General features: G+C 32.2%; 8 protein-coding genes and 1 non-coding gene across 12 annotated transcripts; 2 read left to right on the top strand and 7 right to left on the bottom strand.

Moving 5' to 3' along the window:
* Positions 1–2450: 2450 nt before the first annotated feature.
* On the bottom strand, positions 2451–4822 carry LOC118057219 (uncharacterized). Of its 2 annotated transcripts, XR_012168036.1 has the most exons (2): positions 3241–4822; positions 2451–2579 (listed from the first exon to the last, which is right to left on the bottom strand). XR_012168036.1 is itself a non-coding variant. In XM_035069726.2 (1 exon), exon 1 carries the CDS (start codon positions 4319–4321, stop codon positions 3344–3346), a length of 978 nt encoding a protein of 325 aa, XP_034925617.1. In that variant the 5' UTR covers positions 4322–4822; the 3' UTR covers positions 3130–3343. The 2 variants fall into 2 exon arrangements, 1 of the variants encoding a protein (XP_034925617.1); XM_035069726.2 differs by lacking the exon at positions 2451–2579 and having other exon boundaries at positions 3130–4822.
* Positions 4823–18883: 14061 nt separating this feature from the next.
* Positions 18884–21889, bottom strand: LOC118057180 (receptor-like protein EIX2). The gene has a single exon (XM_073404995.1). The coding sequence runs from the start codon at positions 21887–21889 to the stop codon at positions 18884–18886; it is 3006 nt and encodes a 1001-aa protein (XP_073261096.1).
* Positions 21890–26101: 4212 nt separating this feature from the next.
* Positions 26102–27917, top strand: LOC118057229 (F-box protein At5g49610). The gene has a single exon (XM_035069744.2). The coding sequence runs from the start codon at positions 26501–26503 to the stop codon at positions 27653–27655; it is 1155 nt and encodes a 384-aa protein (XP_034925635.1). The 5' UTR covers positions 26102–26500; the 3' UTR covers positions 27656–27917.
* A 587-nt stretch (positions 27918–28504) lies between these two features.
* On the top strand, positions 28505–29877 carry LOC118057197 (E3 ubiquitin-protein ligase RING1). The gene has a single exon (XM_035069700.2). The coding sequence runs from the start codon at positions 28626–28628 to the stop codon at positions 29658–29660; it is 1035 nt and encodes a 344-aa protein (XP_034925591.1). The 5' UTR covers positions 28505–28625; the 3' UTR covers positions 29661–29877.
* Positions 29878–39341: 9464 nt separating this feature from the next.
* On the bottom strand, positions 39342–44973 carry LOC118057255 (dolichyl-diphosphooligosaccharide--protein glycosyltransferase subunit STT3B). Its single transcript, XM_035069771.2, has 6 exons — positions 43861–44973; positions 42813–43349; positions 41600–42054; positions 41039–41161; positions 40002–40061; positions 39342–39807 (listed from the first exon to the last, which is right to left on the bottom strand). The coding sequence occupies exons 1-6, from the start codon at positions 44770–44772 to the stop codon at positions 39678–39680; spliced, it is 2217 nt and encodes a 738-aa protein (XP_034925662.1). The 5' UTR covers positions 44773–44973; the 3' UTR covers positions 39342–39677.
* A 4181-nt stretch (positions 44974–49154) lies between these two features.
* Positions 49155–53585, bottom strand: LOC118057254 (succinate--CoA ligase [ADP-forming] subunit alpha-2, mitochondrial). Its single transcript, XM_035069770.2, has 7 exons — positions 53278–53585; positions 52961–53170; positions 52502–52672; positions 52072–52195; positions 51435–51496; positions 50385–50466; positions 49155–49441 (listed from the first exon to the last, which is right to left on the bottom strand). The coding sequence occupies exons 1-7, from the start codon at positions 53515–53517 to the stop codon at positions 49302–49304; spliced, it is 1029 nt and encodes a 342-aa protein (XP_034925661.1). The 5' UTR covers positions 53518–53585; the 3' UTR covers positions 49155–49301.
* Positions 50864–50995, bottom strand: LOC118057306 (small nucleolar RNA snoR111). The gene has a single exon (XR_004688936.1). It is a non-coding gene; the product is annotated as a small nucleolar RNA snoR111 (small nucleolar RNA).
* Positions 53586–58154: 4569 nt separating the features above from the next.
* Positions 58155–65167, bottom strand: LOC118057251 (plastid division protein CDP1, chloroplastic-like). 3 transcript variants are annotated; one of them, XM_035069768.2, is made up of 12 exons: positions 64611–65167; positions 63658–63771; positions 63412–63549; positions 63000–63104; positions 62786–62893; positions 62086–62454; positions 61904–61999; positions 61605–61724; positions 60342–60407; positions 59471–60256; positions 58682–58872; positions 58155–58456 (listed from the first exon to the last, which is right to left on the bottom strand). In XM_035069768.2, the coding sequence occupies exons 1-12, from the start codon at positions 64890–64892 to the stop codon at positions 58372–58374; spliced, it is 2460 nt and encodes an 819-aa protein (XP_034925659.1). In that variant the 5' UTR covers positions 64893–65167; the 3' UTR covers positions 58155–58371. The 3 variants fall into 3 exon arrangements, with proteins under 3 accessions (XP_034925659.1, XP_034925658.1, XP_073261007.1); XM_035069767.2 differs by having other exon boundaries at positions 62786–62908; positions 64611–65165; XM_073404906.1 differs by lacking the exon at positions 64611–65167 and having other exon boundaries at positions 62786–62908; positions 63635–63743.
* A 3597-nt stretch (positions 65168–68764) lies between these two features.
* Positions 68765–71184, bottom strand: LOC118057253 (cytochrome P450 726A27-like). The gene is made up of 2 exons (XM_035069769.2): positions 70255–71184; positions 68765–69388 (listed from the first exon to the last, which is right to left on the bottom strand). Exons 1-2 carry the CDS (start codon positions 71182–71184, stop codon positions 68765–68767), a joined length of 1554 nt encoding a protein of 517 aa, XP_034925660.1.
* Positions 71185–71412: the final 228 nt, after the last annotated feature.

Genomic DNA, 71412 nt, shown 5'->3' with positions numbered 1-71412 from the left:
CAAAACATTGAAAGTATTAAGATATGAACATCACTTAAGGTGACAATTTTTGCCACTCCCTGTCCAATGCTAGCTAGGAGTTACCAGCTAATTAACATATACCGCAATTTTCCCCTAATTTTCTTTTAACCTTGATTAAGAAAAAACTACAATTTATAATCTATCTTAAACTAACCGCTAAAACCATCACGGTGCCAATCATAAAATAAGACATCAATTTGACTAAGCAAGATTTTATCATTATGTTTACATTAAGGCAATATCCTATGATTATGCTCGTAGAACATAATAGTGATTAGAATATATGTTTTTATCTTTCAAGCCCTTCAATCTAATGTCAATTTCCACATTCCAGTTTCATCTTATACTCTCCTTGGTCCTCATCATCTTATATTCTCCATTCTCCATGGCACCCCAAACAACGAAAAGTTCACCTTTTGGTCCTAAGATTTTTGAATATTTTTTTAATTATATCCTTAATTATAAGGAATATTTAATACAACATTCATTTTTTTTTTACTCCAAGCTCTCCCTTTAGTATTTTAGCTTCTAGATTTATCAATTTCCCCCCATGGAACCTCAATTCTAAAATCTTAATTTCGCCATGTCTTAGACAATAATATAAGAGAATAATATAAATTATATCCTGAAATCTCACCTAACAATTTAAGTTATTGGGTTGAGATAATTTTTTTAACATAGTATCAGAGCTTTAATAACCAAGCGATTACGAGTTTAAATCCTATCATTTTCATTTATTTGATAAAAATTAAGCACAAGATAACTTGAATTTATACAAGTTTTAAGCCCAAAAGGGTTTTCACTTAAAGAAATATATTATAGAATAATATAAATCATATCATGAAACCTCACTTAATAATTTAATTTTTTGAATTGAAATAGTTCTTTATAGATATACCTCTCTCATGTTTCTTTCTTTTTTTCTTTCTTTCCCTGAAAATAGCATTGATTTTTTCTATGTATTATTTGACTAGTGGACCAGTATTTTCCCCCGCAGCAATTTCAGCAACAGACAGAGACATGAGCAGGGCAGGAAGTGGTTTTCCAATGATAAAGGTTGAATATCGAAGAAGCTCCATGATGCATAATGAGGTCCACAGGACATGATCACCCTTCATGGGGTTACATTATTGGGGCTTATAATCATAATTTGCAGGACAACCAACCACAAAACCAAAGGTCTGGTTGAGCAATCCACTTTCTAATTTTTAATTAATTTCCATCGAAGCCCAAGTCACTCCACTCTGCAAGTTATTATGATGCAAGAAAAAAGTGGAAGCATAATTATTTCAATATTATATTTCAAATCTTATTTTTATTTTTTGCAACGAAAAATCGGTTGAAAAGGCATAAATTTAAACGTGAACAGTCGTCATTGAGAAAGGACTAATGTACGCGGGAGATCTCTTACAAAAAAAGCATAATAATTAAACACTTGGTCTGTTCAAGTTAATTTGATTTATCTGATTCTGATATCCAGTTCATGTTCGTCAAATAATTTGTGTTGTTGACTTTTCCCAATGAATCTATAATTACAAAAACCTGCGCTGTCATTTTTTCATTTTTTTCACTGTGGCGTGGTTGTCGTTGCCCTCTAATTATTTTTTAGACCAACTCAATTTTTTTTTTTTTTTTCGTTAAAGCCTTAAACTATTCAGTCATGAGAAAAATCTAGTTTATTTTCTTTAATTTTAAAATAATATAATTTTAATTAATCTAGATTAACTTGTATGAAAATATATAAAAAATTAACTTTACCATTAAAAATGGAAAAGAATAAGAAGTTTTTTGTTGCGAAGAAAAAACATCGTTACTTTTGGATGTCGTTAATTGACATTTGTTCCAATTAGGCACAAACTCTGTTATCATTGACATATAAACAAAACTTGCATGTTAAACAATACACTAACAAATGCAATAAAAAGTAACTTTTATTATTTCACAAAACATTGAATTTCTAGCTTCTATTGCATAGCGTATAAGCATTTCCAACTTCTAGCTAAAAAAATTTGTAGAATATTTGAAATTTTCTAAATTAAAATATAAATGATTTTAAGTGTAAATAAGCAAATTTAAAATGAAATTTAATCTATAAAAATGATATAGAAATAAATAAGAGGCCAACTACTATATTAATTTTAGAACTCGTGAAATTAATCGAGGTATGTTCAAGCTGGCATGAACACTTATATTAATAAAAGAAAAATAAAATATTAATGTTAAAATAATTTTTTCTGAAATATCAATTTTTTGTGAGATATTTAAATGAATAGGAAGAAAGTAAGGTAACAAGGATAGTATATAAAATAAATTAAATTAAATTGCATCTCTTGTAAACAAACACGCAATTCAATTTGTTTATTAACTAAATTCAAATCTTAAACTATAATTGAATTCAATTAAAAATAAGAATCAATTCCAAATATCTTATTAAAAAAAACCTTAACTACAAGAAACACCCCTACCATACTATGGGGAGAAATTCCAGCCATTTGAAAAGAAACACAAAAAAATGGACTCTGTCTAGTCGAAAAAACCCACAAAGAAGCCTCCATTATCTGCAATAAAAATAGAAAAAAAGGGTATTGTTAATACATGACAATTGACAAAACTCATATAAGATGATGTTGTGTGTGTGACAGGAGCACTGAAACAACCCATGCTTCTGGGATAGATGTAATGAAAATTGATAAGCAAAAGCTTCTGTTGGACCCAAGCAGAAGCAACTTGGAGTGTCATAAAATATAATATCCCAAGGGCTGAATGATGCATTGTCTGTTCCAACACAGGAAATTAAAAAAGAGGTCCTTTGTAAACGACAAATTACAAGAAATCCAAGTATTCCTATAGGCATAGACCACCTTTCAAATATTTTGCCAGCATCCATTGACAAGGACTCTTGAACACCATGACTTACCTCCATTGAGACTCTGCATGTAGCTTGTAGAACCGACAAATGACAATTATTCCCAGTTTGCTTGAATTAATTTTTGTTTTTATGTTTTTTTGTATGATTTTGATGTGTTGGTGTTAAAAATACATTTTAAAAAACAAATTTGGGCACAAATACCATAAGCATAATGATCTTCGGAGGCTGAGGAGATCATGGATGGCAAGTAAATGTAATATTTACAATGGCGAAAACAGCACGAGTACAAAACTAGTAGCTGTGGAGTATGGTAAATACACCACACTAATCACACACGAGATGGTGATTACCTTGACCTCCGAAAGAGAAACTTGAAAGCAGAGGCTTAACATTTCTTAATCCGACTCATCAGGATTTAGCATACTAATTAATCACCAATTAATGAAAAGCAAACTACCAAACCCCACCGTGGACGTCCATTTCCCTGACTCTCTGTTCAGATTCCTGCCTTTGGAGCCTCATTTCATGATTAACCTTTCTGATAAACTCTTCTGCTCGCCGGTTCAACTCATCCTGACTCATCGACTTCTCCCTCCTTAAAGAAACAGAATCATTAAACGTGTCTGATTTCTTCAGTTCTCTCCTAGCCCAAGACACCGGATCATCATCATCGCCGCAACCACCACCACCATCAGCAGTAACAATTCCATTGACTTTTTGCAACACCTTTGGAGGCGTGTCCCATGTGCCAATCTTCCTTAACTGCCTTGTTGGTGCCTTCCCTTGCTTCTCCATAATTGATGTCCATGCGTCCTCCAGGGTGTCCTGCTGATCTGCCTCTTGTGTCAGTGGCTCCATGTCCATCTTTTTTTGCTGTTTTTTAGCAGAACCTGTCAGGCAAGAGTCAGGAGGGCAAGGATCCTTGGATAGGTCTATATTCGTCTTTTCTTGCAGTTCTTTACCAGAACTTGACAAGAAAGTGTCAGGAGAGTAATAATCCTGAGAAGAGTCGATGGGTTTCTCAAAGGACAAAGTGGTATCCAGTTGTTTTTCCACTTCTTGAATGTCATGTTGCCAGAGATCACTCGCATGATTGGTGCTACTTTGGTTTTGGCTTTTGATTTTCTTAGAACTAGAATAGGGTAATTTGGTATCGGGGTTTGGCTGTTGAAATGTGGAGGAAGCAACAATGGTGATGATGATAAAGTTGACGATGATGTAGATGTAAGGTGGAGATAACCAGCCACGGAGGGAGATCCACACGCTAGGAAGAGTGGAGAGAATTAGATTAAATGTGCAGGGAATTATAGCCACTTTGAACAAAATAAAAGTGGAAATGATCCCCACAGAGAGAAGCACCAACTTCACAGCCCAAATTGCTGTCTCAAATCTGCTTGTATTGAAAGAAGAAATTTCAAAGAAGCTGGCCATTTGGATGCAGAAATATGAGAACTCCTAAAACAAAAGGAACTGAAAATAAATGATCAAGAAATAAATAACTAAGCTTTCTCAAAAACTTTTAAGACTCTGACGACCACCAAAACGAGGAAAACTAAGAGACCTAAAACAGCAGTAAAGACCACACTCGATGCTATCTCAGTATAACAGATAGAGGTAAGAGTCGAGACCTTTTCTAAATTCTAAATAACTAAACCCCTGCAGTTCATCAAAAATCTCTTGCAGGAGTGACAACAAAACAGCACTAATCACTGCTAAAAAGAAAACAAAAGAACCCTTCAAAAATCAGTCTTGTGAGAAGACATTGGACTGTCTCCAAGATCCCTTCTTTCAGGGAAACTGAAAGCATGAGGCGTTGCTTTCAAAACTTCGAAAGTGCAAATTCTGCATAGAGATTTTGCGTTGTTATTGCGCAGAGGCATAGAGAGAGAGGAGAGGAGAGAGAGAGAGAGCTTTGCTTTTCTGGTTGCGTTAATGTAGAAGAATTATGACCAGCCAGGGACTTATAAAAAGGCTAGCTGCAAATTGATACAGTACAGGCCAAGGACCACAGTACAAAGAGCTTTCTTTAATTCAAGAGAAACGCTTAAATTCCATGCAACTTTCCCTCCTTTGATTCAATCCTGGCCATCCACTCATATTCAAAAACACTGGACCTTTCTTTTCTTTAAAACAACTTTAGCTCTATTCTTTTAATTTAATTTAGCTGATTAAAAATGTAATCAGATTAGCCTTAAGGCCGCTTTCATAATCGGCGCCGCACTGCTAATTACCGGTTAATAATGGTGTAGTGAAAATATTTGTAGTTGTTATGGTTTAAAATATTTTTTATTTAAAAATATATAAAAATAATATATATTTTATTTTTAATATTAGTATATTAAATTTATTAAAAAAATAACTTTAAAAAAAATTAAAATTTTTAAAAACAAGATTTTAACTGCTTCTTAAAACACATCCTAATAATCACTTTGTAAATGATCACCTGATCATAAAATATGAATTTGTATGCGAAGTGGTATTTTTTTACTACTATTTCTTTTTGAAAAATCAAGATTTCTTTTCTAGGAAGATCATTAATATAGGACGAGCTATAACTTATAGGGTTGGGTGGGACAATGTTAATAATGTTTTAAATTCTTAAATTAAAATATCATTCCGTGGCCTATTATCTATTTAAATAATAAATTATTCATATTAAATAATTTATAGACAAAAGATTTCACTAATATCTTTGTCACGGTTTGGCATGTGCACTATCTGGAAACTTCATAATGATATGGTTAACAAACTTATCATATGATCTCATATTTAGACTTAGATGTAAAATTAATGCATAATTAATAGAGTTTAACGTGGAAAATGATTCGAGAATATTATATTATATTGTAATTATATAACAAAAAATAACAATGATAGGCTGGAAAACTTGATGGAATAAAAGGGAATGGAAGTGGAATGTGATTAACCATCAGAGTCTGGGGTGGGCTTCCTGACGTGAAAGATGGAAGACAGAACAACATCACTTTTGGTCTTGGACAGCCAAAAAAAGGTTGGAAAAGTTATTTTTCATGTCACTTCACGTTTTCTCTAAATTGTGTTTTTTTAATATATAAAAAAAACCCATAATTGCCTCTTTTTCCTTTTTCCTTTTTCTCTGACTTTTTCTTGTAAATATCAAGTCGTTCAAAAGGGTTTTTATTATAACGGAGTATTTTCAATTTGATATGATTTTGAATTAAAATAAATAATCAAACTGATTTTTTTTAATTTTTAAACCGAACTGAAAACCGGTTTCAAACTAAAATTATTAATTATATTTTTCAACGCTTTTATTTTTGAAGCTGAACAAACACAACGCAAGGAATTTGAGAGATGACACCCTTAAACAAGGAATTGAATCCCCATCGAAAGATCTTGAAACTCTTAAGCATATCATCTGAGCTCTCCAACTTAAAAGCCTTTTGCATTCCAAGAAGCTAATAAATCAAACTAACTAAAAAAACTTTGTTTATGAAGAAACTCTGGTAGTCCTAACGAAACCAGCTTCAATGAACCGGCCATATGAAAGAATCATAAGCATTTCACCTTTGACATAGCAAGTTTGAGAGATGAGAGATGAGAGACAAAGAGCATGAAAGATTGAAAGAGAAGAAGACAGATTTGAGATATAAGAAATAGAGAGGGGGTGGCTGACAGACTGACAATGCATTTAGGTTTAAGGTTAGAAACTATTTATACTTGTTTTTTTTTTTTTCTTAAGTGTTGGCCTAGTTGAACTAATTCGGTTCGGTTTGGTTTCAGACTTTAGAAACCTCTAGTTTTTATAGTTATTTTTTTTTGTTCAGTTTTTTCAACTATTTTTTTCTAGTTTTTCTCAATTTAATTGGTTATTTGATTTTTTTGCTCACCTCTGGTTTTTATATGTTATTTTGAAAGTATTCTTTTAATTAAAAAAATGTTAAATTAATTTTTGACATTAACATATATTAATGATTCAAAATCATAAAAAAAAACATAATTTAAAAAAAAAAAAAAAAAAAAGTTGGAAAGGTTCCTTTTCATGTCAATTCACGTTTCTCTAAATTGTGTATATATATATATAAAACCCTATAGTTGCTTCTTCTTCTTCTTCTTTTTTTCCTTTTTCTTTGACTTTTTGCTCATAAAAATCAAGTTATTTAAAGGATTTTTAAGGGCTGTTTTTTTTTTTTTAAAAAATTCAATTAAAAATGTGTTGATTAATTTTTTTTTTAATATTAGCACATTAAATGATTTAAAATCATAAAAAATAATTTAAATTAAAAAATTTATAAACTAATCTAGTTGAGTTATCCCTTTATAATTATTACTAATTTCATATCTTAATTTCATCTGTAGTAACATTGGCAGGAAATATTAACATATAATTGTTCGCACATCCGTCATACTTGATGCGAATATTGGATGAATTTGCCTCCGATTCATCCTGTTGTGTTCAAATTTAAAAGGAGATTACAAATAAAGAATTTTTTTTTTTTTTTAATTCATCAATTAATTTTTTTATGTCCTACCTAATTTCCAATCAAAAGTCAATATAATATTAGGATAGAAAACTAATCCAAAAATAAATTCATTAAAACAAAACTAGATTTTTTGTAATCATCAAACGCCATTGAGTCAAATCTAATTTAGAATTTGTATGAATTTTTTAAAAAAACTTATTAATGATATGAGAATTCGCTTTCTTGTCTCTTAATTAATTATTTTAATGAAACTTTGATTACTAGAATAAAAATAATATTATATAAAATATATATTTTTATAAATCTTGTCAAGTTAATTTCAAGAGTCAAAGATGTGAGAGGAGAAAAAAAAAACTATTTTATTTCAAGGTATAACTTATATCTTATTAAATTTTCAATTTAACTCGTGGATCATAAAATTAATACAAGTTTATTAATTTATTCAAAATGATGACATTTTTTTAAAATAATTATCTAGAGTTGATCACCTATATCTATCAATGAAGACGTTAAATTTGATAAGATTAATGTTCAAAATTCAAAATGGTATGAAGGGAAGCCCAGTCTAGAAATCAAATCAGGTTTTTAACCTAAGTTATGGTACAATTAGTATCTTAATGAATGAAAAGAATATTCAGGGCATAACCGATAGCCTGATGGCAAATTGTCAATGGGGACTCCATGTCTGGCACTGGGAAACAGCCACCCTCCCCGAGCCCCCGTCCTCTTAATTGATGGGATCCCCTGTCGTCCTTCCTATCTTTCAAATCTACAACTGCCTCTCCATAGCCAATAAATCCGCACCACTTCATTCCTTTCTTTCATTTTCAGTGAAGTTGATAGTTGCTCTAACGTCTCTATCTATCCATTGAACTTAGCCCTGCCAATTGAAAGGGGAAGACCCCTCAATTTGTGCAGGACAGATGGGCAGTCCTACACATTAATAACAGTAACAATTTTATTTATTATTTTTTTATTTTAAAAATATTTTTTAAAAAATTAATTTTTTTAGTGTTTTTAAATATTTTGATATACTGATGTTAAAAATAATTTTAAAAAAATTAAAAAATATATTATTTTAATGGATATTCAAATAAAAAAACACTTTTGAAAAATAATTGTTGCTATATTTTCAAACAACCAGGAAATAAAATAATAAATTCAATTTATCTTTAATTTAATAATAAATATCTCAAACAATTTAAAAGTTGATCAAAACCAAATTATTTTTTAAACAATTCAACAAAGAGAGAGAAAAGGAAGGTAAAATAATAAGAACTTTGATTTGGGATGGTTTACTGCTATTCTATTTGAATTTGAATGAGTGCTTCCCGTTTCCTTTTAATTAATTCTGGAGCGGAGGGGCGAGGGGACACTTCTTGTTTTTTAGTTCTTTTTTAATTAATTCGATGGGAAGTCTTGTTAGTGGTAGATTTTGAAATCATACTTGTGTCTCGGTTTGGACTCTGGAGTCTAACCAGATCTAAAATTTAGGTTGTGAATTTATTAGATAAACTTAAAAAAATTAAACCAGTTCAAAATTAATTTAAAATGAACTTTGGCTTGAATTAGGCTTTATATCAGCTATATACAGGGAATAAATTTAAAAAACTTTAATTTTGTAATAAGATTGTATTTTTTAATGCTTAAGATATTTTTAATTGGCTCTTACAATCCATATTAATCATTTACCGGAGGATAAAAAAACATATCTATTTATAAAATGTTTGGAGACGCAATTGTATCCGTATTTTTTTTAAAATAGTTTTTTTAAAAAAAAATTTAATTTTTTTATATATTTTGTGTCGTTTTAATACATTGATCTCAAAAATAATTTTTTTTTTAAATATATATTTTGATTGACATGTAAAGCATTTTGAAAAGCAACTACAACTATATTCCCAAATAAACTAAAACAATTCAATAAATTTATCACAAGATTAGTGCATTAAAAATTATACAATACTAATTGCCAAGTAGTAAAGGAGAAAAGAGTGTTTGATACATAATAGCAAGACAAAAAAAAAAAGTCCTTATCGAATCCTTAATGCTCCGATTTTGTCAAGTATTTTTCTCACAAAAATCTTTAGAGTTGACTTAACATTTTATCCACCAAGTCTACATGAATCAATTAAGTTGATTTATTTTTGATAAGATCAACCTCAAAACTAATTTAAAATAAAAATTAATCAAAATTAAACTTTAAATTAATTATTTATTGGGATGATGATTAAGTCAGGTCAGATTTAATAGCTATAAATTGAAATATATTGTATGTTTTAATGATTAAGATATTTTATGATCCAATCATTTTTCAGTGAAATTTTTAATAATTAAACCATTTATATCCTCAGCATTGATAAGAAATTCTCTCCTAGCCTCCTTTAACCTCCAGAGGATAAGAAAACATTTTCATTTACTATCATTCTAGTAATTTTATCACAATATATAGTAGAACAGTAGTTAATGTTTTTGTTCATGGTACTTTTCTTGTATAGTCAAAATATATCCTTTTATTAGAAGAAAAAACAAAAACTCCATTATTATCAACGTCCGTATTGAATTAAAATATCTTTCGTTGTCACAGGGTCTGTAAGCAAACAAGTAAGGTCAGTTGTTGGGGTTAGCTAGTTAGCTAGCTATAATATTTACTGTGGGTTAATGATTGCGATTTCAAGTGTGCTAAAGATTATTTTTTTAAAAAAAATTTATTTAAAAATATATTATATATTTTTTATTTTTATAAAATTTATTTTTAATATTATTACATTAAAATAATTTAAAAACATTGTTAAATTACAATAATAAACATCACCTAAGCTTAATTGCGATAATAAATATGTATTGCCATCACTTGACAATTTAAATGATAACTTGAATCATTAAATTCTGGAAAATGTAATTTAATTAGTTATGTTTTAGATTTATTTTTTAAAAATCAATAGTTCTAGTCCTACAAATATTAGAACTATTAAAAACTAATATGGATGTTAACTTTAGGGTCTGTAAAATTAGTTATAATATATATAAACCAACTCGAATACAATGTTAATAAAAAAAAAATGATAACTTGGATCATTAGCTATTAGCAAATATCTCTCTATTTATCTTTAAAGATTATTTGTTTTGAAACTGTTTTTAACATGATTTTTTTTTTCATGTTTATAAGAATTATTTATATTCAGATTGATGTATTTAAGATTTCTTTTTCAATCTTTCGTAAAATACAAATTGAAGTGATAACATAAGAAATGAGTACCATCCCTTCTCACCTTCCAGGGACGTACGTTCTCTCTCTTTTGCCGGCGAGGGAGATGAGCGCAAGTTGTTTCAATTGATCAAGAATGTCCTGGCTCGTTCTTTGAGTCCGTATATATAGAAAGGGACACGGGGGGTCTCACTCACTCACAATGGTAGGAGCTACGTGAGAGACTATAGAGTTGTTGCCACTAAACACCAAAGTGGTGGTGGTGTTAGTAGAGGTAGTGGTGGGTCTCCACCAGGCGGCGCCCTCTCCTTGCAGTGGTTATCTTTTCTTACGGGACTCTTTTCTTTATACAGGAAAGTGTTATTTGAGTTTTGATCAAGTATGTTGTCGTAGCTACTACTGAAAGAAGGATCTTTTTGGGTCCCAGAAGCTATATCAATGGGGCAACCCCCACCATGGAGCAATAGCATGCTTGAATTTGCTTAGATCTGAAGGTTTGGTCACCAATTTGCCGGGCGGTTCATGCTTTGTTGCCAAGCTAATTCAAGCACTTTAGTTTCCACCATAGCTCGTGGCCCGGCCCTCCTGTCCTTTTTACCATACCTCCGAGCTCTGCCAGCCCTTCTGGTTTTTCTAGTGCCATTCCTTTATTGCCAGTCTCTCTCGAGCTCTATGTCTTAATTAGATATTGCATGATTTGTGCGCTTTAGGTCGCCATTAGCTAGGTTTCATTTATCATCTACAGGGTTTGAGAATTGGTGGAGAGGAGCAATTTGTTGAGGCAAAATACCAATTTCTGTTGCATAATACATTATCTGGCACAACAAAGAAGCAGCGACTCTTATATATATTATCCACGTGAAATTAAAAAGAAAAAAAAGAAAAAACCCTTCATTTACTTCATCCTAAAACCACTGAACTACCTTCTAGTAAAGAAAGCAAACAAATAATATTAGCCATCATCCATGTAACAAAATAATTGAGCTCGCTAATTAAATCCAGCTCGGTTGATGAGCTGATTATTTCAAATAACATGTTTTGATTTTTGAAAGTTATAATAATGTTCGTTCATCCATGAAAAATAAGGTTGATCCAAATATTTAAAGGAATTACTATAAGAAATAATCGCTTTCTCTACTTTATATATATATGAACATAACCCATATAAAGTGATAAGTTTTCATTGTTGAAAAAATATTTTTTTTATTTGATTTTTGTATTAACTTGACAAGATTTACAAAAACATTCATTTTATAAAATATTATTTTGATTATAATAATTCTTTAGCATAGGAGTAATTCATTCGGGAATAAAAAAATAAAATCCCACGTCACAGGTAAAAAATAATAAGGGAACTAGCTATTTTGGTTCAGTTGAGTTCTTCGAGAGCAGTGATAAGAGAATCAAAGGTTCGATTGTCAGAGCCTAAATAACTACAGGAAGCTGTACTAAAAGTGCAAAAAGGAAGGTGAGGAACATAATTAATACATATAATTAGTTTAATGAAAAGAAAATGCATCAAAAGGTTTCTAGGGCTCCTCAATCATATGTAGGCTTGCTTAGCAATGAGCTACAATATTTTTCTGTTTTTTCTCAAGATCGTACGTAGGAGTTGAACTCAAGTTTTATTTTCTTCCCTTAATCCACAAGAGGGAATCATTAAACTAAACAATAATTGAGGGAGGAATGGTTATCGGTTAGGTCAAACAAATGTGGGTGGTCGTTTTTTTATAGTTTGCAAAATCAATGGGAAGGGAGCAGAGTGGGTGCCATGGGACGAATTAATGGAAAGGGAATGCTATTGTTAAAGAGACACTAAAGAACAGGTTTGTAACACCTAGCAGGTGGCCATTTGAATGTTTTAGAAAATAAAGTAATTGATGATCTTCGGCAATGCAATACGGGATTTAATAATGTTCATTTGATGGTAATTAAGAGTGTTTACGAGTGTTGCAGCAGTTATTTTTTATAGTATTTTTTGCTTAAAAATACATTTAAATAATATTTTTTTAAAAAAAATTAATTATTTTAATATCAGTACATTAAATTGATTAAAAAACATTAAAAAAAATTAATTTTAAGTAAATGTAATTAATTTTAACCGATTTTTGTTTAGGGTGTAATCCCAAACGAGGACTTAGCATGTTTTTGTATTGTGTTAATTTTTACTATTGAGATCTAAAGAAATAAGTTTTAAAAAAGCTATAAATTGTAGCGGAAGAAATGTAAAACTTTTGTTATGATTAATCAAACATTTTCAAAACTATAATTAAAACAAAATACCAAACATTTCTTTACTGGTAATCATCCTAAAAAATTATTGAATATATAATAAGTTGTATTTTCTCATTTTAAATCAAATTATTTTATTAATGAATTTCACTTTTGCACATTTTAAAGGAGAAAATATAAATCCAAATATATTGAATATATAATACCTCTTTACATAAGTGTTTCATCGCTTTTCATAATATAACATGCATGTTGTGTAATATTAAATCTTTTCGTTTTAACACACACACCCCCACCCCCATATATATATATATATATATATATATATATATATGCTACTGAAAAACCAAAGCAAACTGCGGAGATTATGATAAAATTGGAATGATTCCGAGGATTAATCATGAATTATTTATAAAAAAAATAAAAAAAAAAGAGGGGGAAAGGAAGGAGGAGAACAGTTGAGATGTCATCTCCTTGAATGATAATGAGGCATAATCAATCAATGTGCCGGAATCCCAGCTTTCATTCTTAAATAGAGAAAAGGGCCGGCGGCCAAACCATCTGAACGGAGCAAATTCCTCCTGTAGATCATAAACAAATGATCTAAACTTTAGATAACACGAGTGCCCTCTTAGCTGGCTTGTCTTTTTTCAAGAAATCCTTGTTTATCCCCAGAGCCAAAATGCAAGAAGCAGTAGGAGACACAATCCATGGACATGGCTCTTGAGCTGTAGTGCCCTAAGCACATTTTCAAAGTAGACAGCTTTAAGCAAAAGAAGAGATTCCATTCTTGAAGCTGTCCTTGCATGGCCAATTGCTTCTTTGGCAACTTTTCAACACTAAGCGAAGAGAATCTGAGGTTCTGTGCTTGAAGGCTTGAAGCCGCACGCAAACAAAAGACAGAGTGAGCAAAATAAGAATGGCATCTAGGGTTTTTTTTTTTTTTTATGAGCAGGGAAGCACTGGCATCACAAGTATAAAAATGTAGTCTCTCACCTCGTTTTGCTTATATATATATATATATATATATATATATATTAATTAATGTGGATATCCAAGCCAACTTGTATTTACCTTAACTAATTCCATGGACCCTGAAGTTAATAACTATATAAGTCTCTAGTGGTCATTATATTAGCAACCACAAGACTCAAACATGAGACCACAGGAGAAACAAACCTCTTAGTCCCAAATTTTTTATTATTGGACCACCTGCTAGATATATGGTTCGTTTTACAACAACAACAAACGTTTTGTTTATATCTTATTTGTTGTAGTTGTTGTAGCTGTTATTTTTTTTAATTTGTTTTTTATATTAATATATTAAAATGATTTAAAAATAAAAAAAGTTATTTTTTTAAGTATTTTTAAAACGTAAAATAAAAGACTCCTAGATAATTAATACGCTGAAGAGACAAAGCAATTAATCATTGTGTTCTTGGTTAGCATATATTGCTTAAATTACTCTATATGGAAAGACAAGATTTGCTAAATTCGAACCAAAGGTACGGCAGATGCAAGAATTTCTGCTAGGTTATGCCTTAGCAAATGGAATGAGCAGGTTATTGAATTGCTGCCATAATTAATTGAACCGATATTTTTTTTAAAAAATCTCTTTTATATGGCACAATAATAAAAAATTATGGTTCTTATGAAAATTGAAGTAAAAAAAAAAACTTCTTAAAATCAATGTTTATGTATTATTTTTATCGGTTACAATTTGTAGCCCATATTTGAGATAACCCGAAGTTGTAAGCTATATTGGATTGTTAGAAGAAGAACTGTAAGGATATTGCTTTGTATCTATTTCTTTTCTTCTTCTTCTTCTTTATTTTTAAGAATTTTTTCCTGATTTATTTATAATATTTTTTGAACAGAAAAATTTTATTTTTGAAAATAAAAAATATTTATTTTTAGATAATATTTCTAATATGTGCAATTTTGTATAATATTTATATTTTTATTATCATTTGTTTAAATAAAAAAAATTTAGCAAAAAAAAAAAAAACCCTGAATATCTATCTTGTGAGATTAAATATATTGATCTATATGTTTTTTTTTTATTTTTTTTTGTTTATTAACACACATGATTTTCTATTTATTTTATTATATGTATGCATAAACTTTATTTATTTTCACTTAGATTTTTTTTAATTGCAAAAACACATCACAAAAGCTTGTGTATATAATTTGTTTTGTAGGAGAAAAAAATATTGAATCTTTTTATATTATTTTTTAATTGTTTTATTTTTTAATTTTATCTTTCAATAATAAGTTGATTAAGAACTAAACTTTATAACTTATTTCAATTTATTTTATATTGGGTTGTTTCAATCTCATGATCCAGGGCACAGGTTTTACAAGTTAACTCAAATTTTTTTTTGTTTATTTTTAATTAATTTTTTTAATTTTATCCTTCAATATTAAATTTATTAAAAATTAAGTTTTATAATTTGTTTTGATTTATTTTTTACAGGATTATTATGGTATTATGACCTAACATGTGGATTGTGAGTTAACCTTAATTGATCCGAATCGATTTAATATATTTTCATTTTAATATTTATAAAAAAATCTTATATTGAATATTTATTTTGAGTTAAAATATATTTTTACTAATTATTTAATTTATTTTTGAATTTATCAAGTTAAACAGATCATATTAAATCAATACTTGTATATTTTTAAAATTTTTATTAAAAAAGCATTAATAATATCTAAATAATTTTTTTTATATTAAAAATTTAATCCGAGACGCCGTCTATCACTAGCTATATTTTATTACGGGCTTGTTTACGAAACTGCATCCATATTTTAGGGAGAAATTTAAATTAATTCTTTTGTCTCATACGAAGGAGTTGAAAAAGGTAACACTAACCTCATCATTCTCTCTCTGGTGGTTTGAAAATAAACTATTACGGGCTTGTTTTTTAAAACTAAAGCATCATTGACTAAGAACATTCCTCAATAACTCTGAGGATGAGGATGTTTGTTTTTATATTTTAAAAATATTTATTAAAGATTTACTTTTTTAATATATTTTTTACATTTTAAATTAATATTATTTTGATATTTTAAAATTATTTTGATGTGTTCATATAAAAAATAAAATTTTAAAAATAAAAAAAATATAATTTTAATGTATTTCTAATAAAAAAACAATTTTAAAAAGCAATTTTTATTATATTCTCAAACATCCCTTTAACAATTCAAAATGAATTGCAATATAATTTGAATTTGTATCCTTTCTTGCAGCAGTAAAATTAGACTTTCATGAAATTTTGATTTTTTTTAAATTCTTATTATTTTAATATATTTATGTCAAAAATAAATTTTAAAAAATAAAAAAAATATTTTAATGTTTTTTAAAATAAAAAAACATTTTAAAAAGTTATCATTAGCACTGGTATAAACCGTTTCCATTTCAAATTTAACAATTAATTTTGAATTTAATTATTTTGATCCGACAAAAGAAAAGGAAAACAACAAAAAAATATTTTTTTTATTATATACTAAATTATATATGAACATTTTAATGATTTAGATTAGAGGGTCCCAATCCAGTAAGCTCTCCCTTACATAATAACTTTATTTTCTTCATAGTTACTGAAAGAATTTGGTAACTAGTTACACAAAAACAATGATTTGAGATAAACTTCAGATTAAAAATCTGAATTTACTTGGGATAAAGATGAAAATCTTGTTTTCAGATACAGCAGTGGCAGATTTGTCATAATTTGGAGGAAGTTCTGCTCCCCAGTAACTCTTGGATTCTCTGTTACCCATGGCTATTACACATGCAGATGAAAATTAGAATGATTAACAAAACAATTATGATCATTAAATAAACTCAAAATCAATCAGAGACCAGAAACCATTTCAAGCACTACACTTCAAAACTATCAACTTGACGTTCTTAACCAGAGAAAGCAGTAGTAGTTATGAAATTGTCTATCTTCTTGTCCTTGCTGCAAACAATATCACAGATTGAATTCTGGTTTGCCATACTTCTGTCTTCTGTAACCTGTTTATGACACTAGACTTTTCTTGGCAGGCATATATCTCAAATGTTAATGATTTTGAATGATTTTCAGAACGTGAATTTTAGTGATTTGGCCTTGATAGTCTCGAAAGAATAAAGTTTGAAGCTACTTTTGGATTTTAAATGCGCTTCATGGCATGTCCCATATGTTCATGCTAGGACCTTGCAACAGGATCAGTTGAAGAGAAAAGCAATTCATTAAGAGGAACTCTCCAAGTTCGGAGACTCATTGAAAGTTTCAGCTTGTCTCTAGAGATGAGCACGTTCATCATTATTTTTTTTATTAGATTCGAGAAAACTCCACCCTCGAAAAGCGTACTTTGTAGGCTCAAGTGAGCGAGTAAAATCCCGGTTGTTCTAGGCTCTTATAAGAAATGCATGCCCTAACTCGAACTCAAAACCTGCTGTGTAGATCTCAAACCCTTTGCTATCACGCCATGTCCTTTGAGGACACGTTCATCATCATATTCATGGGAAATAACTTGAAGCCTATCAGGAAATTTTCACTTGGTTTCTAGTCTGATATTCGATTCACCTATATCACAAGAAGATGATGGCGAGGAGAGAGACCACAGCGGCGGTTCCTCCCCTGCTCTTCAAGTAGTTTATTGCAGTAACAGTTCGGTAAAAGTAATGCGAAATGAAGGGCCAATCGACCAAAAAATTCTATCTAATGATAAACATTCTATGCTCCGGCCACAGAAGGTCCTCCCCTGAATTTCTTTTCAGTAGACAAAAACAGCAGCCCAAATTAAAATATAAAAATAATCATTATTCGACACATTACTGATGAGGCATGCTTGCTGATATGGATAATTATAAAGCCATGTTTCTCCACTCTGAACAAGCTAGCTTCAACTTCTATCTCCGAAGCATTACTTCTCTTCTCATATACATAGCTCGCAGAAAATTCAGAAAATTTCTAGCTGAATTCCTGGAACTTCAGGATGCTGCAGCCACATATTGCATGGGAAAAAAGCTCATCCAAATTATTCAGATTAAGTGTACACTATATCATTTGGTACTGCCAAAAACAAAACCAGCCAGCCTAACCCTGAATTTTATAGTTTTCTAAAGTTACACCTATGAATTTTTTGACAGATTTCCAGATGATGAACCTCCAAATAAATGCTTAAACCATCCATCATTGCAAACAACTCTACAAAGAAACGATGTAACAAAACATCAATAATAAGAATATCCATGACCAAATACCTCCGAGGATAATAAAAGGACATAACTACCAGCTCAATATCCAGAATAGAAAATTAAAAATCCGAAGTACAAGACTTATGGGTAGCTAAGAAGAGGTTCTACTGGTTATAAGTTGGTAGTCTGACCTTTATCTGATTCTATGGTGGAAGCCGGCGCAGGGAAAATCACAAATTGGGATTTCAGAATCATCAGCTAACCTATGTCCTCGGAAACTACCCGCAGGCAACGCAAAATGAAAGAATCAGCCAACAAGGTATTCTTATGACTATGTAGCTATCAAGTATCAACTTAAAAGAAGTGATCATGTATATCTAACAGGTTTGAAAGCAGAAGTTCTATATTGGCAATCTCATGGATTCCAAGCAACGCAGAAGAGCAAACAGCATAAAGAATTCTTTGGAAGAGAATTTCAAGGCTTTACCATTATCAAAATTATTCTATAAGGAATAAAATTTTTGTCTTTTGGAAACCAACCAAGAATGCCAGTTACTGAGGAAAACTACCCTACACCTTAACTTGTAGCAACAAGTCTCCTAAAGCAACAAATTCAAATCCAATGTTCTACAAATTTTTAATCTTGAGATTCTACGATGGAATCCATAATTATTCTCACATTTCAACATAAAAAAACCAGCAGTTTTACAAATAGGTAGCCAAGAGAGTCCCTGTAACCTTATTTTAATCTTGAAGTAGCAGACAACAATGAAGTTTGTGCAATACAGAAACACTAACAACACAAACTCCCAAGAAACAAGACACAATGGCACACGGTTCGTTCATATTTCAATGGCACACCAAACACCATATCTTAAGTAGAGCATGTTGCCATCCTTCTAAGACAGGAGCCTCTGATATATCTGCTGCAGTCTTGCCTTCTGCACAGCTATTTTCACGTAGATCCAGTCCCATGCTTCGTCCAAGAACCGGAAATAGGCATGTCTCCAAGAACGCTTTAGCAGTAAAGCACCTGAAACTCCCCAAAAGAACACACCGAAACCGATTCCCAAAGCAGTATAAAAACATCTCCTGAATTCATCAACAACTGTTTCATTACCTTGGTTGTCATCATTAACCAGTGGTCTTGGAGTCGCCTCATCTCCAGGACACTTACGTGTGACCGGCAGTCCGCACAAGGCAAGATTACCGGCAAATGCTGAAGCATTAAAGCTTTGCAGCTGAGTGCCTGATGGAATTTTCCCAGACAAGTTATTGTAGGAGAGATTCAAGCAACTCAAAAAACTTAGAGAAGCTGTGCTGGATGGAATCACTCCTGACAACTGATTTCCTGACAAATCAAGAGATTCTAACTGTTGCAGCTGCCCAATCTTGAGAGGGATACCTCCGGTCAAATTGTTTCCTGACAAGTTCAGTGCAACCAATTGTAAGAGACTTGTTATCTCTTCTGGAATTTCTCCGGTTAGTTTGTTTCCTGCAAAATCAATAATCCTGAAAAGTCCCAGACTCCGTACGTATTCATACTGTCTTCCTTTCCACTCAACCCATGCTTTGTCAACATGTTGGCCTGGTTGTCCCAAACTAAGTTTACCAGAATTAATATCAGCTAACTCCCCTTTCTTCTGAATCATAGCAGTATAATTGTTGAGGCATTTTGGAATGATTCCAGAGATGTTGTTCAGAGAGAGGTTCAATATCCTAATCTGTCTTAGCCGACAAAAATGAGATGGTATGCTTCCATAGAACTCATTAGATTGTAGGAAGAGGAATGTCAGAGACAAAAGGCTTTCTCCCAACCAAGCTGGTATTTTGCCATGCACTTTATTTATACTTAGGTCTAAAAACATCAAATCAGTGCATTTTTTTAAAGACAAAGGTAGTCGTCCAGAGAAGCTATTATTACGTAAATTCAATGTTCGAAGCATCAGTAGTGATCCCAAGGACGTAGGAATTCTACCAGAAAAATTGTTGTCGGCCAAGTCCATAAATTTTAATCCATCGAAAGGGATTAAGCAATTAGGAAGATTTCCTGACAATAGGTTCTTTGAGAGGTCAAGAGAGATCAATTGAGGACCTGCAATCTTGCATATAGCAGAATCTGGCCCTGAAAACATATTGTTAGAGAGATCTAAGGCAATTGTTTGTAAAGGAAAAGTTGGTAACGGGCCCTCAAACTGGTTGGAACTCAAATCTACCCCAATAATTTCAGGATATTTTGATGACAAATCAGGCAACATACCTCGCATGTTGTTGTAGGATAAGTTTAAGAGAGTCAAGCTGGAATTAGACAGATCCCAAAACCAATTGGGGATTGTATCAGAAATTCCAGTACCAGAGATATCTAGCACCCATAAATTATTTTGATTTCGAAGCCATCGAGGGAAATGAGGTCCCAAATTGCAAGATGAAAGATAAAGGTAATTCAATAGAAAATGGGGAGCCCAGTCGTCCGTAAATTTCAAAACCAGAGAGTTATGAGATAAATCCAAATCCTGTAATTTGGATAGATTTGAGAAATGAGCTTCAGACATCACACCTTGCAGAGAATTCCTCCCAGCATTCAATTTCTCGAGCTGAGATAAGCTTCCAATACTTTCAGAAACATTCCCATCTAATCGATTGTTATATATATGGAACTCTCTCAATGATGAAAGCATCGTAACATCTGGCAGTGATCCAGTGAGGTGGTTGTCACTCAAGTTCAAGAAAACAAGTTCAGAACGTTGTCTAAATCTTTTTGGTAAAGATCCATTCAATTTGTTATCAGAGAGGTCCAATTCAGTAACAGAAGAGAATCTTGTAAAATCAGGCAAAGAACCATGAAGTTGGTTATCACGTAATTGCAAACTCTTCAACGAGTTCTCTACGCATCCATGCATGTTTCGAATAGACCCGGGAAGGGGTCCACTGAGGTTGTTGGAGGACAAATCTAGCTCACGTAAGCTACACATTCCTCCAAAGGATCTTGGAATTCCTCCTTCAAGTTGATTATCGGCAAGATAAAGATTCGTGAGAGAAGTCATTTTCCCGAAAGCATCTAGAATAGAACCTTGTAACTGGTTGGCAGATAGGTCAAGATCAACAAGGCTATCACTGGAGTTGGACAACCAGGGGACTATTGCTGAAGAAAGATGGTTGAATGAAAGATCAAGGATAGCAAGAGATCTTGAAGAATTGACGAAAGAAAGAGCTGGAGGAACGATGCTTAAAAGGCTACAATCACTTAACTGCAAGTCTTTTAGGCGAGGGAGCTTGTTAACCACTTGCATCCAATCACTGGCTTGGGTAAGGTGATTTCCAGTCAGGTGAAGATGCTCCAAAAAAGAGAGACGAGAAAGCCAATCAAGGCTTTCAAAACTAACATCAAAATTATAGCTGAGATCAAGAGATTGCAGGCTAGAGAGGTTCCCAAGCTGATATGACAGCCTTCCGATTAAACCATTGTTGGAGAGACTCAGGTATCTTAATCTCCCGAGGGAGCCAACGAAACTTGGGAAAGGATTCCCATAGAAACTATTATCACTAAGGTCTAAATAATTCAAATGCTGCAACTCAAGTAATGAATCGGTAATGTTACCTCCCACAGCCAAACCATGAAGATCAAGCATGGTGATGCGACCAGTTCTGTTGTTGCAACCAACTCCTACCCATTTACAGCAATCACTCTTCTCTTCGTCATCACTTCTCCAAGAAGAAAGAAGACCAGAGGGATACTCAAGTTCTTGTTTAAAACTGAGGAGTGCTTGTCTTTCCCTTTCCATGCACCTGAATTCTGCCCTGTCCGCTGCTGAAATGAATCTAGGACCTGGTTTCACGTACAAGAGTAGCACAATAATAAGGATATAAAGAAGCTGAACACTGGACAATCTATGAATTATCAGCATGGTTACAACTTCAACGAAGATGGAATGGTTATGGCAGAAACAAGAGCAATGAGAATTTTCAGTTCACTTTTAATTCAGAGAACTCTTCTTTAAGTCAAGGCGAGTCGAGGTCCACTTTAATGGAAATTCATGAGGTTCTCATAAATTATGAATCCGCGTTAGGGTTTCTAATCCGAAAGAACTAACAAATTTCATTCAATTCTTTTGAAAACAACCCTTCTTGTTTCATCCGTGTAGCATGAATTCTTGACCTCGCCCCCTTCTATTACGGAGCTGGTGCAATTTCTCCTTCGTATACGCAACAAGTCCACTACTTGTAGACCCCATGATCTAGAGGTTTAAGTTTGAAGATTAGCATACCTATCCTTTTCATTTTCCTTATTAAAAAAAAAAAAAAGTGTTTTAGGTTTGGCCTTAAAAACACTCTGGTCTATCAGTTGAGGATGATGAATGAACAGAAGACTCTTTGCTTCTTCTTCTTCTTTTTTTTTTTTTTTTTTTTTTTATGGGTTCGTTGTCACAAGGTATTCCAAATTTGACTGTTAAAATTCCCAGAACAAAAAATGCCATTTTTGCTTCAAACATATTAATGTTAATTTATATATATAAAAAAATTGTTTAAACAGTGAAAGCCCAGCTTTTATTTTTCAAAATTATTTTTTTTCTTATTCTGGATCGTTCATTTATGCTTATTAAATTGATTAATTTGTGAAAATTTTCTTTCACGTATATTTTTTTCAGATTCAAATCCGAGATTAAAAAAGAATTATTTATCATGTAAACCAACACTAATTCTTTATATAAAAATAAAACTCCAAAAATAATGTTAACAATAATTTACAGTGTCAATTTGTATGCGTGTGTGTATGTGGATGCACGAAGAAATCATACCTGTTCAATTTTCAATTTGGAAAAAACACCCAACATGATCAAAACGGTATATCATCATATAGCAGAAAAGTCCAAGAATTAAAAAAAAAAAAAAATTATATAATTTAGAGTATGTGCAAGGTAGAACTTTACCGATTGAGCTTAAAAAAAATAGAGAAAGTAAACTTAGATAAACTTTTTAAATCATGATTAATCTCTAAAATATATAACCCGTGAAATTTTAGACTTGTATTCAATCAAAAAACTTAACTATTAATCAATTTAATGATGAAGGATGAAATAGAAAAAAAAATATAAGAAATTTTCTAAAGTTAAAAAAAAAATAGTTATTAAATAAATGAGAATCAATTTGTAACCAGTGAAATCCTAGACTTAAGTCCATTCAAGAAACTCAATTTTTAACTAATTTAATATTTAATGATGAAATTAAAAAAAAAATCAATTATAATTTTTTTTCAAAATAGAAAAAAAACAATTGAGAAAATAAGAATAAAATCTAATAGAAAAAAAAAACTAAAGGAGGATAAAATCATAATAATATATATATATATATATATTATTTTAAAATCCATCTCAAATAAAATAAATTGACATAAGACAATAACAGATAAATTGAATAAAACAAACTTGACCAAGTCAACTTAGATTAAGTCGCAAAAACTTATAACCCGACATATAAAATCATGGTAATTCTATGAAAAAATAAAATTATAAAAAAAATCAATTATATAAAAAACATAAAAAAACTTAAATCAACATAGGACTAACCTTTTAAACCTTTGACTTACGCCTTGTAATTAAAGCTATTTTATTAAAAGTAAACATGGAAAAATAAAATTCTCAATGAATGAAATCTTAATAAATAAAATGTTAAGAGATGAAATAAAAAATGAAATTTTTAGTAAAAAATATTTAAAATAAATACAAATTAAAAAAATAAATATCAAATATAAAATAAATAAAATAAAATGTTAAAGTATACAATTGAAAAAACAAATTTAATTAAAAAAATAGTAATTAAAAGGATAAAAATCAAATAGAAAAATTCAATTCAATAAATGATTTAAAATAAAATAAATTATAATAAAAAAGTAATAAAATGTGAAAAATAAATAAATTAAAGAATTATTTAAATTTTATAGGGACATATATAAAAATTTAAAATTAAAAAAATTAAAAATATAATCAACATCAAACTAGAAAATACGCTGATCTGACGCACCATCCAATGATAAAAACGATGCTTTGAAGATTCAAATGCCAACGTGAAAACTGACATCTAGCCACCAAAAAATGATGCTCACTTATGGCGTCCAAAAACCATGGACGCAACTACGCTCATCCACGTGAATAAAATGCACAATCGATTTTTTAATATTAAATAACGTTTTATTTCTATTAAAATATCAAATTATTCATCATGATTAAAAAAACTGAGAAATTTAAGATAATTTGAATTTAAAAGCAATATAGTACTGATGTAAAAAGGAAAAAGGAAAAAGAAACTACCTCATTACATTTACTGCTAAGGGGTTTTTTTTTTCCCTGGGAAGAGTAAAATAGTATTCTACTGTTTCCATCCACCGTGCAAAATAAGTCCAGAGCTATAATTTCTAGGTGTCAATCACAGGAAATTTGTCTGAAAATATAGCTATTTGCTAGCTGCCATCAGTGCTCTACAGAAAGCATAAAGACAAAAATAAAAATAAAAATAAAAATGACACTCATTTCGTTTTTGGAGGAAGGAAATAGAGGTGTAGAGAGAAAGAAAGGGTTTCTTGTGGTGGGTTTTCTGGGAGTCTCTTAGCTTTCTCGAGGGTTTTGAGTTTAAGAAAAAAAAAAAAGGAGACATTTTTATTGTTGGTAACTAAAAAAATTCAAAACTTTTTACTTTTATGTTATTTGTTTTATAATCTTTCTGTCATTGCTCATATATGTTTGACTGGTACTTGTAGCTTTCTGTGTGCTAGTCTTTGTTTGGTTGCCAAGAAACCGCGAGAAAACATTTTTGTTGAGCGTTTCAAAAATGGGGTTAAAAGGTTTTTGTTTTCGTTGATTTTTTTTCCGGGTTTTCTCTCAAAAACCATTAATCTTTTGAGTTTTGATGTTGTTTTATTGTAGAAAACAGAGGAGGTTACTTTGGTTGTTGTCCTCTAATTTGTTGTGACGAAGCCTTTAAGGGTCTGTGTGTTTGCGTGGAAAGAAACTAAAAAGTGAAAACTTTAACATAAACCTTTCAAGACTATTTGTTGGGACACCGAACGACCGTTTTTGGAAAATGGGTTTTGATGTTTACGAAATCTGATTACCCCTGGCTTTATTTTTATCAGTATATTTTGTTGTTTCTTTTGTTACTCTCTTAATTTTTCCTGCTTTTTTTTCACAAAAAAAATCTCTCTTTTTGTATGTTTTTTGGGACGAATGGTAAAAAAGTAAAGTCAGATTCTGTTTGGATGATGAGAAAATAAGAGAAAGGCCATTCAATTCTTGTGAATCCTACAAAGTGTTGGGGATTGGAGTGATTTTTTCAAAAAAATAAAATAAAAAACAACAATTATTAGTATAAACATGTAAAACAAGGAATACAGTGAGTTTTTTTTTTTTTTTTTTTTTTAGAAAAAAGGTTTCTTGGCTACCAAACAGAGGATATTGACATTTTATTGTAAGCTGTAAACACTTATGCTTTGATGCTTATTTGCTTCTTATTAAGAAAAAATGCATTTAATTAGGAATTATGATATGCATGTCGTGCTAGCTAGAGGCCTTTATGTTTGTTTGTTTGTTTCCCAAGAACACCCTAAAATTAATCCCAGGGCTGTAGTCATGAATTAAGAAAGGATGTGATTTTTTCTGACAAATTTGCTTATACTCAGGGTTCATTGTTCTTGATTGACCAAGTGGCATTGAGATACCTGTTCTTACGTTTAATGTGTCGCTAGCTAAACACTTGTAGTGTTTTACATTAACTCCTACTGATTTTCATCCACTTTTTAGCTTGATAGATGAGATCTAAGGTAAGCAAAGAGGATTTGTGATTAACTTGGGCTCTTTTTTCTTGGGATGCTATTTTTGATGGATTAGCTAATATCATGTCATTTCGCTTTCCTGTTTCTATCTCACCTTATTTTTGCCTCTAACGTGTATATACTCTTATCTTACTTGTTTCCATCTTCACTGTATTTTATTTTGGGAGAAATATCTTAACTTTAATTTTATAATAAGGGTTTATACAAAACAAGAAACATAAGTTTTTAAGCAGTGACAATCATTGAGATACTAGCTAGATATATGTATGTAAGAAGCTTCACGCTTTAATCTTTCACGTTTTCTTGAACATGTAATGAATTGTTTGGCATGATGCGCCAGGAAACGTAAACTACTGTGCCTTACTGTTTGTTTGTTTCATTAAGAGCTCGCGAAATGTTTCATGCCATCCTGCTAATTAGCAACATTTGTATTTTTAGTTATTAATTTTCTATCGTTCTTTTTTTGTTGGTATTTAGATGTTTGTGTTGCTTTGTATGAGTTAAAATGGTGGTGGTAGCTGGGTAGCGTGGATTCTCATTTCCCATTAACTATTGTGTTGATAGATCATTATTTGTGCAATGACTCTTTATTTACGTGAAAAAAGAGAGAAACGTGTTCGATCATATTACTCCTGTATGTCTTGTTGACATTCAAGATTCAATGACTGCATTCATTTTTTCTGTGATTTAGGATATGGCAGATTTTGGGTGTTTGGACACAGACATTCCCTTTGATGTGCTCTCCCGCTTGCAAACGAAAGATTTGCTGGGATTGAAGTGTGTCTCTAAAGGATGGAAGGACCTTATATCTGATCGCTCTTTCATCCAGGCTCAGTCACAAAAGAAAGAGCCACTGTCAGGATTCTTCTTCCAGCAGAGGCATCGGTACTGTCCTGATGACATAAAAACTATTACCTATTTTCCTGTTGAAAGGAATATATTGCAGCAGGATGTCTTCGCTTTCCTCCCTCAGGATGTCGTGGTGTTGGCATCGTGCAATGGGCTTGTTTGTTGTCGAAGTTGCTACCCTTTTGAAGATCCAGCTATCTATGTCTGCAACCCCTTGAACAGTGAATGGTGGAAACTGGACTGGAAGGAACCTGGCAAAGAAAGCTTCATTGCTCTGGCTTTCAATCCCTTCCAGGATATCTCTGTCAATTTGACAAATTTCAAGGTTGTTAGACCGAGGCAATTTGAGACTGAGCAGGAGGAAGCATACTTCTCATTTGAAATATATGCCTCAGGGACAAGGAATTGGAAGCTATCAAAAGAGGTTTGCTGGTGTGACAACAGTCTATCCAAGAATGAAGGCATTTTTAGTGGAGGGATCTTACACTGGCTCACTGATGGTGACCAAATCCTGACTTTTAATGTAGAGAATGAACTAGCTTTGCTGATTTCAACGCCACTCCCAGCTGGAGAGTTTAACAGCAGGCCTCACGCTTGCATTGGAGAATCTGAAGGTCAACTCTATTATGTACTGATCTCTGAAGAAGGACTTCATGTATGGGTTCTTGAGGACTACTTTGATTCTACTTGGTCTCTCAAGTACTCGAAAACTCTTGCGCAGATAGAAAAGGAACACTCGGACATCATGATCAATTTATACAACAGAGTGATGCTCTGGCAGAGAATTGATGATCGCCCATGGATGGATCCCTTGGCCTTCAAAGATGGGGTCTTGGTAGTAAGGATATCTAATACCATCTACCTATATCATGTTGACACCAGCAAGATGGAGGAAGTTGGCGAGACTTCTAAGTTCGGTGCAATGTCCTGGGTTTCCCCCATAGTGCTTCCCTATACCATGAGCCTGGTTCCTTTAGGTCGTCAATTGGGATCTCCTTAATTTTCATCCTCTGCTGACTGTGAGCTTATATAGCTTAGGAAAGTAGTGCTTGACAGGATTCTCAAATTAGCAGAGACCAGTTTTGAATCTGAGCTCTTATGGATCTTCACACTGTTAAAAGGAATCCTCTTTTGTCCATGATGACTTAACTTTTGAATTACTATATAGTTTCAGCTTTACCAGTTGTCATTTGTTGATATTTTTAATAATCTTTTGTAATTCTTGTTTGTTAATTCTAATCGGTATTCCTCTGTTGATTTTCATTCTCCCCTGCCATGGAAATTCGGAGCCATTCCACAGAACTCTGTTCAGTTCTCAACGCTGAACTCTGGGGTGGTGTTGGTGGTTTAAACATGGCTCGGGGGACGAGGGATGCAGAAGCGCATCCGAGCTTGCTGTTGATCTCATTCCCTGCACTGCAATAACCACTGGTCTTGTTCGCGGTGGGTCCGAACCATTCATCTCCTCTTGAGCCGTCCTGGGCAGGCGGCGCAGCCGAGGCAAGCAAATTAACGTGGTGATTGGTTAGCTAACCGAGCTCATCCCTTTAAGTTGATTTCAAATAAAGCTTAGCTTGAAATAAAATAGAATTCATTAATTATAGAAAAAAGAAATTGATGTAAATTACATTTTTATCATTAATTATAATTTATGTATGTTCGGGTAACAATATCCTAATTAATACTCAAAGTCTAACCAGCTCGGGTTAGGATATCCGAAGTATGTAGCTACAAGATAGTGAAAGGAATTGATCATAATTTTGGATGGGAAGGATAATATTAAAAACCAATCCATGAATATTAATGGTCATCCATTACTTGATCATAGAATTCTACGTCGATACGTCATCGTTTTCATTTCTCCGTAAACACCAATAAATTCACCCAAAAAATCTCTCTCTAAAAAATACACCAAAAAAAATCAAAAATCAGAAAAATCCCATTTTAATTCTTCAATAAAAGAAGGCGTCATGTCTTCCACCACCGCCGGCGTCCCGCAACTCTTCTTCTGCTACCAGTGCAACCGAACGGTAACAATAAATCCACCAACCACCGCTCTCTCATGCCCTAACTGTCACGAAGGTTTCCTCGAAGAACTCGATTCTCCAGACCCTAGCCCTAACCCTTTCGATGCTGGTCTCGGCCCTGCCCTCTTACTCGACGACTTCGCCTCTATTTTCGGCGGCATGAACCCCACTCCTCGATCATCGACCACCTCAACAACAACAAACTCCTCCTCTGCGTCGCCACTATTTCAAGATCCCGACGGTTTCAATCCTTTCGTGTTCCTGCAAAATTACCTGCAAACCATGAGGGCCGGCGGAGCGAATATTCAGTTTGTGATTGAAAATAATCCTGGTATGGGCGGAATAGACCACGCCGGATTTCGTGTTCCGGCGAATCTCGGAGATTACTTTATCGGACCAGGGTTAGAACAACTGATTCAACAGCTTGCGGAGAATGATCCTAATAGGTATGGAACTCCGCCGGCCGCCAAATCTGCGGTTGACAATCTTCCTGATGTCAAGGTAACAGAGGAATTAATGCAATCGGATTCTTCACAGTGTGCAGTTTGTAAGGATAGTTTTGAGCTAGGGGAGGTAGCTAAACAAATTCCTTGTAAGCATATCTATCATAAGGATTGTATCATGCCCTGGCTTGAATTGCATAATTCGTGTCCGGTTTGTAGATACGAGTTGCCTACCGATGATCAGGATTATGAGCAGAGAAAAGGGAATGGGAGTAATGGGGTTAATCAAAATGTGGGTGGTGGAATTAATAGTGGTGGGTCGATTAGTGATGGTGATAATAGCGATGGTAATGCTCAGACACCGAGAGAGAGGAGGTTTAGGATTCCATTTCCATGGCCGTTTAGTAGTGGTAGTGGTAGGTCAGCTGGGTCGTCGGCAGAGGCCAGCAATAGCCGGAGTGGGAACAACAATGATGGGGATTCAAGAGGGAATACCAACTTTGGATCTGATACTAGAGAAGAGGATCTTGATTGATTATTGCTGCTGGGTACTGTTTCTTGTAAACATACAACTTTTTTTACTTAATTTAGTTTCTTATTGTTTTTGTTTCTCCTTTTGTTTTCATTTAGTAATAAGTGGCTGTTTTTGTTAATGCTTGTCAATAATAGTTTGCTCTTCATCGATGGTACAATTAAATATCTGTGATTTGGATGGGTGTGCAATGAATTGACGACACAACTGTGAGTTATGAGTTTTCTGTGTTCTACTGATTGTGAAGCAATTCTGATTGACAGAGTATCTGTAGAGCCACGTTATTTTGTTTGGTGAAGATAGAATTCTTTGGCCTGTATGGTTATAGGGTTCTTACATAGAAAATAGGATTTTGTAGTTTTGATGTTTGCATACAGTGTACTTAAAATTGCCTTGGTGTTCTGGCATGGTTGCTGCAGTTGTTATTTTGGTTTTATGTTCATCCTTTGCATTTGCTCACAAAATGTCAAGATGAAAGTAGGATTGATGAGATTTACAGATGCTTGGCGTTAAAATGTGGCATGAGCACAACAATCAATTGCATGCCTCTGACTCTGGTTTCTCGGGAGCTCTCAATTGCAAGCAGGATTATTGTGTTTGCCTATAAACAGAACACATGAAAGGTACTGGGGTGCACATTCAGAGCACACGTCTTTGTTGCTTAGCCCTCCAAACTATAATAGGAATATGATGCTTATGCTACAGATTTTGGATTAGTTGAAGAGTTTGGTGTCATCGCGGTGGGTTTGACTTGGAGATTTAAGAGCTTGATTTTGTACTTTCAGTTATGTCTTTTTTTATATATATAAAGATTAGGTATTCATTTGAATGTCTAGAATGTCTAGAATATCTATATTCCTTTGTACTCTCTCATGTTGAGAAGACCACGGTAGACCAACAACCTGATGAGGAAGTGTGAGAAATTCACAAGTGATTTTTACATTTATGAAGCAGTACTCAAGCACAAACTCCTTGAAACAATTAGGATTTGATTACTTGTATCTGGGATGGTTAATAATATAGGATATCTCAATTAGCTAGTGCTGTAGGTCTGTAGGTCATATTCTGGGGCATCGTAGCAGTAACAAGTTAGATTGGATAAAAAAAAGTCCTGCTTTTGTAGCAGTAATCTGGCGGATTCCTTCAAACTTCTGCGCGTGCACACGCGCATGTGATTAATGAATGTGGATTAGTTTTGATGTCGTTGTATCTGAATTGTGGTTTTTTTCTACGAGGATAATATTTTATTCTTAATTGCATCCTATAAGACATTCGTCTAGATTGGCCCCTTTCAACCTTTTTCACATTGTCTATTACTTCCTGCCACATCTAGTTTTTGTGTCCTTTTGAATCAATGATCGAAGCATCACATGATAACAATATCTTCAAAGTAGGCTGTATTATTTTGGTGTTTTTGTGCATCAAGTTAAATGGATAATAGATTCATTGGTTTAGATACATCAGCTATAGTTCTCTTGCCAAAATCATTGCTTATATTCCCTTGTTTTCTTTTAATGAAGCCAAGCCACTCTATCATGTCCTAGCTAAATGAGGCATTTCCTTAGGTTCATTGATTTGAAGGTTTCAGTAGCAAAATAAGAAAAGGGATGGTGGTGTCTTTCTGGATATCTTGTTTGGTGATTTTTTTTGTGCTGGGAGCTGCATACAAACTTATCCATGAAATTTTATTTATGCACACGCAGTCACTCATGTTGTCATACCTGTTTCATAACTAAGCATGTGATGCAGTGAATCTCAGCACGCATATTTATATATTCTCGTCTTTTTCTGCTGGATGATATCTGGAAGGGTTGTTGAACGTAGAAAGAACTTATGCACATTCTCTTCTTCTTTTCTTGCTCCATGCATGTTCTGTAAATGCTTGTTTTTAAATTATTGTCACAATTGTTGCTAGCTTCACCTTCTTAGGACAAATTCATGCACAAATTCGCTTGGTTCTGTAAGTTCTTTGTTTGAGCATCATTTTAGACCCCCCAAAATACCTCTTTCTGTAGCCTTTTGTGTGGGTTTTTTTTTTTTTTTGGTTCGTGTTAAGCTCCCAAAAGCTATTGTAATGTGTTTTAAAGCATTAGAACTGCATGTTAATCCTTTTTGGCAGTCGAGTGAACATATCAGACAGGTTCAGCAGTGGATGAACTCAATTCGAATGTCAATAATAGGCTTAATAGCCGGTGGAGTGATTGCTAGCAAGTATGATTTGTTTTAGGCAGTATGCTCTTGTAGTGTACCAGCTCCAGGCCTGAGTTAGATATAGTTCTATTGAGTTGAAAGTGTTGCATCAATTTGTCTATTTTTGGCAAGTTCTATGGATGTTTTAGGAATTAGGATCATACTTTGGGCGCCAGGGTTTGGTTTTTGGCTCTTACCCCCCTTTAATGGAGGTATAGAAATTGAAAGAGCCCCGCTTCTTCTCGTTCTTTTCTGCTTTTCGTCACCTTTTCTCTTTCCTTCTTTGAAAGGGATATTACAGTTACTTACATGGCATCACCATACCTTCCTTCGCATGCCAGAAAAATCTTAGAACTCTATCGTTTTAGAAAAAGCTTAGAAATCATCTGGTTCAACTTCCAAGTTTAAAATTTAAAATTTTGGTTCTAGATAATTGAGATTTCAAGAATGTATCTTAGAACGTGTTCGGTGTTGAAGTAGTAAATATATTAAAATAATTTATTTTTATCATTATCCCATCAAAACAATTTGAAAAAATAATTGTTTTTGTCAAATTGAATATGACCAAAAGCCAAATTAGCTCTTAATAGAGAAGCAAGTTTTAATGCAATCTCATCCCTGAAAGGACAGCTCTGGTTCCTGTAGCCTTTAGAACTAAAAGTTCATTAGTAAAAGATGGCATGTTGCTCTTAGCTGTAATTTTGTTTTTTGTCGACGTCAATCACCATCTTAATTATTTTGAGGCAAGTAGTATTTTCCTGAAAGGATATAGTTACGTTCCAGTTTAGCTTAATTATTTTATCAACCAAAAAAACATGTTTTGAGTTTTGTAATTCGAGGTTAAAATCTTCTATTGGAGCCTAAATTGCACTTCTTTTCAAAGAACTCGATCGATAGATGTATTGTATATTTGGTAATATGATAGCAGTTGTTTTTTTGAAATAATTTTTTATATTGAAATATATGTCAATGATATTTTTTATATTTTTAAAAAATTATTTTTGATATCAATACATTAAAACGATTTAAAATATATAAATTATATTAAATTTTAATAAAAAAAATTAATTTTTTTTAGGTAAGCCGCCTTCTCAAACGGAGTCGCAGTGATGCATCAGCAATTAATTGTGGTAATTAACCTTTTTGTTCCTGAGAATAAAAGCAATCAGTAATTAGTATAGTTATCAGATATTGTTTGAAAATTGACCTAAATTATTAGATTATAGATTAATTCAAATTAATTATTTTTATTAAAGTAAAGCTATTTAATTTATTTTAAAAGTTAATCCAATTAAATTTTACTACATCAATCCAGTTATAAATCAATTCATTGAAGTTAAATAGGTTTTATAATTTAATTTAAAACCTGATTTAAATTGATTTTGAATCATAAATTTCTCAGTTAACACTAGCAACTATAATAATTAACTTTAATGCCACGAGAGGTTTATTATTTTTGCTCAACCTTCTCGCATTAAAAAAAATATTAAAAAAAAGACCTACGATATAAATATAATCTCTTAAAAAAAAGAAGGGCAAAAAAAAGGTGGACCATTTAAAAGGTCCCCATGGTGAATTGAATTTCGGATAAAAGGACATCTGCATCTTCCTGTCGGTGGCTCTGTGTTAAACTAAAACCGCGTGCGTCAGAAATTTGACATGATACATACATACATGCATGCATGCATACAGATAATTCCTGCAGCTCTTGGACTTCCTTTCTGTCCCTATAGTTGGTTTATGCTTCCTCTCTTATCCTTGTATTTTAAAAAATTATAAAGAAAAAGAAAAGCTATAACATGAAATCTTTTGGAAACTATAGGAATAATACCCAAAAACTCATGCTATAGATACAGAATTGGAATAACAATAAATCTACAGGGATAAAGTTGAAGTTTAACCCTTAATATATTTTAGGATAATATTATTCTACTAGTGTTATTATTATTATACAAACAAAGAAAATCATGCTGCAAACAAAGCAAACCTACCATTTTCTTCCTAACAAAACAAAACCTCAATAGTGAGTCAAAATAAAAAATTGAAACTAGATGGGTAAATTTAGATAGTGATTGTTTGTGCAGCTGGACTATATTTTGAAATTCTTTGATTTTTTCTAGTTTTTAAATTAATTTTTTCTTAGATTTTGTTGATATCTTGATGTTGTATTATCAAAAATAATATATATAAAAAGTTTAAAAGGCACTTTAAAATATTTCTGCCTCACTTTTTCTCTGTCAATATATTTAATTATTTTTCCATATAAAAAATTTTAAAATTAAATAGAACAGCCTTGGTGTGTGTACATTATTATTACACAGCAAAAAAAGCAGAATCCCATGAAGATTGGCAGGGTAATATAATTTGTATTCCATTTACAGACACCCTTTACCAAACCCACCTTTATATTTATTTATTTTATCATCATCATTTCATTTTCTCCTTACATTCGTACACACCACTCTTCACAAGATTTTTTCGTTTTTTTGTTTTTTTATGATCTAAGCACATAATTCTACTGTTGAGTCTTTCTAATTAACACTAGTGAAGAAAACCCAAATTGGGTTCTTTTCTTTTCTTTCCATCTTAAGAAGATTAAAAAAAAAAAAAAAAAAAAAAAAAAAAGCAGCAATTGATATGAGTGTTAAGAGAAAGAACCCAATATCTCCTTCAAATAGTAATAGGATTATCGAAATTAGTGTGGACGGAGAGAATAAAAAATTATTATTTTTATTAATAAATAAATAAATAAAAGTTATATAGTATTTTAATTATTAAAAATCCTAATTAATTTTGGAATCTGAAGAAGAGAACTGGTTGTGTATAAAAAAACATTTCATTCATAATACGTTTTCTTTAATGTAAGTTGAATTATTTGTTTATTTTTTTATAAATTAAGATATTGTTGTGTTTTCAAAACGCTAGTCTATCTAAAATTTAAGAACAATCTTTCTCGGTAAGAAAATTCTTATCTTATCCAATTAAAATATAATTATTTAATATCAAATAATATAAATAAAAAGAAAATATCTTTTTATTTAATATTAAGAATACATAGTACATATAAGTTTATAATCTTGTATATTAAAAGAAAACAAAATAAATTTTTTGATATTTTTAAAATGTAAACCAAGTTTTCATGGATTTAATAAATTGGTTATTAAATCAAAAAATATATGTAAAAATATCAATGGAAATAATTTTTTGAGTTCTTAAAGATGCTAATCATGCCATGATATTTTTATTATTTATGTAAATATAATTTTTTTTTTCTGAGATATTTGGCCATACGCACTCAAATAAAAAAATATATTTTTTTTTTAATTAGAGAGTTTTTTTTTTATTTTTTTGTAGTTTTCTAAAAAAAATTTAAAGAAAAATGATTATATTTATTACTGAGTCAACATCTTACATTATAAGTCTACAACTCAATTATTAAATAAAATAGTTGGACAATATACTAGGAACCCAAAAATAATTTTAAAATGATCCCCAAATGGTTTTTCAAAAATTTTTAGAAATTATTTAAGGCCTTTTTTGAAAAAAATAGAAAAAAGAAGAACATAAACATTGTTAGAAAATCAGTGGTATATGTTTGTCAAATACGTTGTTTGGTAAACACCACTTGACAAAAAAAATTATTTTGAAAAATTTATGGCACACCCAAACACTGTCTTAAGGTTTTTTATGGGCTCAACCCAAAACCTACGGGCTGGGCTCGTTGATAAACTAAGTCTGAATGAGCCTAAAACAAATAAACCCAGCCTTCTCTTTCTTTCCAAGCAGAGGGTATTTAAAACCCAAATCCATTAAAAAAAAAAAGAAGAAGAAGAAGAAGAAAGAAGAAGCCTCTCACATTTCAAAGATCAAAACCAACGCTTTTATGAACTTCAACCAGCATCCCGGTTTTTTTTTTTTTTTTTAATTTTAAAACCCACCCAGGGGTCTTATCATACAACAAGAACATTATGCCATTGCATTTAAAACAGAACAAAAGGACTCACACTACCTTAGAAGCAAAAAGAAGAGACAATCGCTACTGTTGCTGGAGAACAATCAGCTGAAACTTCTGTTATGGCCAGGACAATGAGGCGCACGATGTTGGTGATGGAGAGGATGGAAGTTGCTATTTTCCGGGTGTGAGCTGAAGGAGGAGATCACGGTTCTGTGGAGATGAACAGTTACTGGACGTTACTTGGAGCTGGAGTGAAACTGACCCTCTACTGGCGATGGGAAACTCTGCTGGACGCTTAGGAACGATATGATTCTGCTGGAGGTGAAGAGAAGGTAGCACCGCTGAAAGGAGGAGCTTTCATGGCTGCTGTTGGAAGATCCTTCTCTGTTGCTGGAACAGTTGAAAATGAGATGAAAGCTGAAGAAAATCCTTCAAGAATGCTCTCGACAAATCACCATGACTGAGAAGAAAGTCTTGCTGCTAAAGCTGCTCATGGAGTGGCTGAGGAACACAACCGCTGCTACTCACGGCCGAGAAGATGATAGACGTTGTCCTTGGAAAATGGATGAGCTTGCTGTCAGGGGCTGCTGCTGGAGTTCACATTGCTGGTCTGGAGAAACTTCAATTGAATGGAGGCTGGAACCTTGAGGAGCTGTCACTGGACTGAGAAGGTAAAGATCTTGCTGCTGCCACTGGATTGAGAAGGTGAAGATCTTGCTGAAACGGCTTGTGGTGGAGCAATCAGCCGGTGCTGTGTTCGGTTGTACAAGCCAATTTTTCTATCGTCCAGACCAAATGGGGCTCTTGATCGATGAGTGTGGAATGATCTTTGCACATCTTGCCAAGAACACTTTGGAACAACCTAAAGCATAACCCTGCCTAAGCACAGCTTGTTAATTCCCATGTCTACAGTTTCAAGAGCATGTGATAATAATAAACTTAATACCAAGAAATCAACTTAAAATACTAAGAAGGAACATATAGCCTGTAGGTTCAAGACATGCACAAAACCTGTGTAGGTGGTGCCCATCTCTCCTTGTCCATTTCCATGTCAAGAGAAGCTTCTTTGTTTGCAATTGATTTCTCATGGCATTCTCCACAGTATTTGTTTCCCTGATATGAATTTATTGAACAGCACTTCAACTATTTATCAGCTAAGGATGGATGGTCAGTTCATGAGACCGGATTCTCAATTGTACACGAAGAGAAGCAGCCTCTCTCACCATTCACATCTTCTGGGCCAATATTATGTAAATCAGTCAAGGATGGACCACCAGTTAGTCCATAAGAACGAGGCCACAAATGTTCCCATGCAAAATGCAGCAGTTTGAGACATTGACATTGTTGCCACATACAAGAATGCAATAGCCAATACAAGATTTATCAGGAAAAGATGGTGAAAAGTTTTTCCATGTTTGATGAAATAAATGTTGTTATATACTAGAACATATAGCATCAAATTTGTGGAAAAACTCCCTTGCACACAGTGCACAATCCATTCAAGGTTAGAGAAATACATGATAAAATTGTTTCTCAACTCTCAATTTCTCATAAAAAAGATCTGGAAGAATGGAACCATTTTCAGAGTGGATGCTCCACGTCTCTACATCAACACATGTAAAAGGACATATAACAGGATATGGGCTAGTCATTACTGTCGTAATTTAAAAAGAAAAGGATAATCCCTTGAAGATTTTTAAGTACCATTTTTAACAAGCTTCCCTCCTCCCTCCTCCATATCCAATGCCCTTCAACTGAAAGTTACCTTCATTAGATGGAATGGTTAAGTGGAAGCAGAACCGAGGAAGCATAGATATTAGGCATGATTGCAAATCCAAAGGGTTTCACTTGAGAAAAAAGCAAAATGCAGCTAAGAGAAGAACTTAGCCAAAGAGGGAAGTAAAACAAGCACAGATCAAAGACATGCTTTGATATCATGATACAGAATGCCCACTTGCAGTAGGAACTGGAACGAGAACGCACACAAGAAAAACCTACCAAAAGAAAATTTCAGTCAACTCACCATTCAGAAGATCAACAAAAAAAATGCATTGAAAGACAGAGCAACAACTTTAACAAGGTTTTTGGAAAATTACTACCAAAAGAAAAAAACAAACGAACCACTTCTCTTATCTATTCCATGCTTCAGGTTTTCCTGCTTAGTTCTTTGAAACAACTCTCAGTGAGTAAATTTAAATTCTGCACATACAAAAACCACCTCAATTATTACCATAAACAACATTCTTAGCACCATCATCACAAAACCAAAACCAGAAAGACAAAAGTACATACATCCCAGATGAAGCTTGAGGCCTATCAACATTTGCAGCATCAAGAACCTTGAGGTCATCCCAAACCTCTGTGTAAGACGGTGAGCGGTGCTCGACTTTCACGCTATCATAGTAACTGCTAACATCCTCACATCCATATGAAGAAGAAGAAAAATATAGATAATCTTGAGCAAGCGCAACAAAATGGAGGCAACAGAACAAGTAAATGGAGATGACTCTAGAAGCCCATCTCCATAATAAATTACCCTAGCAGTAGTAGTGCTGTTGTTGCAGCTTTGTTGGATGTGGTCAAGTTTGAGCTTTTGATGTTGAAGACACGTGTTTGAGCGTGAAAGAGGTGGAGTTGGGTGGGAGCTTCCATCTCCTGTTAGCTACTATAAGATGGGAGCATCAAGCAGTAACCAGGAGCCCTTTACAACTCCATGTCTGCACTTTGTTCACGTACGATGGAAACAGGATAAAAATACCCTTGAGTAAATTATTCTTCAGTCCCTATTTTTTAAATCATATTAAAATTTAGTACTTTTTTAAAGAGTTAAATGTTAGTCTTTACTGATCGTTTTCTTATTAAGACATCTTAGTTTTTGCTCAAAGAGACTGTCAAATGGCACGTCCGAGATTAGGAAAAAAAACAACATAAACAACTGTCAAGGAGAGTCAAGGGACTAAGTTAATGGTTTTCAACATTTAGAGACTAACTTGTAAATGCATTACAAAACTAGGGACTAATAGAGAATTTACTCAAAAATCGTTGCTTGTTATGCGCGTGATTGTCTGGGTTTTTCTGATGCCAGTTTTGGTGTTCTAATGACCAAACAATATTAACTATAGTGAAAAAATAAAAGGCAAATTACACCAAAAATATGTATTAAAAAGGGAATATGTAAACCTGGAGGATAATTTAGATTGTGATGAAATTAGACAATAATAAAGAGACGGTAAAAATTTCTCCAGCAATGTCTAAGCAGCCCAAGTTAGATTCGCAGTGTTCTTCGAAATCCATCGAGAAAGAAAACAACCTGAGATTGTAAAGGAAACAAAATCCAGAACCTGAATCCATTGCACGTTTCAGAAATCTGAACCCTGGTCCAGGCAATAGATTAACTCCATTGATACAACTCTAAATCAGCTGTGTCTACAAGCAATGAAGTTTTACCACAATCACAATGCCTTTGACAACATTCAGAACATACAACTAGTTCACTTGGTGATTATGTTTTTGGCCCCATAGCTTGCCGTGCATAATAATTGACGTGATAAAATCTTTCTTCCAATTAAGATCTATAAATTGCTCAAAAAAGTCAGCAAGTTACGTTTGATACTAACTAGTCGAGGATCTAAGATGGTTATCTGTCTGCAATATAACATGACAAATAGTTCGAAATGGATGAGGTGAAGGGCTGTTCCAGAGACCAAAATTCAGGTTCAGAAAATTTAAAAAGCCTTGAATACTACAAGCTCAACCTCTTACTAGTACTCTACTTCTATGGCCAACTCTCTCTCCCTCTCCTCCCTCGCTCCCTCTCAAGACTCGATTGCAGTCCAACTACCAATTTCCTTCTCGCCTACATGGAACGAGAGATTTCACCACCTATTATTTGGTGGCTTGACCTTGTAGATACGAACAATCCAATTAGATGTCGTAAATGCCTCTTCCAAGTGTTCAAGTTTGATGTCCTTATTTCCAATTTCAACCCCCCTTGCTCGATCATACCTACCACAACAGAGAGCAATTACAAAAGGTAACAAAAATGAAGCGTGCTAAAGCCCCCAGTATGATCAATTTCAAAAGAATGCGAGTCCATGTGGAGTAATCACCAGGTAGTAGCTTCCAGAAACACTCATTGCCACCCAACAAGTGCAAATGCTAAACAACTTGCGAAAGAAAAGACAAATGTTTTAACTTACCCTGGAGGTTTCCCATATTCTGTTACCAGCTCTCCAAATCGATAGTAGGATAGCTTGTACCTATTCACCAACAATCAATAAACAATATATAACTTCTCTAAACTACAAAAATTGCACCACACTGGGTAACACATGATTAATATATGATCTTCAATTCATCAAAGTTATACTTTCTCAATGTTGGAATGCCAAAAATTTCTTCGAGGAAAATTATTGTTCTTTAGTTCACAATAATGTTGAAGGTCAAAATATCAGATCAACTATAACAAAGACCCTTGCTTATGGGAATCAGGCCTGTGAAAAACTAGGAAATTTCCTTGATAAAGTAGTGCAATAAAATAATCAAGAAAGGCATAGGAATAGCCAAAGACATTGGAAATGACTAAGGCATGCAATTTTAGAGGAAAAGGAAAACCTACGTGACTTTGGAAAAAGAAAGATTCAAAACCAAAATATTGGCAAGTAATTTTTATTAAATATTACAGAATCCAAGCTAACAGAGAAAGCAAAAGTGCAGAACAAAGAAGTATAGGAAGCAATAAGAGAGAAAAATCTACACCTTGTCTGTAGGAAGGACACATCTTTTATTAAAAGGCATGTTCTCACACAGAAAAGAAAGGCTGTTTTGGCACTACTATTGAGATTAGTTGGCCTGACAGCCCATATGTAACTATAGCATTTGCATGAGAAATATATCTAGATAAACTTATATGATTGTAAATCTTTAAGATTTTGGTGTGGGTACGCGACACTCAAATCCGATTCTTTGTCCTATCTTAAATGATGGATGCAATGCCCTCAAACAGAGGAAAGGAACCCTCAAACTCCTCACACCCTCACTTTACATGATATCTGACAATTTTTGTAGTCTCTCTAGGCAGAACTTCCAACGAACCATGTTTCAGGTTATATTATGAAAAATAAAAAATAAATAAATAACAAATACTAAAGATAAAACAAGATCGATTGTGGAGCTCACATCGTTCTCATCTTGCAATTTTCTTTAAGATGAAAATGACTAAGATGCATAAACTTACATGAGACAGTTCAACATCTTGGGAGCTGCACCTTTGTCAACACGATATTCCCCATTGACAAGATAGTCAGGTTCCTTAATTACAGGGAATACTCCACCTCCAATTCTCACCATCCACAAAAACCTAGTGCAAATGAATAGCTTTATTAGAAACATGAAAATTACATTACCCACAAACATTAAGAAGATTGATGTTATCAAAGAGAAGCTCATAAGCCATGAATGAGAATAGCTAAGGAGGACCATATTTGAAAGCTTCTGCGATTTGTCCAACAAAAGAAATGTTACATATAGTCTGCGGTTTCAAAGGGGAAACAAATGAATTTAGGATGGTATAAAACCACTTATCTAGTCTTCAACAAATGAATGGCATCAACATCTGAATTTAAGATTACATTAAACCACTCCAGCACGCCCTGACTGGGCAGGTAACGTCAATGGCATATGCTAAACTATTCAAATTCAAATTATTTAGAAGAAAGCAAACTATAGACTGTTAACTGATTTGGGATCTTATAAAATGCAGATCACGTTCAATTAAAAACATAAACTAGAGCCTTACTTGTTGATATCATCAGAAGAATACCCTGTAACACCACCAAAGACGACTAGTACATAATCCACATCAAGTGATCTCATTATCTCATATGCCTCATCTTCATAAGATGACATTGCACGGCCAACAGTAGCAATGTGAGTATTGTTCCAGGTATTATTGTCAACAATAACTGTTCTGTTCCCCATGGCAGTGATCTGATACCCATAATCCCACCATGACATCACCTTAGCATCTGGAGGAGTATTCTGTCGAAGCCAATAGTATGCCTCACGGTAATCATCAAAGATGACCCTGTTACCATGGGCACCCCTTGCAGCCAAGACAATTGAGGGAGATGAGTAGGCCTCTGAGGTCACCCAGGTACAATGTATAGCATACCTACTGAGCAAGAAAAATGCACCGAAAAGCAATGCAATAGCACCATTTCTTTGAAAAGGCTGAGACTGATCAGGCAAAGCCTGCTTGCACATCAAATACAACTAGCATTATTTTATAGCAACAACCAGAATAAAACAAAGGGAAAACTTGCTCCAATGCAATAGCACTTGATAGGAGTATTATTCAAAAGTTGTAATAGTCCAGATGTACCAGAAGGAGTGATGACCAGACACCAAATAATAGCAGCATTACTGAAATTAGAGCTTCATAATTTATTCAATGTTTGAAGCAGCTCAACAAAAACTACTTTCTTACCTAATCCATGTAAAGGAGTAAACAAGAACATTGAAATTATTAAATAAATACAACTCCAAACTCTTAAATATACAGTACTTAAGATCATCAAAACTACAAAGAGATAAGAACAGCAATGTGAGCCAATAGTTTCCTTAGAAAACATCATTAACAAAAAAACCTTTCAGAATAAATGGATGAGTTGTCTTAAGATCAGTAGCAGGTCTTAGCATGAGTAAAACACATCCCTTTCAGACTCTTAAAGCAGAGTTTAGCATGGCTGCATGATAATGAAAGGTGTGCCAAAACCAACTTTAATATTATCCCACAAGTGAAGCAGCATAGAAATGTTACTTAGATCAGCTGGTTTTCTAAAATATATAACAAGCTTATTGGAACCTTGATTTTGTTCACCATCTTAAGGGCAGTTGACACAAACCAAGAGAATAGAGAGATTCATTTCAGCCACAATACTACCAGTTGTCTTCATAAATAGTCAAAAGAATTGAGAGGAAACAGTCCAAATCAAGTGTAAAGAACTCACCTTAGAAGAACCCTTCCCACCGCTTGTTCCTTTAGTAGAACCAGTTTGGGAAACCTTGCTCTTAGTCCTTAACAATGTAGTCAAATTCTTTATTGTGGCAGAAACAGCAATGGCACTAATGAGGCATACCGCAGGTGTAGCAACAAGAATTAACCGCACCATGACACCAGCAAAATACATGCTTGTAAGACCATACATAACTATGAATATTGTGGCATCTGACAGCCGTTTGAAGCAGAAATACAGACCAGCAGGGAAAAGGAAAAGCAGGATATGGAAATCAAACATGAAAGATGACCAAGCTGTTGGCTGATGCTCAGAAACAGATGCAATGATGGGAATGTGATCCTTAGCATATGTTGGATCCAACAGAGAGTAAAATCTGCCAGTCCACGGTGAAATATACCCAGATGCTGTGCCAACTCCGAGAGCAATAGCGCCTACACCTACTGCACATGTGACAGTGATCCTCAAAAAGGCTTCAAACTTCTTTTTGTCACCTAGCAGGTGCTTAACCCAACCTAAGAAGTAAAACACCTGTCCAAACAGTTCAGGGTCAGTGCATATCCAAAGAAAATAAGCATTTTCTACTCTGACTAAAATAGTTATAACTTGTAATGGTAGTATAAACCATCTTAATATCATTCGCAGTTATAGGCATGTAAGAATATAGATGAAGACTCAACAAGTATCGAACTTTAGCAGTTTTTGTGAGTATTTGGAAAAATCAAGTAAATGGACCTGATAGAGAGACTAAAGCAACACAAATAACATGTTTAAAATGTGATGATTTCAAAACAAACAACATATTCAAATTTCAAAAGTTTAACACTCGTACAAAACGTCATCTTTTAACTTAAGACAACAGTGGTATCAATTCAAGGACTGTCAATTCGTAATACTGCATTTAAGAAAAACTTCTGTTACTTAGCCTCAAACTTGTCCACAAGAAACCAAACATAAGACGAGCAATTCAAGCAAACTACACAATTCAATTTCAAATCCATCACAGCAAGTAATAAGTAAAAGAAGAGAATAAACATCAAACCTGCATCAAGAAGAACACACCCATAGCTGCCATGTGCTCCCCTGATTGCACATGTTGAAACCCAACAAACCGAATCTGCATAGCAAGCAACATTCCCAACACATACATGGAATTATAGGCAACATACAACCTCATCGAATACCTCCCAGTAATCAACAACACCAACACATAAAGTGGAACCAAATTAATAATAAAAACATAACCTCCCCAAGCCGAAACCATATAAAAGTACCCAAAAGCCGACGCCAATCCCCACGCTAAAGACCCCGTATTCACTGCCTTGACAAACAAATAAAAAGTCAACAACAAAGCGAAAATCGCAACCCCCTCATTATCATAAGACCCTGCAACAGATCGCGATATATAACCAGGACAAATCGCAATCAATACAGCAGCAACCAACCCAGCACCAGTATCCCATATCTCTTTACCGAAAAAATACGCAACAAGTGTAGTATTGGACGCGAAAAATGGTGCCGTTAACACACAAACTTCACGAATATGAACAGCGAAACGTAAGAATCGGAGACCCCAGTACATAATGGCTGCAGTAACCATTAATCCAGGATAAAGGGTTCCTCCAATGATACGTCCAAGAGGGTACCAACTCTCGGAATCGAACCAATTCCAAAATTCATAAAAACCTTTTTGAGTTAAGAAGAGGGTAGTTCGATAATTAAAATATGGATCAAATTCATGGATCATTGACTCATAACGTAAGACACTAAACAAACGAGTAATGAAAGCTAAAACATAGACCAAACAGAGGATTGAGACACGGATCAGAAGCTCTTGTTGTTTGGTTTTGAGTTTGAATGATTTGAGTGAAAGAGTTGACATCAGATCTGACTTCACAGACACTGATGATGACGATGATTTGTTCGTTGTGGGTTCTGTTTTGGTGACTTCCATTGTTTGGTCTTTTTGAGAGAAATTGAAGTGTGTTTTTGCGACTTTTATGGTTTTAGCATTTTTAAGGTTTCATGCTGATGGAGAGAGAAGACAGAGTGAGCTTGAGCTTTGGGGTTTCAAGGAGATGTGAAATGGACTTGTGGAGGGTTTTTATTTTTTTCTCTCGGGTTAAAGCCCTAATCCCTAGAGAGAGTGATTAAAATAGAGGTTAATTATGGTTTTAAGAGGATTAGAGATGGGATGGATGACTTGTTAATTTGTGATAGGATATACTTTGATCAATCAACAGGGGAGAGAGATCAAGATTCAAGACTAGTCTTGAGTTGGGAATTTGGCATCTAATTTGCTAGAAATTGGATTAGGATTAAAAAACGAAAAATAAATAAATTATTAAAGGGTTAGTGAGTGGATGGAAAAGAAAAGATAAAATTATACCTTAGTCCCTATATTTATGAAGAACAAACAAACTAGTCCTTTTGGTTTTGAAGACGTATATTGCAATCGCTTAACTCATATTCTAGTTTATTAAACATATCCTCCTTCAATTGTTATTGAAGCCCAAAAAAATAAGACACTTTTATTTGAAAAATAAAATATTATTTTTACATGTAATTCTTGGTATTTTATAGGATTGATAACTTAAATATGTCCTTATATAATAAAATAATTCTTTAATCTATCATCATATAATAAGAAAATTATCACCCTAATTTCAAAAAAAATAATTTGCAATGAGTATGTAATAAAGGATTGGAGCCTATAATATATGCAAATTCATAGTTTTTAACTTTTATCATATGCGTGCTTGTAAAACTGATGCAAGGAACTAATAAATTTTCAAGATTTTTGCTTTAGCCAATGTTTAGAAATTGTAAATTTTCAAAAGAAAATTGATGTTAGTCAAGTAAACGTTAATTACCCCAAGTTCTTTGAAAAACCCACAGCCACAATTTTTAAAACTGCTGGATGACCCAATGAAACCTCAGGTTTCTGAAAGCAACAAAATGCTGCTTCTCTCTAAAATTAAACTCAAATGGGCATGGTGTTGGGAATTATGAGAAGTTAGTTTTTTTTTTTTTTTTGATTTCACTCGTTCAAAGTGTTTTTTGTTTAAAATCAATATTTTAAAATAATTTTTTTTAATTTTTTTAAAAAAATTATTATAAATTTTAAAAAAAAAATTAAAAAAAACTACGATTTATACCTAAAAAAAATTCAAGATTCAATTATTGGAGCAGACCAACCAGTTAATTGTATTTGATATCAAATATTATTTATTTCTAAGAGAAATTCTTTGGGCTTATTTGACAAGTTGTTAGCAATCAAGCAATACCAACACACCCTAATGAGACAATTCTTCTTAAAATTAAGGTAGCATTAGATTTATTGATGATTGTCCCAAAGGTATTGTGTAAATAAAACCATGATAAAAAAATAATAATAAAAAAAAAAAAGCTAAAGTGAATTATTTAATAAGTGATCTAGTGATAAGAACTTGAGATTAAAAAGTTTGTTTTCACTGTAGTTTCAAGTTCGAGCTATGTGGTTGCTAATATAATAGCCACTAGAAGCTTATATGGTATTTAATTTTAATACCCGTAAAATTAATTGAAGTATATACAAACTGGTCCAGATATTAATATTAATCCAAAAGGAGCTGAAGTGTACAACAAGCTCGGAATTGGAGATTGAAGAAAATTAACTCAGTCTTCATTGTTGGATTCTTGACATAAAAACATGCCCAATAATTTGATCTAATAAGTGATGATCCATGTTAGGGCCATGAATCTTAACATGTCTGGATTTTCTTTAAAAAATCCTGTTTTCTTCTATATTACTTATTCTGGATTTAGTGATAGATTTCTGGTTGCATGAATACAAGAAGAATGAACATGATATGATCGATACGAGACGATGAGCTGAATTCGACAAACAATGGAGTGATGATCCCGGATTAGATTTTGAAGTACTCAATGAACTTGGAAAGTACTATTTTAAGGTTTTTATCATTCTCTCAGAAAGAACGTGAAAGCAACCAAGAAAAGAAAAGAAAAAACCTCTCTAAACATAAAGATTTACTAGACTGATGGCACTAGTTTTATTACCGGTTGGATTAATTTTTTTTTAATATATAAAAAAAATATATTTAAAAATTGCTATTATTTGTTTTCCAACACATCTGGTCATTGCAAGAAAAAACCTAACTATGTTGATGGGCCTTCAAGCTAAGGCTTTCATGTCTAATTTTGAATTTATTTTTAATATAGGGATAAATGTATTTTTTAAAAGAAAAAATACACATGTAGTGACGTGTCATAAAGCCCAAATTCAGATCATCCACTAATGCTTGAAAAATCAGGGCAAGCTTTATTTGTTAAAAAAACTCAATTTTTAAGTTATTTTCAACGCAAAAACACCTTACCAACACCATCAAAACACTCATAAACAAATATATAACTCAAAATACTTAAAAAAATGTCAAAAACATGAAATCAAACCAGGTTAGATTTATTTTTCTCGGTTTAGATATGTTTTTTCAATCAATATTGAGATTCTAAACAATCACCATCAAACCCCTCTCATTTCATAAAACTCGTGAACATAAAAAAATAATCTATTTTAGTGGTTAGAAATGGCTTGAGCAGTGATAAAAAATATTATAAATTTTTTTTTATACCAAAACTAATTTTTAAGGGATCTAAATTGTTTAATTTATGTTATTTTTAAGGTGTATGAATCTAAATGTATTTTTGAAAATTTTCTTTTCGATCCATCTACTTTCAATCCCAACCTTACCTATAAAAAAAAATGAAAAGCAATTTTTTTAATAGATTTATACTGCATTAAATATTTCCCTACGGCTATAATCGTGCTTTTTATTTCGAGGGTTTTTGGGAATTGACTAGCTTAGGTGTCTGCTATCCGTCATGTCAATTTCGCATGAGCTTCTTCCACATCAAATTCATGCATTAGTAATTGAAAACATTAATAAAGCAATGATTTTTATTTGTCGAGGTAGTATTAAATGATTTTCTTAATAAGTTCTAAATCAATCATTCTAATTGAGATTTTGGAGGAAATTGAAAGAGTTTTTACTATTTACAAAGATTAAAAAACAAGAATGTAACATTGAAAAGACCTATTAAATAATATTAAATAGTAGAAATAGTATGGGAAACCTCAACTCTCCAAAATCTCTCATGAATTATGATTGATTACCATGCGGATAGATTAATTCTAGTATATATAGCATGTGTTTCTGAGGATAATAAAGTATTAGCAAGAAACGGAAAGGCATATGTTTCACAACCATCCTTGTGTTCTATTTTAAGAAAATCGTGTTTTTAAAAAAATATTTTTTTATATATTTTTGAATTATTTTGATATATTGATTTTAAAATCGATTTTTTAAAAAAATATATATATTTTAATATATTTCAACATAAAAAATATTTTAAAAAACAACCACAATTACTCTTATATATTTATAATGTTACTAATGTTAAATTTGCAATAAAATTTGCAGTAAGTACTTAATAAAAAAATGACAGCTATGCAAGTAACACGTAAAAAGCTAGAAAGAAAGTAATGATGGTATGGGATGTATGAAGGCTAGGCTCCACAGCTAATGATAGCTGAGCAAGTTTATATGAAAACAAGATTACTATTAATTTACACAAGAAGGATAAGGTTTATGTGAATGAAAGAATGATATGTAAAATTCTATTTGTATGATTTACAACTCCTTCAGTCTTTTACCCTACCAAATTATTCTAAAAAATACACCTAAACAATATTTTAATCTTGCAAACAATATTTCAAAATAAAAAGTTATTTTAAAGCTTGGGTCAAAAACACAATTATTTTATTTTATTTTTTAAATTAAAAATTTTCAAATCTAACAAGAATTGGGTACAATATTTGTATAGATGAGCTTGGAATAATAACACATTTAGCAACATTAAGAATATGATCTTTATAATAAAAAAAATTCCTAATCCAAAAACCTAAATTAAAATTAGAAAAAGATATTGATGATGCAAATCAAAACAGAGAGGGTACATTGTTGGTTAAATCTGGGTCTAAAACTCTATGCTAGCCTTTGAAAGCAAAACGATGCCAAGGGATAAACAAAGACGCAAGCAGAAAAAAATTGAACTCAAGTTAAAAGATATTATAGCCCCCCTTACCTAGCTCCCGGATTAGTCAGGATCTAATAAATTTTTAGATACCAGAATTTAGAAGAAGAAAAAAATAGCCAGGTCAACCAATAATAAGCAAAACTGTAGCAGATTTCTATGGGAGAGGGAAATGAATAAAAAACGGAGGACATCAACTTCAATTATAGAAGTAATAACATGCAATTATATTTATCAAAGGGAGGAGCAAAAATCTTCCTTTATTCATTATAAACCTGCGTGGGTTTGGCTGAGAGAAAGAAGGAAACTATCAAGATTTTTCTTTTTTTGGTTGCACCGGATTATCAAGAATTTAAAAGCAGACAACAAAACAAACTTAACTTGTCCAAATTAATTTGCGAGACCCCTCTGCTTAAAAACATCAAGCATTGCAACACCAATTTTTGCAGGGGACTCTACAACAGTAACTCCAGCTTCCCTTAGGATCTTGATTTTGTCTTGCGCAGTCCCTTTTCCACCTGAGACAATAGCTGCACAAAAAGAGACCAAACATAAAGATGTTTTAACACCTTGAAGGCATTTCAGGGATTCCTGTACCAAATTGCAATCGCTCTCAAGGATTGTTAAATTCTACAGCAACATGACCACATATAGAGAGGGTAGTCAATACAAGGACACACGGGCACGAAACTCATAGAAAAGCAATCTATAAATATTCTCCAGCTACTAAACCTTAGCAGCATACAGCCATGAAGCAGTGATTTCAGAAGCACAATGTTAAGCTCATGCTCCGTACTGAAAATTTAACTCGTTCAAATTACAATAGTAATAATCAAGAGGTGTTTGAGCTCGACTTAGCGCTCACAAGTCATGTAGGGCAGTCCTGGAAACTTGAAAACGTACAGCGAGTAATCGCCTAGGGTTCTAGGGTTGATGTGGATGACATTGGGGATACATTTTCTCCCAGAAGGTATGGGGACAAAAACATGCTTGACTAGTAGATTCAAGGCTGATTTCAGACCACCTTCACTGAAACAAAGGTTTGATGCTATAAAGATAATTAACAGAGTATTTCTGAGTTACTCGAAAGTCATTTGTGCAAGCACCCTCCATCCCAAGTCCAAAATCCTGATTTCCTTCTATCTATATAGTTGCCAAGGCCACTTTTCATTCATCCCACACTCAATTTGGAAGTGTTTATGCAGAGAATCTGTATTTTTAATTTGATTTCACACACAATTAAACCCTTAACATTCCACTCAGCACTCACCCACCCTCCTCCACCAAAATCTCTTTTACTTAAAATTTACATGGTCCTTCCACCACCTCCCCAGCAAGATGAGCCATTTATCTTGCATATTTTAGGCTGCCCTGCTCCTACTTCAATCTATATGAATGTGTATATCCACATACATGCACACACAAATAGGCAAGCATAAAATTATATAAAGTGCACTACCAAAAACAATATACCTCCAGCATGTCCCATACGACGGCCTGGTGGTGCAGTAAGTCCAGCAATGAAGGCCACAACAGGCTTCTCAGTTCCACTTTCCTGTTAGAATGGATTCATTTGATCACATATAAACAGAAAACAAAGAAATGCTCCAGCAATGAGAACAATAATGCAGCAAGAGTCTTGTGAGGAACAAAAGATAAAGAAATAACATCTTATATACCCTACAATTTTTAATCAAACACTGACTTATCCAATATCCTCAATATTTTTTTTTTCAGATATTGAAGCAACCCCCCATGAGGTTTTGTGAAATTTGAGTTGCCATAAACTTCAAAGACTCAACACAGGCACATCTGAACAGAATCTGAATTGTTAACTATAATAAAATTGATTTAAAGATTAGTTACACAAATCACTAGCATTCTCTAAAACACATTATCAACAACCCAGTTGAATTAAAAAAATACAAATAATGAAATCAAACTAAAAAGAAATGTGGACAAGCAACAATCAAATCATCAATCAAAGAATGACGACTGAAACAATATCTTGGCTATTAGATTTTTTCTACCTCAGTTCTTTCAAAACAAAGCGACACTAAGAGATTTGTCTATCCTCCCCCTTAACAGAACCAAGGTTTTGCAGTAGTTTTTTTTTTTGCTGTAGTAAATAAAAAAAAACATTTCTTTAAATAAGAACGGAAGCCAATAAAGTACAGACCAGAAGACTCAAGTCTATGCACCCATAAGAATCTGAGTTTAGAGCATCCACCAAAAGTGCATAAATAACAATTGACATACTCAGAATAGTAAATCTGAAAGCTTATTTATATATTAAATTTAAGTCAGCCACAAAGAAGAACTCATAACATTTCATGCCCCCAGTAGATCCCATAATTCCCACCAATACTTCAAAAACAAAAAAAAAAAAAAAAAATATATATATATATATATATATATATGACACATAATTTACAGGGATTTACTTAAACCAATTATGAAATTGACTATATATACAAAATTTTGAGCTCAAACTGAAACTACTGACAGATGGGCAGCCATTACCTTTATTAATGCAGCAGCATCCTCTTCTGCAGTCCCTCCTATCTCCCCTATAAGAACGATACCTGAAATGCATAATGCAATTATAGTTCACATGTGTATCCTGTTTGTCCAATATCTACTGCAATTCTTTCTGGAACATCTATTGATATCAACAGAAATAAAGGAAAAACAGAGCAATAAAATGAAGAAAATAAAAAGAAGTGAAGAACATATTTATTAACCACCCCCATCCAAAATAAAATCCAGCTTAAGTAAACTGAAAGATGGTTTTGGAGAAACTCATTTATTAATCATGAGATAACTCATTCTTATAAGAAAATAAAAGGCAAAATACAGCTGCCATATAATTTTATCATAATACTGTATGTAAGAATTTGAAGCCACAAACAGACTGACAACATGGACAATTCAAAGTATCTATGTAGTGCATCAGCAAGGTTAACCAATGAATCCAGACCATGAGCTTTAAACCATCAATAGTAAAGCATACTCAATGACAAAGTTTATATGAACATTGAACATACAAGAGTTTGTGTATGTTTCTTTATGTGTGAAAATTCCTAGCAACAAATTCTGCAACATTCTTTTTTAACAAATAATTAAAACAAGCAGGCAAATATTTCTGAGAACAATTTACCTTCTGTTTGAGGATCTGCAAGAAACTTCTCTATGCAATCAACAAAGTTTGTTCCATTAAATGGATCTCCTCCTATACCAACACAAGTGGATTGTCCAAGGCCAACAGCAGTTGTTTGGAAAACCTGAAAAGTAAAAAAAAATTGTACCCATAAGGCTGAAAACAAATAAATTAAGATGTAAAGAAAAAAAAAAACCTCCTATTAAAGTCACAAAACACTCAATGATATCTATTAAAGTATGAAGCAGATGGGCATATAAAACTCCACTTTTCCTTGCATATTCAAGGAAGCAATTTGTATATTTCAAAGCTTACCTGGGGAACACAGAGAAAGAGACATTTTTTCACAGTAAATTAGGCCTTGCTCTTCAAACAATCAATTCAATAGCATCTTATCAACACATTATCAGCAGATCAAATCAGGCCTTACCGCTTCATAGGTCAAAGTTCCGGATCGAGAAACTATTCCAATACGACCAGGTTTATGGATGTAGCCAGGCATTATACCTATTTTACATTCTCCCGGTTTAATGATTCCAGGACAGTTTGGCCCAATCAACCGAGTTTTAGTTTGCCTGTTCAGAGCAGCCTTCACACGTACCTGAAATTAATAAACATCATCTCAAAATCACTTTCAGAAGAACAAAGAAAAAACAAAGCAAACATAATAACCGAGCCAGCCAGTAATCAACTACATATCGATCGGAACTCCAACCACAAAGCAGTATATTTACCAAAATTTAATTCATCAGGAAACCATTAATAAAACTAACAATACCAAAATATCAAATGACAAATAATATCATACCACTGAACATAATGCAATTTCACTTCCAAATTTAATCAATTTTATAAATAAACATTTTAAAAAAAGAATAATAAATTTTACCATATCATGTTGAGGGATTCCTTCAGTAATGCACACAACAAGATTCAACTCAGCTTCCATTGCCTCCATAATCGCTGCGGCAGCAAATGGCGGGGGAACATAGATAACCGAAGCATTAGCCTTCGTTTCAGCCTTTGCTTCTGCCACTGTGTTGAAAACTGGAAGCCCTAAGTGCTCCGTCCCTCCCTTCTTCGGCGTCACGCCTCCTACCTACTTCAGCGAACAATCAAACAAACCGCACTTCAAGAATCACACCCTCACAAATTTTGAACTTTTTTAGGAAACATAAAAACTAACAAATATGAAATTTTTTATACCATTTTAGTGCCGTATTCGATGGCTTGTTCGGTGTGGAAAGTGCCGTTTTTTCCAGTGATGCCTTGGCAAATCACGCGAGTGTTTTTGTCGACGAAAACCGCCGGAGGTGGTGGTGGAGCCGCTGCATAATGGCGAGTCTGAGCCGCCGACGACGGCGAGAGGTTGAGGAGAGAAGTGGTAGAGGAAGGCTTGCGTGATGCGATCGAGCCGAGTAGTTTCGCGACGGCTTGACGAGCCATCTAATTATTTTTTTCCTTGAAGAAAGAAGAGGCTTTGCTGACAGAAAGAAAGTTGGAAAGCAAATAAGAAAAGTTGGTCCCGATTCTCTTATTTTATTTTATTTAAAATTATTTTATTTCTCTGTTAAAAAAGTAATCATGTAATTAATAATTAATTTCATATATATATATATATATATATATATATATATAAACTTTTATAATTTTAATACGTTAATATTAAAAAAATATTATTTTAATATATTTTGAATTAAAAAATATTTTTACAGCATGCATAAAATCCAATTACTTTTGATAATTATTTAAGATTAACCTCACAATGATTAAAAGTTTAGGATTAATATTTATAAAAAATATTAAATTCTTTTAAATGCATAGTAAAATTTATATGGAGAGGCAATTTTAAAATTACTTAAAAAAAATATTTAGGATTGCTTGGGAGTGTGGTTGCGATTGTTTTTTAAAATATATTTTCGTGCTGAAATGTATCAAAATGATATATTTATTTATTTTTTAAAAAAAAATTATTTTTAAAATTATCGCATCAAAACAATTCAAAATATAAAAAATATTTTTTTTTTTAATATAAAAAATTTTAAATTTTTTAGAAATATAATTTACACCGCATTGCATTTCTAAACAATACCTTAATTAGTTGATATTCACAAACTACTTCAAAAATATCCTTATATATCGTTAAACCCCACACACACACACAAAAATTGTATAGGATTTTATTCCATTTTAATAGTTAGTGCATGGTTAATTTAATGCAAATACGAAGTGGTTTTAGAGAGATTTTAATTGATTAATTTTAACCCTTTTTTTTTTTTTTCTAGCAAGCTTACATGAGATAGAATTCCTTGTTATGTGTGTTTACATGAAAATATTTTGATATTTTTTTAAGAATTTTTATTTTCTTGCAAGCTTGCATGGTTTGAATAGTAATGATGAGGATAAGTTTTTTTTTTTTTTTTTCTTTATAATATGGTTTATAAAATCACATTTATTCATAATTAACGTTAACATGTTTATAAAATTAAGGAAAAAACGCATAAATATTGATTGTTTATGATCTCTTAATGAACCGTGTCTCCAAAATATTTTTGGAACCCTAAATTTTGGCTTACTAAAATAATTTTAGAGTTGTTTAGTATTATGATAGTGTTATTTTAAAAAAAAATATTAAGTATTAAAATAATATTTTTTTTTATTTTTAAAATTTATTTTTAATATTAGTATATCAAAATAATTTGAAAATATTAAAAAAAATTAATTAAAAATAAAAATTAAAATTAAAATTATAAAAAAAAATTAAAATATTTTTAAAATACAAAAACAAATATAATATTCGTATTTGGGCTATTACATCTAGTGTGCCTCTTGGGTTTATCATTATCTGTCATGAATGGAATCTTTTCTTCATATTCAAGACACCAATTTGCGCAAGTGGTTTTATCATTTATGGTTGAAACAATGTTTTGTGATTTTTTATGATTTTTTATGCTTTAAATTATTTTAATATGTTCATATTATAATTTTTAAAAATAAAAAAAATATTATTTGTATGTATTTTTAAATATAAATTTTTTTAAAAAATAATCATTACTACACACTTAAATATTATATAATAAATCTAGTTTCCACGGGATATAATTTTGTGAATAACAATTGAAGTCTCTATACATTTTCTCCTTCCATGATGAATGATTATAGACCAGAAATAAAATAAAAAATGGTTGTAAAAAGAAAAAAAATGGAGCAAAATACTAAAGTCGCAATATATAGTTAGGGTTTTGCAGAGAATAAAGAGAAAAAAGATTAGAAAAAAGAGAATTGAGGGTGCAGTTTTTACCCCCTTTAATTTGATATGCTTGTTTCTAGGTTAAGTTATTTTATTCTTACGTGGCATTCTGTCCAAATGGCATAATATTACATGGAATAGTAATGAGTAGTGGGCATTACAATAGGAACTGAGTTTGATTACATGGAATAGTAATGGCGTAATTTTATTCTTATATTTAAATTAATATTTTTTTTATCTCTAATTTCTTATTTACTATATTTAGTATTTTTTGAACAATGATTTTTTATAATTATTTTATTTGTATTTAATTTTTGAAGATACTATTTTAATTCAACTATAATTTTTTTTATATTTTATTTAATTGAGATTTATTTGAAAAAATATTTATTTTTTATATATTTCTTTTAAGTGCAACCTTGCAATATATTTTTTTCCTTTGATATTTTTTCCATTAATTTATGTGTGTCTGTTTTTAATATCATTTAATTAAATAAATAAATAATTTAAATAAGTAGGTAAAAAACTTGAATTACGAGATCAAGTATTTTGATTTATATCCTGCCACTCAACTTTTCTAGAAATATATTTTGTTATTGTTAATGATTTTATTTATTTATTAGCATAGATGGTTCTTGATTTATTTAATTTGATACATGTATAAGTTTTTTTATTTATACTTAATATTTTTTATATAAAAAACCTTGTATGTTCAATTTTTTATATAATAAAATATAATGAACAATCATTTTAACTTAAAATTTTAATTTGTTAGCCGAGGTAATAACAACTGTATAAAAAGAACCTAGCTACTTGACTTGAGTTCTACTTAATGTTAAATCAAAAGTTTTTAAAATAAAATAATAGATGTGAAAGCTTTGTCAATGTATTTTTTTTTTAACCAAGAAAAATTTTAATTGTGAATTCAAAATTTTATGCACATGTTTAATAAGAAAAAAAAATGTTAACTAAATACTAAATCAAGAAGCTGATAAATAGATACAAATTAAAATATATAATTTTATGGTTAAGGAGAGACTTTCAATTTATTTTTTATTTAATCATATGAATATTAACAAGTTAAAAATCTGGATTACAAGATCAAATATCTTAATTTATATTCGTTTCTTAACTTTTCAAGAAGTATATTTTGTTATTATTAATTATTGTTTTTATTTATCAGCATATATGGTTATTGATTTATTTAATTAAATGTATATATTAATTTTTTTTATTTACATTTAATATTTTTTATATAAAAAAACCTGTATGTTCAAATTTTTTTTTTGAAAAAACAAATCTGACTTATGACAAAATATAAGTCAAATAACTAGTATATTATTGTACGTTGTTATATATATATATATAATATATTTTTCGTATATATATATATAGTTTCAATATAATGAACAATTATTTTAACTTCAAAATTTAATTCGTTAGTTGAAGTATTAAGCCATCCATATAGAAAAATATGTAGTTGCTTGACTTGAGTTCTACTTAATGTTGAATCAAAAGTTTTTTTTTTTTTTTAAATGGATGTGAATACTGTCTATATAATTTTTAGCACCAAGAAAAAATCTAATTGTAAATTCAAAATTCCATGATCATGTTTAATAAGAAAAAAAAATAAAAAGTTTTTAATGTTAACTAAATACTAAATCAAGAAGTTGAGAAATAGATACAAATTAAAATATATAATTTTATGTTAAGGAGGGTCTTTCAATTTATTTTTTATTGAATTATATAATAATATTTTTTGTAAAAATATTAACAAGTTAAATTTCTTTTAAAGAAAATAATTCACTAATATGATTCCTTATTTTTTATTAATGATTTTTTTTACAAAAAAATATACTTTTTTTTCTAAGTTCTTTATTTAATAAAAATCAATAATAACAAATATAAAAAAATAAATGATTTGATTTCAAAGAATAAAAAAAATATTTTTCAAATTAAAACCTTTAATTAGTTCATTTTTGTACCAGAATATTTAATTTTTAAACAACATCATGATATTAAAAACAAGTTTTAATTAAAATATATATTTTTTAATCATTTCAACATAAATATATTGAAAACTATAATAACAAGAACGAGACATTGTTTGTATATTATCATGTGAAAATCTTTTTCATTACCAAAACATCGCTTGACTTTATTGATCATTTTTTTTTCAAGTATATATATATATATCTTGAATTTACTTGAATTTGAGAGTAGAAAATATTTGGTAATAATTATTTTCATTCAAATAATATAATAAAATAATAATTTTTTATTTTATAAAAATTATTTTTAACATTAGAATACTAAATCAATCCAAAAATATAAAAATATATTTTAAATAAAATAAATTATTTTTTAAAAAACAATATTTAAAACACAATTACAAACAGTGTCTTATTTTTCCGCCAACTTTAAAAATGTTTAAAATTATGGTTGAACTATATTTAAAAAAAATTGATTTTTTTAACTTGAAATTATTATTTTTGGTATTTTTACATTGTTTTTCTATGCTGATATAAAAAATATTTTTTAAAAAATATTTTGATGTATTTCTATATAAAAAAAATACTTTAAAAAATAATCTTCAAACATACACTTAATTTTCAGCATGCTTACAGCATTAATGCAGCTAAATATTGCAAAAAAAAATCCATTCCAAACTTCTGTCATTTCTTGAGATCACCATCTCCCATTACATCATATAATCAAATCACAATCTAATTCCTGATCAAACATTGCAAATTTGCGACAGTAAAATTTTGAAAGTAATTTCTCTAGGAGGTTAAGGATACTGCTGGAGCTCTACTATGTGGAAAAAGGGAACTACGTAAAAAAATTAATTTAATTTCCTATCAAAGCATCCGGTACAACTATTCCACTCCCAAAGCTGTATGACGCACTCTATTTAAAATGTTATTTCCACCCTATTCATTTACAATTTTGCAGACATCCTCCACGAGTTAAAGGTAGATGATGGAGAAAACAGGTTAGGACACTGGTAAATTATTGTCAACTCACGCTTTCCACAACCTGACTAGATATCAAGATGATGTTTGAATATCACTCTCGCAGAACCTCCATGAACCATCATCTTGCCTCTTTAGAACATAAAGGGTTTTATAGGTGCTGCAATGCATCAGAGACACATGTATAAAACAGAAATTATCAGAACAATACGTTTCTGGATTCAGGTTTTTACATGCTCTTTACTTTTTTCCTTTTTTTTTGTTATTTTTTTATGAGAAAGTCAAGTCATCAAAGTTGTGATTCATAAGCACTTCACAGCTGATGGGGGACAAGGTTCGATGAAACAAATAATATAGTGACAAGAAAAAATCTGGATATACTGACCTGTAATAGTTTGGGTTTTTCTGCTGAGATTCATCAACAAGTTCTGCTGCTTCCTCAAGGAGAACTTCAATTTCAGCAATCTCCAAGCCATATCCATCTGAGAAAATGTCAGCTCGCAGAATGGACATTTGCAGCAAAACAAATCTCCAATAACAAGACTGTGCTTTGGCTGCTTCAGCTAAATCTTGCCACTGTAAATAAAAAATGCAACAAAGCAAGCAATCACAGCACTTTAAATCTTTAGAAAGGAACAGAATTTGATAATTTGTATTTGTTTTTAAAATGTATTTCCATCCATTCATGCACATAAAAATATACGGGGGCTGTAAAAATGTCATTTGAACTAAGAAAAGTTATTAGTGGCCTAATTCATTAAATCCAAATTAAATTTTCTCAAACTCATCAATAAACTGTTTTGCAAATGATATCCCCAGAATCCTAAAAAAAAAGAAATTATACCCAAGAACAATGACTAAATTTCAATAGTTTTCATTCTGCACTGGAATTAATGTTCAAACCAAATTTGAAATGTGATTTGGACCACAAGAATGTAATAGAATATCCATATCACAATCCACCACAATAGTGTATGAGTTGACTAATTAGACTCTTATAGAACAAGTGAATTATATTTTCACAATTTAAATTGTCATTTATGATTGGGTAACTTACAGCAATCCGATGACCCAAAAAATTCATTGCATCTTCAAAGTCACTTGTTCAACTTTACAAGATCATTAGGTTGGCAGCTCAATGGTTGACTATCTTATCACAACAAATATATTTTACCTGGGCAAGCATGGACTCGTCAAGGACTTCAGAGAGGATGTGAACTTGGTACCAAGGACCCAGAGCTTCAGCTTTAATTGCCTGCCAATGATTAACAAGAGCTTCAGCTTCTTCCACAGGCATTTGCTTCCTAGATACAGTTTCCATAGAAGGTGATATACTAGCAGCAAGCCTTGAACTTTGCAATTTTTTAGTATCAAGCTGGTTTCCATTCTGCATTTTAAGCATGGACAACAGCTTACTCATTCTTCCAGCAATACCACTTCCTCTAATATAAACAGGGTGAACATTGCGATCAAGAGAAGAATCTGTTTTCCAGGCAAGGGAACTTGTGCCAATACTAGTTCTATCAGAGATCAGATTAGATGCAACTCTTATCCTTCTTAATCCCATGCCTGATATTTTAAAAGTAATAAACACAATGCACCCCAATACCGCAACAAAACTTATCTTTCTAACTGCATCTGCATTTTGTAACCAACTTTCCCAAGTTCTTCTATTGTGAGCACCAATCTCTCTCTTCAATTGAACTGATGGCTCATTACTGTTGCTTCCACTGCCATTCTCGGTCAAGATCAATGAGCTTTGCAAATCAGTTGGAGACAACTGCTTTACAGCAGACCTGAAATGTTGGGAAGGGTTCATATATGGACGTGATTCCCCAGAATCCATTCGTTTCATAGCAATATCAGACAGTGGTCGATGGGACATAGTAGGAGTGGCTTGTGCAGGTACTCTACTTTTCTTGCTTCCAATAACTCTCTTTTCACCACCAAAAAAATTCACCTGTAGAAACGTACATTTGTAACAGAAGTTCCTGCTAATGCTAGAGATTATCATTCTTTTTATGGTTCATAGATATGATTCTCACCAAAGAAGGAGAGCAGTCTCTAGTATCCGAAAAGACAAGCAGCACAGAATCCTTCAGCCATGTTTCCTGGCAAAGTTCAGCAGGCATTCTGACATGAGAAAGTATCAACACTTAAGAATCATCTAGTGCATGAACTTAATAAATCATGTCACTTGCCCTGAAACCATGAAGGGGAAAGACCACAAAGGGAATGAACATACAAGAGAAATGTCTTCAATAGTGGGATTTTCTATAATGAAGATAAACATAAAAAGGATAACATGGCCCACTAATAGGGACTTTAATTTATCAACTTTGCTTGACACTGTACTCTCCCTGAATTTATTCATCAATACTCATTCTAGTTTGGAAACAACCATTAGTGGAAGAAAAATCAAGCAGGATCTATTCAACAAGATTGTGTGGATATTGAAAGTGAGCTTGCACGTATCTAGTTCAATCATAGTGAAAGAAACTTTTACTAGAACAAGTAACTTCATGATGAAACATTAGCAACTAAATTGTACAGCATCCAAAATAAAAGTATAGGCTACTGGAAGAGGCTCATTAACTCAGGAGCTAACATTAAGGTCCCTTCCTCACCCCATGTAACTTGTCCTCTAGTACCCCCTCCCATGCATAAGTGCAGCATGAACAGACTTAATCGGCTGCTAAGCAGCTGAAATAACAAAAAGACAACAGGCATATATTTTAGAGGCTGAAGCACAACCAAAGTGTGTCTAATATCATATAAGAACATCCAACCTAAAAGCTTCAACATTGTTACATGAAGAGGGGCACTACATGAGGATACAAGAAATCTCATACGTGCCCAATATCAGGTCATTGAGAAATTTCCTGAATGTAAACAACATGAATGAAATAAATTAGAAGATGGTGGTTATTTAAAAAAGCAGCATGTAGGGCAACAATAATAATAATAAAAAAACAGAACATAATAGGCAAGCTGTGATACCGTGTTAAAGCATATGCTATTGGGTTGGAGGTGCTCAATATCCCATATAGCACAGGAAGGCCATTGTGAATGAGCCCTCTTCTCCGCTCTATCATTGAGCAACCAGAGCATGAGCAAATATAGATGGTAAAAAATACCATACCATCTTAACATCCAATAAATTGATTTGAAATAAGGCCCATAGCAGTAAAAATATGACGACACCTAAGTCTATACTCGGAGCCTTCCTAACCGTGCTCTCCACTTGTTTTTTCAGATGCATGCATGTGGTGATGTTCAACTCACAAGGCCAAAATAAAAAGGCATACCAATGATGGTTTTACACCAGAGACATCTTTTATCTCCTTTCCTGAGACTAATTTCTGTGCAGCAGGATTTGAATTTGATTGTAGCTGCTGAAGCTTTTCAACTGCCTGGTCTTGATTGCCCTGAAAATCAAAGATGAAAAGTTCCCAAAGAGTTAAAAAAAGAAGTGCCAGAGACAAAGGCATTGGACCGGGGATCAAAAAAGGAGTATGGATATAAATTGACCAGTAAAAACCAAGATATGCAATCCAAACATGCTAATGGAACTGTATCTGAGAAAAAAGGGAGCTCAAAAATACACCTGTCCAAGCAGAAACAAGCAGAAAGCTTCTTCAAATTTTAGATCAATACTCTCCGATGCTATCAAACACTCACATATAGTTTTTGCTTTGTTGATCTAGCAAACAGCAGAAAAATCGAGATAAGCAAGACAGAACCCACAGCTGTTTGACCACAATAAATGGTGCAATTTAGTATTTATACCAATTCTGTTTGCTTGCTAGAAAAACCAAGAGCAATATGAGCTAAAAGCGCCACGTAAAAACAATTGAAATCGATCACAACCCTTTGATTCTGTGACTCAAGTGATTTCTTATTCTTGCGAATGAGGACTAAATCATCCCAAGGAAGAAGATCAACTATTTCTGTAGCCATGAGTCTGTTAAGTGCTTGGCTCAGAAAACATGGCCAGTCTTGGACTCTGCATGATGTTTCCAAATCAAGGCCCTGCCTGAGCAATTCACGCAAGGCTGCAATTGCTCCTCGTCTCCGTTCTGCATTTTCAGGAGAGTGAGGCGTGCCTAATAATTCCAATGTGCAAGCAGGTGCAAGCTCCTCCAGGGATTCTTCTATCTAAAAACAAAATGCAACAAGTTTACATCAGACAGTGTATATGGAAACATACAGAACATGAGAAATGTGGGAAATAAAAGTTGTCTGATGCACTCTGTAAAATTTCAAGCATCATCATGTGTTGATATCGTGTCCTTCTAAAACTTTTATTCACGTGTAAATATTTATTTGCTCTGCTTCATGAAGAATGAAAAAATTCAGATTGACTTAATTGCAAGCACAATCTCAGGCACAAGCAGTAGGAGGTACCATATTAAGCAGAAATGATAAAAAAATCATCATATAGATCCTTAAATGGCAGGGGGGGAAAGAGCCACTGAATCACAATTACCTGAGATAGTAATGCCATCTTGCCAAGTGAGATTTTACTCCTCAGAAGACACTGAGCACGAGCAAGAGCTTCAAATCCAAATGACACTTTGTTCCTCTCAAAACCAATCTTTGCAATTGCACACTTCAAGAAAGGTGCATGATAAGAAAAGGGGGCATAACAAGCCTGCTACTACAAAATTACTCTAATTTGAACCCCTCATTGATTTCCTTACCTCGGCCAATGCCATGGATAGAAGCACATCGTGAACATATGGCTTGGCATCTGGATGCTGGAGCGCTGCTTGGCCAATATCCAGCACCAACTTCTCTTCTCCAACCTGTATCAGAGAAATGAAGATCCCACAATGTTAGCTTAAGACCAAATCCTTCTGCTAGAAAATCTTCCACATTCAACCACTGCCAACAAAAAGACATCAATCGTTCAATAACAAGATTGTTCAAAGGATGATAACATGCAGCAGAAAATGATGAAGAGAAACAAGTGCAACTATTAGTGAATGGAAAGTCTATGAAAAATGGCAATCTGTTCTCTGCTTAAAGACAACCCTCACATAAGAACTACAAGCTCATGGAATCTGGAATAATTACTAGAAAGGATTTAAGTAAGACATTACTGACCCATACCTCTTGAAGTAGGCAAAGAGCGCCAGGCAACCAAGCCAATGGAATACGTAGAGAGGATTTAGGAGGGATCTTGTCCCTCACATTCCCAGCATATTCTGGTTCAAAAAGAAGCTTATCCCTTACATCCATTAGAAGATCCTGGGATCAAAACAGCATAAGATAATACAAAATCCAAAATTGTCTTTCCATGTCATAACATTTTTTTGCTAGTCAGAAAAACTACAAGTTTCAATCTTGAGTCTCCACCTGCCGAGACATAACAGCATCCATGGTATAACCCTCTTCTACTTCAGCATTTTTCAATTGCATCACTGACCTAACAATCTCATCTTTCTCTGCTTTATCAGAAACACCAACAAGCTGCAAAATTATTCAACTGCAGAACGTGAATAACTAAAAAAAGAAACTAGGAACCAAATCAACAAGGTAAAAGCTGAAACAGGGCATTGAAGAAAATGCCCAAGGAGAAGAGGGAAACACACTCTAGACCCTAGAAACAGGGCTAAAAAAAATCTATTATTGATATGCAAATGTGAAATTCTTGAATAAAAGTTAGAAAAATGGTGGGAAAAGCAGGAAAATTTATCAAGTCAGTAATTACACCGCATTCGATCAATATGGGTAGTAGCAAACATATGTTATTCTCTGTACTTATCAGCACAACAAGTATACAGGTATCTTGACTAAATATCCATCTAGCAAAGAGCAAGAACCTCCACTCCAAAACACACAAATAAACATCTAAAATGTCAGCTTTATAATTTACTCGAAAACTTAATTCTAAAACATCTCTTGTACCCATGTTCACAAGTATTGCTATACATCTTTTCTACTGAGAAAAAGAAGACAGAAATACTTCAAAGACATACATTATTTACACCACTAAGCAGACAGTGCAAACTTTCCTGCTTGATATATACACACCAAAACAACCGCTACAGAGAAAGACTGAAATCAACTAACTTAATACGCCGTCTTCTTTCTCATTTCTGTTATTTTCAAGATCTAAGAGCTCACTAAACCCAAAATTTAATACCGTGTCGTTCTCTGAAATAGCATGTCAATAAATTAATTAATATAACTTCTGCTAATTTAATATTGGATTGTTATTAAGACCATGATTTCTCAGCTATTTTCAATATCTAGTGTATGAAATCTCAGCTATATATAAAGAGAGAGTGTTAGTGTGTTTATGTAACCTGATAACAAGTGACGGGGATTTCAGCACTGGCGGTGGATGTGGCCTTCGTCGTAGCGGCGACATTGTGAAGGATGCGAGTATCAGTAGTGGCATTGAAAATCAACTTGTTGCTAGATTCAAAATCAGGCTTCCTCAAAACCCTAGAAACAGAAATTGTTTTCTTAACAAAACCTAAACAAAGAAGAGAGCAATCACTTTTCTGGTTTAAATGACAATAACAGCAACGACACGAAGAAGATGAAAGAATGGTCGGCGTCAGATTCAAATTCGACACTGCCATTTTTCTTTTTCTTTTTTGTTAAATCATGAAGAAAGGCTTCTACATTGGAGATGATGATAAAAATGCTTGAAATGTGAGGTTTTTTTTAGTTATTTACTTATTTATTGAAGGGGTGGAGAGATTATGGACTTAGATTTTTGTCAATTTCAAAAATAAAAAATAATTTGCTCAATAAAAATTAGAGAGAGAGATTTGTTTTTCTTTCTTCAAGGGGGTGATCTAGAGAACCGTTGCTTTTGTTAAAGTTTTTGAGGCTTTTTGTGCAATTTTGTCCTCTTTCTATTAATCTTAATTCATGCAAGTCCTAGCTAGTGTTTTGCTTCTCTACTTTATATCTGGGTATACTAGATTTATAGAAAGAGGACAAAATTGCACAAAAAGCCTCACAAACTTCAACAAAAGCAACGGTTCTCTAGACCACCCATTAAAGAAAGAAAAACAAATCTCTTTCTCTCTAATTTTTAACGAGCACATTATATATATATATATATTGAAAAAAAAATCAAAGCCCATAACATCTCCACTCCTTCAATAAATAAACTATACAATATACTAAAAAAGAGTTGGTAAAATACTATAAAAGAATAATTTTTTTCAATTTTGTATCATAGCAACCCCAAAATTATAATTTTTTTTTACCGTGTTAGTATTGTAGCGATGATAAATTTATATATTTTTTTATTTTTTTAAAAAATTAGTTTATTTTTTTCTCTACACTTGAAATATTTATCACTTTACATTTATTATATTTATCATCATTCTTCTTGTTCTTATTTTTACTTTTTTCTTTTTTTTCCTTAAATTTTTTTTGAAAAAGATTATTACTTTTTTATTTTTGACACTTGAAGTATTTACCTTTCACCCTTATTTCTAGAGCAATTATTCTTTTTGTACAATCCATCATAATAAAAAAGGTTTTATTTATTTAATTTTTTTTACTACAATCTCTTATTTGTTTGAATTACATAATTAAATAAAAAATAGTTTTAAAAAAACCATATTAAACTTAGTCGGTTTCATGAACATGGTCGCATGTGTTGTCAAGTTGACCTGAATTAATTTGATATGTCTTCACCTTAATATTAAAAAAAAAATGTCATGTTTTTTTTAAAAAATCAAATTATGTTTTTTTTATATTAACATGAGTATCCGGGTCAGCTTACGTGCATCTTGACTATTATCACGAGCTCTAAAGTTAACGACCATGTAAGCCTCCAGTGGCTTTGCAGTTTGTGAGACTCGAACTGGTGACCTTTATGGAATAAACTTAAAGCTTGACCAGTTAAATTACACCCCTCAAGGTTAATCAAACTATGTTTTTATCAATTTTTTGGGTTGTTTTTAGACCCGTCAAGTTAATTACTACAAGGTTTAATTTGAAACATAAGCTAGACAAAGATTCTGGTTGAAAGGTTTTAAAGATGACCAATTGATAAGGATTTAATGATATTTTTAAAGAGATTCTTACGACAATATACAAGCATTTTATCATTGTTATATTTTTAATACAATCACATTAAAATCACTAGGGTGTTATTTTTTTTTTTTAGAGTTTAAACTTGCTTTTGAAATAATGATAAAATATTATATTAAAAACAAATGATATCGTGAGAGTTTTTGGAAAAAGAAAAGGAGCATGTTAATCTGACAAAGAGGTTTTAGTTAGAGATTTCTGGTTCTTAATTGTTCTAGTTTTTTTTGGTATGTCTTCTTAATATTTTTGGTTTTTATTAAATAAACGATATTGAAAATATTATTTTTTTAATTAAATATTTTGACAAGGAAAAAAAAAAATCTTTGCTAGCAAATTCTTTTATTTCAATGAAATTTAAATTATTACTCTTCTTATAAAAAAATATTAGTGCCAAATAATTAAAATAAAGAAATTAAAAGGTTTATTGTGATATTTTTATTTGCATCTAATTAACTTCATGATTTTATTTTTAGTATTTTGAGTTAATGATTAAAAAAAATTATGTTGGAAAACACTTTAGTAAGGTAAGTACATTTATTTTTTATGTTAAAAAAATTGGTCTAACCAATGACATAGCACAAAACAATTATATAACTAAATCAAAATCAAAAGATTATAACAAAACTTAACCCAAAAAAGAAGATCCTTAACATATTAAATACCACATATATCGCCTAGATAACTTCCGAAAATCATTTGATTTCTCCAAAATCAACTCTTTAATGTTTTTTTTTTTTATCATATAAAATATCTCGTACCGATTTGATCTTCAGATAATCCCCCAACAACACCTCCAAAGGGTCTCTAAGAGATTTTATGCAAGTATTCGTTCAAAAGAAGATTTAAAACCTCTAAAAGTATCCATTAAAAAGGAGACCGATACTGTCTCAAAATAAAAATTATAAAGCACACTATGAATGATATACAAGGGTTTTTAAAAATAATTCTTTTCAAAATATTCCCTGTGATTTTTATAGTCTCATCACTATGCATGTTCTTTTTGTATCAATTTTATTTATATAATTTTTAGATGAAATGAATAGTTCAACTTCAATGAACAAATAAATATTCATTGGATATAATTATTCTTTTAGAGTTTTCATCAATGATTCTTCTTCCTTTTTTTATACAAAATCTCATTGTTTTTCAGAGCATAAATATTCATTTGGATATAATTATTTAAAGGGTGTGTATAGACAAGGAATCAGTTGATAAGTTTTTTAATGTTTAAAGACCTAGAATGAGATAAAGAACAAATAAATAAATAAATTGTTTGAGGTTATAGAAGTGGTGGTGATAAAAAATATAAAAAAAGTTAGGAGAAGTTATAGTCAAGGGGGGAGGCGTGTTAAAGGTTTGGGTGGGCTATAGCTCATGTCAAGATTATATCAATATTTTTTAACTAATTTTATGTAAAATAAATTTGTAATTTTCGATTGAGTTATCAAAAAATTTTAAAAATTTGTGTGGAGCCTTTTAATATGATGCTTTAGCTTGGGTTAAATTTTCAGAATTTTTTGAGAAATTCTGAAATTTGATGAAAAAAACACAATTTGACCAGTTTTATGTTATTGTGCGTAATTTTCAATTCAACCATCAGATTAAGCTAAAATTTTACGAGAGATCTTAAAATATATTGAATAAAATCTAGTTAAAATTTTAGGATGAACAAAGCTTGGTAGTGCTAACAAAAAAAAATAAAAGCAAAACGGCTCATTAAAAGTAAAATGGTTATTTTGCCATTAAAAAAAAAAAAAAAATAAGCTCGTCCTTCCTTTTATATGTTGCCGACTGAGTAGAAGTAGAATAGGAAAAGAAAGAAAAGAAAAGGTGAGAGAGAAATAGAGAAAAGTAAGGGAAAAACATTAAAAAAATCCAAAGAAAAAAGAAAAAAAAAAGTGAGAGAATAATTTTGTAAACTTACGAAGTCTAACTTATAAAACACTAATTTAAGGAAGAATCAAGTGAAAGAAAGAGGAATTGAGAGAGAAAAAAAATTTAATTACTTTATTTTTTAATTGACATGAGATTGTTATTTTATCCCAATTGAGGGATAGTTACAATATCGATTCAGATTCAGATTCAATTATTTCACAAAACATCGAAGTATATAACTTTAATAGTAAGTTTATTTTTACTTTCATTTTAATTTTTGTACTTTTAAATTTGTTTTTTAATATTTTGAGTACTGTATTTGAATTAAAACTTTACTTTTAACTTCAAAAATTAATGTATATAAGTTAATAATTAATCTTAAAAAATTGAAAAATTCTTGCCTCCCCTGGTTATAGCAATGGTACGGAGAATAAATTAATTCAAGAACAAGTGTTCAGCATGCAGATGAATCCTTGCCACACTTTCTTTATTCATGATAGAATGAAGGCTAAAACCAACCTTTTTAACCCTTGACGGGAGGATCATAGCATGTAACTGGAATTAAGACAATATCGTTTTTTCTTGTGACTGACGCACTAACGATCTCGCTCATGTCAAAATCTTCAGGCTCGATTCCATTAGGAATTTTCCAGTCAAAATGTAATAACAATCTTGCTAGCGGCAACTCAACAGTAGCAATACCAAACGCCATCCCTGGGCAAATCCTTTTTCCAGAACCAAATGGGAGAAACTCGAAGTTAGCACCTTTGTAATCAGTTGAGCAATCTAAGAATCTCTCCGGGTAGAATTTCTCAGGCTCAGTCCAGTGCTTGGGATCCCTCCCTATCATCCAGGCATTGATGAGAACTCTAGTTTTAGCTTCTAGGTCATATCCAGCAACCTTGCAGTTCACCTTACATTCTCTTGGATATACGCACAAGGGTGGGTGTAATCTTAGGGTTTCCTTGAGAGTTAAGTTCAAGAACTGTAATTCATGAACGTTTGATTCATCAATGTACCCGACATCACTGAAAAGTGCTCTCACTTCTTTCTGTGCTTTTTCCCTGACTCTTGGATTTTTCATGAGTTCTGACATTGCCCATTCTAGAACTGTTAACGTTGTATCACCTCCACCGGCGAACATATCCTGAAAACACACGCACAATAACATGCAATGCTTATTCCCAAGACAAGAACAATTATTTTGTTTGATTTTTATAGTAGTTTGAGACATGTAAATGTGTTAGTAAGATATTGAGACCTTGAATGCATACAGGGAAAATTATTTCTCTCAAGAAGGGATGCCGTTTTATGTTAAAAAACGTATCTCAAATTTAGAGATCCATGGCTATGAAAAAGTCTTGATGTTTTAACTTACCATTTAAAGTATAGTATATATATATAACTTTTAAATCCATTTTAAATATGTCTTCATAATTATCTTATCTCAGTATATTGAGTGGCCCTCCAAATTAAAAAAAGAAAAAAATGAAAAAGATTAATAATCTCGGTTAATACGCAAATTAGTGTGAAACTATTTCTAATAGTCAAATTAAAAAAAAAATCAAGATTTAGTCTCTATTTAGAATTGTTTTTTTCAATTTAATGTTTAACATAATAATATAACCAACCTGGTAAGTAAAATTAACATGGTTTGTCCTAGTGTTATTCAAAATGAAAAAATACTTAAATATAATTAAAGATTTACAGTCTACACTAATGACAAAACTTTTATATCTCAGCTTTTGTTTTTAAATATAACAAGAAATCTACTTTTTACATAAGTATGAGTTTTTCTTTATGAACAAATAAATAGCTGCACGTAGGCATGAACATAGGATGAATTTATCCTGTTAGCTTAGACATGGTGTGTTGGCTCTTCTAGTAAAAAACAAAATTCGAATTTTGCAGTACTAGCTAGATATTGATTTGTGAAACTTCATGTGTGTGTTCATATCGGGGGGGGGGGGGGGGCATGCAAGGATTCGTGCTTAGAAATGTCAGCGTACTAACCAGGAGGAGTGCTTTGACGCATTCATCAGTTAAGGGGGAGTCCAAGCCTGCAGTGAGTTGGAGATTTAAGAGAACATCAAGAAGATCCTCCACTTCATTTTCAGCAATCTCTTTGTCTCTCTTGCTGGCTTTGCGCTCCTTCATCAGCCTTTCAAGAATTTTATTTGCTTTTTTATGCTCCCTCCCGAGCCTAAACTTCCTCCAACTAAACATGTGAAGGAGCTTTTGGGATGGGTACAGATCAACCACATTGGCACCTCCTGCTGCTAGGGACAATTCTTTGGAAATTGTTGAGAAATCTCTGACGATGGTTGCGAATTCTTTTTGGTTTCTGCTATTCCTTCCAACGCTTATCCTTGAAATTATGCTATATGTGAAAGAAAACAATATCTGACTGAGGTTAATGGCCGATCCTTGCTGGGAAGAAATGGTTCTTATAAGACTCGCTACCTCTTCTTCCCTTGTTGCTCTGAAAGTACGCACACGTATAGGACTAAGAACCTCCATCGTGACAATCTTTCGCAGCTGTTTCCAATAATCTCCGTATGGTGCAAATATAAGGTCTCGGTTGCCGTAAAAGTAGACATTTCCAGCAAAGAAAGGAGGCCTTTCATCAAAACAGCTCTCATGGGTTTTCATCACTTCTTGTGCTAATTCCGGTGATGATATAATAATGGTGGGCACTTCACCAACCTGGAGCAGCATGATCGGTCCATACCTCTCGGCCAACTCTCTGAGGCGAATAAGGAGTGAAGGTCCGCCCCCCAGCTGGTGAAGGTTTCCAATGATGCGCAATGGCTTTGGTCCGGGAGGAGGATTTCTACCTGAGTTGTGATTTGTTTTCGGTTCCTTGAAAATTTTAAGTAGAAGAAAGGTCATGAAGAGGAGGAAGGTTGAAAGGGCACTGAAGGAGGGGAGTTGCCACTCCATAGTCAAAACGTAAAGGATTGGTAGAGGTTGATAGGTGTTGCTGAGCCCTTGAAGAGAAAAGGGCCAAGATAATCTTATATAAGAGGATTGATTCAATTAGCTCTCAAAAATATATATAAATGAGCATATATAGATTTGGTCTTTCCTATTATGTAAATTATAGATTATCACAATCTGATTTCATCTTAATTTGTCTAGTCTGTGAATATCAGATTCGCATAATCTTGT

This window comes from Populus alba, chromosome 15 (assembly GCF_005239225.2).
Source record: "Populus alba chromosome 15, ASM523922v2, whole genome shotgun sequence".
Classification (NCBI taxonomy): domain Eukaryota; kingdom Viridiplantae; phylum Streptophyta; class Magnoliopsida; order Malpighiales; family Salicaceae; genus Populus; species Populus alba.
This window is presented reverse-complemented; position numbering and strand designations above follow the sequence as displayed.

Coding starts and splice junctions, on each gene's coding strand:
- LOC118057219 (XM_035069726.2), bottom strand. CDS start 4,321: ATGGCCAGCTTCTTTGAAATTTCTTCTTTCAATACAAGCAGATTTGAG.
- LOC118057180 (XM_073404995.1), bottom strand. CDS start 21,889: ATGCTGATAATTCATAGATTGTCCAGTGTTCAGCTTCTTTATATCCTT.
- LOC118057229 (XM_035069744.2), top strand. CDS start 26,501: ATGGCAGATTTTGGGTGTTTGGACACAGACATTCCCTTTGATGTGCTC.
- LOC118057197 (XM_035069700.2), top strand. CDS start 28,626: ATGTCTTCCACCACCGCCGGCGTCCCGCAACTCTTCTTCTGCTACCAG.
- LOC118057255 (XM_035069771.2), bottom strand. CDS start 44,772: ATGGAAGTCACCAAAACAGAACCCACAACGAACAAATCATCGTCATCA. Junction 43,350..43,860: donor GTGTGTTCTTCTTGATGCAG/GTTTGATGTTTA, acceptor CTGTTTGGACAG/GTGTTTTACTTCTTAGGTTG. Junction 41,162..41,599: donor TCTTCTGATGATATCAACAA/GTAAGGCTCTAG, acceptor CATTTGCACTAG/GTTTTTGTGGATGGTGAGAA.
- LOC118057254 (XM_035069770.2), bottom strand. CDS start 53,517: ATGGCTCGTCAAGCCGTCGCGAAACTACTCGGCTCGATCGCATCACGC. Junction 52,673..52,960: donor GAATCCCTCAACATGATATG/GTAAAATTTATT, acceptor TATTAATTTCAG/GTACGTGTGAAGGCTGCTCT. Junction 51,497..52,071: donor TGCAGATCCTCAAACAGAAG/GTAAATTGTTCT, acceptor TATGCATTTCAG/GTATCGTTCTTATAGGGGAG.
- LOC118057251 (XM_035069767.2), bottom strand. CDS start 64,892: ATGGCAGTGTCGAATTTGAATCTGACGCCGACCATTCTTTCATCTTCT. Junction 62,455..62,785: donor AGATGGCATTACTATCTCAG/GTAATTGTGATT, acceptor TTTTGTTTTTAG/ATAGAAGAATCCCTGGAGGA. Junction 62,000..62,085: donor CTAGCAAGCAAACAGAATTG/GTATAAATACTA, acceptor GCTGTTTGCTAG/ATCAACAAAGCAAAAACTAT.
- LOC118057253 (XM_035069769.2), bottom strand. CDS start 71,184: ATGGAGTGGCAACTCCCCTCCTTCAGTGCCCTTTCAACCTTCCTCCTC. Junction 69,389..70,254: donor GCGTCAAAGCACTCCTCCTG/GTTAGTACGCTG, acceptor GTGTGTTTTCAG/GATATGTTCGCCGGTGGAGG.